This window comes from Colias croceus, chromosome 13 (assembly GCF_905220415.1).
Source record: "Colias croceus chromosome 13, ilColCroc2.1".
In the NCBI taxonomy this organism is placed as follows: Eukaryota; Metazoa; Arthropoda; class Insecta; order Lepidoptera; family Pieridae; genus Colias; species Colias croceus.
Genome location: NC_059549.1, coordinates 1,065,172 through 1,137,260, shown reverse-complemented (window position 1 = coordinate 1,137,260; position 72,089 = coordinate 1,065,172). Strand labels below are relative to the sequence as shown.

General features: G+C 31.6%; 7 protein-coding genes and 1 long non-coding RNA gene across 8 annotated transcripts; 3 read left to right on the top strand and 5 right to left on the bottom strand.

Annotated features, from left to right (window-relative positions):
* Positions 1-1,076: 1,076 nt before the first annotated feature.
* LOC123696910 (virescein-like) lies at positions 1,077-10,927 on the bottom strand. The gene is made up of 3 exons (XM_045643298.1): positions 10,857-10,927; positions 2,125-2,173; positions 1,077-1,437 (listed from the first exon to the last, which is right to left on the bottom strand). Exons 1-3 carry the CDS (start codon positions 10,925-10,927, stop codon positions 1,354-1,356), a joined length of 204 nt encoding a protein of 67 aa, XP_045499254.1. The 3' UTR covers positions 1,077-1,353.
* Positions 3,956-9,028, bottom strand: LOC123696911. Its single transcript, XM_045643299.1, has 2 exons — positions 8,861-9,028; positions 3,956-4,219 (listed from the first exon to the last, which is right to left on the bottom strand). Exons 1-2 carry the CDS (start codon positions 8,978-8,980, stop codon positions 4,142-4,144), a joined length of 198 nt encoding a protein of 65 aa, XP_045499255.1. The 5' UTR covers positions 8,981-9,028; the 3' UTR covers positions 3,956-4,141.
* Positions 10,928-24,657: 13,730 nt separating the features above from the next.
* On the bottom strand, positions 24,658-25,548 carry LOC123697028. Its single transcript, XM_045643446.1, has one exon. It carries the CDS (start codon positions 25,546-25,548, stop codon positions 24,658-24,660), a length of 891 nt encoding a protein of 296 aa, XP_045499402.1.
* Positions 25,549-26,936: 1,388 nt separating this feature from the next.
* LOC123696876 (asparagine synthetase [glutamine-hydrolyzing]) lies at positions 26,937-29,430 on the top strand. Its single transcript, XM_045643258.1, has 2 exons — positions 26,937-27,080; positions 27,738-29,430. Exon 2 carries the CDS (start codon positions 27,742-27,744, stop codon positions 29,395-29,397), a length of 1,656 nt encoding a protein of 551 aa, XP_045499214.1. The 5' UTR covers positions 26,937-27,080; positions 27,738-27,741; the 3' UTR covers positions 29,398-29,430.
* A 67-nt stretch (positions 29,431-29,497) lies between these two features.
* LOC123696866 lies at positions 29,498-30,429 on the bottom strand. The gene is made up of 2 exons (XM_045643246.1): positions 30,378-30,429; positions 29,498-30,282 (listed from the first exon to the last, which is right to left on the bottom strand). The coding sequence occupies exon 2, from the start codon at positions 30,082-30,084 to the stop codon at positions 29,530-29,532; it is 555 nt and encodes a 184-aa protein (XP_045499202.1). The 5' UTR covers positions 30,085-30,282; positions 30,378-30,429; the 3' UTR covers positions 29,498-29,529.
* Positions 30,430-30,663: 234 nt separating this feature from the next.
* On the top strand, positions 30,664-31,760 carry LOC123696845. Its single transcript, XM_045643224.1, has 2 exons — positions 30,664-30,884; positions 31,403-31,760. The coding sequence occupies exons 1-2, from the start codon at positions 30,840-30,842 to the stop codon at positions 31,709-31,711; spliced, it is 354 nt and encodes a 117-aa protein (XP_045499180.1). The 5' UTR covers positions 30,664-30,839; the 3' UTR covers positions 31,712-31,760.
* Positions 31,761-32,170: 410 nt separating this feature from the next.
* LOC123696870 (protein farnesyltransferase/geranylgeranyltransferase type-1 subunit alpha) lies at positions 32,171-40,702 on the bottom strand. Its single transcript, XM_045643250.1, has 5 exons — positions 40,320-40,702; positions 35,408-35,531; positions 34,131-34,221; positions 33,652-33,791; positions 32,171-33,319 (listed from the first exon to the last, which is right to left on the bottom strand). Exons 1-5 carry the CDS (start codon positions 40,447-40,449, stop codon positions 32,809-32,811), a joined length of 996 nt encoding a protein of 331 aa, XP_045499206.1. The 5' UTR covers positions 40,450-40,702; the 3' UTR covers positions 32,171-32,808.
* A 131-nt stretch (positions 40,703-40,833) lies between these two features.
* Positions 40,834-42,029, top strand: LOC123696766. Its single transcript, XR_006752120.1, has 2 exons — positions 40,834-41,455; positions 41,955-42,029. It is a non-coding gene; the product is annotated as an uncharacterized LOC123696766 (long non-coding RNA).
* Positions 42,030-72,089: the final 30,060 nt, after the last annotated feature.

Sequence of the window (72,089 nt, the reverse complement as noted above, 5' to 3'; positions counted from 1 at the left end):
GGCTCTCCGTGCGGTAAAACTTCGCCTCGATGACCCCTCCGTCGAGCGTAGGTAAATAGAGTCAAGTGAAGTAAAGCTCAGTCAAGCTCTCGCAGTCAACGGAACACAACGCTCTCTACGCACGGAATTGAAGATCTCACCAGCCCTTGAAAGCTCTACATTGAAGAAGTAACGCTGACTTTTATTTCGCTACGTTATTATAGCGAAGCCCGCGTGCTTCGCTCGCGGAATAAATCCCTCGCGTCTACATACGGGCTGTGACGGCACACCGCGTTTCCACGGGCGCTAGCAGAAGCGTCGGGAGTGGACGTGAACCAGCTACGAAGGCGTTCACTCAGTGTGCATAGTCACACAAGTAGCGTATCGGCCGTGTATAAACATTCGCGTGACCTGCGTACGGGCACGCTCGTACTGCGTCTACCGCCGCGATATACACGGTCGCATATATTGTATCCACGCTACAACAATACTTGTGTTCTAAAACTATTTAGTTCGTTATAAGATAACGATCAGTCTAATCTTTCAATTATTATTGATTTATGGTTATTATTTTTCTTAAGTTCCCTTTTTTATTATGACGTGACTTTTTGATTATGTACTTTTAAAGAATTACATACTATATTTTAGGAAGTAAGGCAAAAAAATATTTGAAAGTAAATTTACGCACTCCACGGCGCGCATTTGAAAATCGGCTCACGTATCAAGCACTGATGAGAATACAGTAATCATAGTGATTTAATTTAGGCTGTATATCAACAGGATAGTCATAAAAGTCATCTTTTTATTATTGAGGTGAGTAGTATTTTACTAAGTGGAGTTTAATACAACGATAATGTTGAAGATAATTATTATTATTACCTAGCGGCCTGTGTCTTCATCTGAACGAAATTCTATAGGTAGTAGGTACAGTCTACTAAAGTAGGTAGTAATAATTAGTCATAATATTAACATCAAATTTCAACAGCGTAGCTAATTAAATAAAAAATGGAATTTGGTGTCGACGAATGACACTCGAAATCAGTCTCTACCAGGCACAAGAAACCAAAAAAGTAGGGATATTAAATAAAAATAACACGAAAGAGTATACAATTCATTTCATGGCACATTAAACATTTATAAATGCAGCTTATAAGTAGAGCTCTTAATTAATATTATATTTGACTATTTTAATTCATTTCAATAAGCAATCCTCTGTTTCTTCCTCTAATTACCTACCTACATAATTATTAACATGACGGCTTAGATTATTATCGATGTAAAGAAAGTAACAAAAATGTTGTTATATCTATCTATAACTTTTTAATTAAGCTGGGTTTTTTATACTTATAATAACTTGACTAATATCAACTTTTGTCAATGCTTCCTTCTTTTAGGTTTAAAAAATGTGTAGACATCATGCGCAGTGCTGGCTATGTTTATTGCTCGTAATCCTTTACCCTGAAACAAATAATTCAAATGAAAACAGCATAATGTTAGCAAAATTCATAATCATTTCATTTTGTTGGTTTTACCATAATTTTATAATATATGTACCTACATACCTAGTAGTTTTACTATGTTGCAGTTGTAAAGAATACAAAACAGTCAAATTAGAGACGGTCCCTTTTTATTATTTATGTACATTAATTATGTATTCACACATAGAGCCCATATTATATTCATGTTATAAGCATGTCTATTCCGTCGTAACTTTTTAAATATCTCTACGGATTTGTGTAGTGTGTTATCTTAGTTGAAGATATTATGTTAGTAAGTTCAGACTACAGTTCTGTATTGATTTTTTATATTTAAAAATTAAAAATTTAATTGGAAGAAGATATTTACTTAAATATTAGCAATACCAAGACATCTTGTATGATGCGTTATTGTTATTGAATTATCGATTATGTTTATGTTTAGCTCTTACAATTTATAATTGGATAATATTATGTACTGTTGGTTTATCTAGCAACAACAACAACATTTAAAATAATTTAATATTTTCTGAATAAATGTTAAAACTTAAAATAAATATGTAACACTTCTTATGTCCTAATAACTAAGGTTACGGCAAATAAATTAAAAAGTTAATTCGTCGAGACAAAGCAAAACAGAATATTAATTGTTTTAATTATTAATACTCACAACAACTTGCGCGCCTTTTTTGATAGCGTTTATCGGTATTTTACCCGGCCTTGCTTCATTTGAACTAATTGTTAAGAACACACACAAAAACAAGAAAAAAATCTTCCCGAAATTCATTTTGATATTTTATACGTTTAAAATATGCGTGTAAATGAGATGAATTCATAACTCAGAGTTATTATATATACTTGTTTTTATCATCTTCGCATCGTTATGGGTATTCACCGTGCCCGGAGCGGTACTTCACAAAACTAAACAATAATAAAAATAAACTGGTTATTCTTTGTTTGCTTCTTTGAGACTGTGCTTATTTATGTGTACATAAAAGGAGTGTGTTAAACAATATCTAAATATGTAATCATAACATAAAAAAGCTATTAAATTAAATATATGAATGAATGAATGAAAAATACTTTATTGCATTGTAGTCTTGTCTTTCTTATATGTATTTGCATAAATACATATAAGAAAGACAAGACTACAAAAACAGCAAAGGGTAGCCTTATCGCTAGGTAGCAATCTCTACCAGGCAACCCAACAATCAGAGGAAATATAATAAGTACCTGTATGTGTTTATAGAATAGATAGGAGCATTTTTAAAATGTAATTTTAATTATCTTATTTTTCTGATTTATGTTCACAATAACAGTTTTATTGGTAATTCAATAGACAACTACGGAAAATATTATCAATAAATACCTACCGGAAAGTACTGAATTATAATTTTTTCTTGTTACTATAACTAAAAAACAAAAATACCATGATCACATACATAATATGATAACACAGTTAACTAATAACAAAAGGATAACAATGACAATATATCCAAAAGTTTATGAACCAAAATCCCCTACACCCGAGTTGGTACATTTCTCATTATCATGCTGTTGACGTCACAACTACGTGTCCTCACTAACGAGTGTTCACTATTTGTTTATTAATTCTTTATTAATAAAGAATATAACAAATATTGTTTATGCGCACTTAGATTATAGATTATCTGAAGTATTTAATAGTTTTTATATGCGATAAATTGTTAAGTATGCTTTTAAATAACAACAATGTGGAATTTAGCTTTACGTATTTGATGTACGTGTCTTAAAGAATAAAGAATTTTTATTTATTATTTATTTATTTAGCTCGTTAACAAATTATTATTAGGCATTTATTAATAATCTGTATTTGTTTTATTACTCCCATAAAGTTGAGGCACTATGAATACAATTCATAATATTGCCTTACAATTTAATAACTTGATTAATACTAAGTTGATTATAGTACGTTATAGATAGTAGACGTTAGTCGTTTGATAACAATTATTATAACATAAAACAGCATATTGTCGTTTAGTTAATTAATGCAAATTAACTACAATATATGCGTAGTTTCTATTACAACATTATTTAGGCAAAATAATACTTCATTTTAATTGCATTTTAATGATAGCGTGTTTTATTATATTTAATGAATACCTAATCAAATGGAGTCATTAGTTTTACATAATAATAGGCAGTTTAACTAAGTAATTTGAAGAATTATGGCGCTTCCGTTAAATATTGATAATATAGTTAAATCTTGTTGATGTTATATATTATCTTTCTATCTATACAAATATTATAAAGCTGAAGAGTTTGTTTGTTTGAACGCGCTAATCTCGGGAACTACTGGTCCGATTTCAAAAATTATTTTTGTGATAGATAGCTCATTTATCGAGGAAGGCTATTGGCTATATATCATCACGCTACCACCAACAGGAGCCACGGGGGTGAAACCGCGCGAAATCCTCAGCTTATATTTTATGTTTCACTTCTTATAAATAAAAGTACATAAATTCAATGTTTTAAATTGTTTATTACATTATTTAATAATTACAAAATACTGTACGTTTATTGGTATAACAATAAAAAATTAGGAAAATTTAATACTCGATTAATTCGACTACCTACTAAAAATGTTGTAGACAATAATTATAATACTTAAATCATAAATGGGTTTATTTACTAATTAGTTATAGATTTTAATGTCTTCTATTTTTTATATGTTCGTATACTTCATGTGCCGTCCCTGCTGCGCCGAGAACGCCAAATCCCTTTTTCTGAAAATAAAATATTATTAATAGCATAATAATTTATTGTAAGTTTTTTGTTCTTCTGTATATCTAAATAATTATACAATAAGTAATATAACAACAGACTCATCTTCTATAATATAAAAATGAATCCCAAAATGTGTTGGTAAGCGCATAACTTTAGAACAGCTGAACCGATTTCTTTAATTCTTTTTTATTATATTCCTTGAAGTACGAGGATGGTTCTTATGTAGAGAAAACGTGAATATGTACCACGGGCGAAGCCGAGGCGGACCTCAAACAAAAATAAATGTTTAAATTTGATTTTTTAATTTAAAACATACAAAAATTATATTATTTTGGGTGTGCTTCAAAAATATAAATTGAATGAAATTTGAAAACGTTACCTATTGCTGTTTATTATTAATGAATATTTGGATATAATATAAATAAATATTTCTATTGTATCTATTCAATTAAAAATTCCACAGCTATTAACATTGTCCACTAAAATATTTTAATTAGAACGCTTTTTAAAAATTATTTACACAGATTTATTAAATACAACATAATATTCAATAACCAAGATATTAATATAGAAAAATTGGTTGTCTGTAAAGTCGGTTTACTGACGAAGCTGTTGAACGTGACAACGTCCGATTGTGCTTCTTTGTCGCTCGTTCCGCGCTCTCGCTTGCACTTCAAGCCACATGGAACGCCTCAGAGCGAGGTAACGCCGCATGAGTCATGTTTTTTCGTGCGTGCAACCGGCTCTATCGAATTATAAGACGTTGTCACGTCAAAAATGTTAAAAAATAAATATAAGATTATACTTACAAGAACATGGCCGCCCTTTTTAATAGCGTTGACGTTAACTTTTGGCGCGCTTTCTGCAGAGCGCGCGAAAAGTGAGAGCACCGCCAATACGATCAACATAAACAGACCTGTCAGCTTCATGTTTACTTTTTAAACTTTTAAAATAATAAATATACTAAAAGAAGTCGCTGTTCTGACTTACAAGAACTGAGTGACTTTTAAATTACAATGCTGGTTTATATATTGTATATTTTACATTAGTTATGCATTACCAATACTAACAAGATGGGTTTCCCCATAGTAGTTTACATTAGCACCATAATTTGGTTTTCTCCTTTTGAAACATTTGTACAGGATAACGTTTTTATTGTTATAATATTTGATGGGGTAAATTTGATAAGAAACAATTTCCTGTTTATTTATATCTGGAATAAATATTGTGCCTTCTAAAGTTATGTATCACTAGCTGCTCCGCGCGGTTTCACCCCCGTGGCTCCACTCCTGTTGGTCTTAGCGTGATGATATATAGCCTGTAACCTTCCTCGATAAATGGGCTATCTAACACCGAAAGAATTTTTCAAATCGGACCAGTAGTTTCCAAGATTAGCGCGTTCAAACAAACAAACAAACAAATAAACTCTTCAGCTTTATAATATTAGTATAGATTTGTTGTGTCACTTTATACGCAAATAAGTTTTATTATATTGATGTAGTTTTTCTACCATTATGACTCTTAAGCATGCGCGTGCTACAAGCTTTTAGAAGTCAGGTAGTAGTTATGGAATTATTTCAATAAAGTTCATGGACTTTGGGGTCGGAACTTTTATAACGAAAATATAGTAGTATAGTTATCGAATTTATAAACGAACAAAATATAGGAGTAGTATAGTTATCGAATTATGAACGAAAAACGAAGTGTCGTTTATCTTAATTTATTAAAAACTGACAATATTTTTATGAGCTTTATTTTTAGCAGTTTCTTCAATGTATTGCAATGTGTAGTACCATACTAAATTTTATCTTTGGTAATAGGTAATAATATGTATAATACGTATATGATGATTATTACGGACTACAGACTAAAACATGCTAAATAACCGAATTTAGTCAATTTACTATCACATAAAAGTTAAAGCTTAAATTTAATTTTACACGATAAAAGTTGCTCTTTAGTCTTTACTTGTCCTATAAAATAACATTAAAATATCAAATTAAATGGTACATACTAATTTGTAGCCTGTAGGGCTTTTCGCGCCCTTGAATAGCGTTAGCTACAGACTAGGTACCTATTAATTCTGTGCTTGTATGTGTAAGTAGGTAGGTACTTAACTATTTTAAGATAGTGGTTCTGTGTATCTTATAAGAGCTGTAAACCCGCCTTACCCGCCAATAAAAGATAATTTTTTCGATTTTTATATTATTTTATTTATTTTATAAGATAAACTTTTACCTTATTATAGTCACACACAGAGGTATACGTAAGTTTAGTTTTTGTTTACAAGTACATAATATCTATACTTAATATTATAAAGCTGAAGAGTTTGTTTGTTTGAACGCGCTAATCTCAAGAACTACTGGTCTGATTTTAAAAATTATTTCGTTGTTTGATAGCCCATTTATCGAGGAAGGCTGGCTATATATTATCACGCTAAGACCAACAAATGCGGAGCCACGCGGGTGAAACCGCGGAGCGCAGCTAGTGTTTAATGTAGGTAATTAAAATACATTGGGTAATTTATGACGACAATTAGTTATTATTATTAGCTTTAGAGACTCGTTTGTACTGATTAAGATCGATAATAATATTCTATTATTGTGTATGTGTTAAAAAAAGAGCAGTGGTGGCTCAGTGGTGAGACCTCGGACTTTGAATCGATAAGTCCGGGGTTCGAGACCAGGCGAGCGCGCAGGAAATAAATTGATTTTTCAATTTATCTGCGCATGTTGTAACATCACCACTGCTCGAACGGTGAAGGAAAACATCGTGAGGAAACCGACATGTCGAAGAATTAAAAAGTTCGACGACATGTGTCATCCGCCAACACGCACTTGGCCAGCGCGGTGGATTATGGCCTGTACCCTCATAGGAGGCCCGTGTCCCAGCAGTGGGAACGTATATGGGCTGATGATGACGATGATGATGAACGGAAATGTATGTAATCCGTCATTCTTTAAAATTCCTAGGAAATGTATGTAATTCCTAAAATCGCACGGAAATGTATGAAATAAATTATTTTATACACATTGCCTAGGAAATCTATACATTTCCTAAGTAGCTATCGGAAATGTAAAACATCTAAAATATTGGAAGGTACGCGGGACAAGGGGTGTGTACTGTGTATGTCGCAGTCGGATTGTATAATCCGCCGTATTACAAACGGCCGGCATTTTGTAATATGCCGATGCCCAGTGCAGCGGGACAAGGGGACTGATTACTTACCAAATGAAAATTTGATTTGATTGAATATAATTTGATTTAAGAAATGTTAATTAGTAAGATAATATGAACATATTATTATTATTGTACGGTATACAGTGTTTTATTGCAGAAATCATTTACTTTGTACTGGGAATATAAAATTACGTTAGCTCTTATCCAAAAATTTTGACAATGATGTTGTTTAAACGCTAAACTCTAAAGTATGCACTTAGTATTGTGGACTCATCATCACTGCATAGTATAAAACAAAGTCGCTTTCTCTGTCCCTATTTCCCTATGTCCTTTTTATGCTTAAATCTTAAAAACTACCCAACGGATTTTGATGCGGTTTTTTTAATAGATAGAGCGATTCAAGAGGAAGGTTTCCTACTACGATATTGGAATTATATACAATTCTGAGGAAGAGTACACATTTCCTAGGCTATCTATGCATTAAATAGTCTACATTTAAATAAAAAAAAAAATTGCCTTTTGTACATTTAAATCCATTAAGATATTATAAAATAAGATTAAACCTAATGTACAAGAAAGAATAAATAAATAAATAAATAGTTTATTAAACAATATTTTATACAAATCCTAAATGGTATCAGAATTGTACACATTTCCTAGGATTTGTATACAATTCCTTGATTTCATACATTTCCGGTAACATATGCAATGACTTAATAAGCTGGGTTCACCCATATTTTGTTTTGAGATAGAAAATAAATAAAATAAAATAAATATGACTCATAAAGGTTATGTAGTAATTTACTTAATCTGTGATAAAGGAGTTTAAAAAATGAAGACAACTTTTGTTAAAAAATGTTAGTAAATATGGTTGAAAATATAAAATAATGCGTAGGTAGCAAAATAAAATCATTGACTAAAAAAAATAAACGTGTCTAATAGTAGCACAAATTACACAATGAACATTATTGAATACGTTGTAAATAAAAGAAAAACATAGTTTTTATAACAAGTTTATTGAGGTAAAAATAATTATCCAAAAATCTTATAGTGGTTCGTGTGGTTCTTATTTTTAAAATCTTACAATTAAACTAGACATTAAGTAATATTATCTATACATTCTGATCATAATATTATTTTATTGATGTCTATTTTTAACATGTTGGTACACCTCATGGGCTGTGCCGGCTGCGCTGAGTACTCCAAAGCCTTTTCTCTGAAAGGGAATATAAAAATACATTAGCTTTTATCCAAAAACTTTGACAATGATGTTGTTTAAACGCTAAAGTATGCACTCAGCATTGTGAACTCATTACTCATGTAATGAACAAAAATACAAAGAATTGTAATCTTACACATGAATAAATGATTACAGAATTTTATTTTTAATCATCAATCGGCACTCTACTTTTTATTCCAAAAAAGGATGCTTATTGCTTAATTCAATAAATAATACTCACAATAACATGGCCGCCCTTTTTAATAGCGTTGACGTTAACTTTTGGCGCGCTTTCTGCAGAGCGCGCGAAAAGTGAGAGCACCGCCATTACGATCAACATAAACAGACCTGTCAGCTTCATGTTTAATAATTAATAATTATTTAGTGTATTGAATTACTTCGACTTCCAAACTGCGAATGATGTCTGTTTAGCTATTTCGCAGTATATATGTAGAAAATTTCTACGCATTAGCAATATTAATAAGCTGGGTTTTCCATTATAGTGACGAATGGGTAAGTGGCTTCAATCCCTTTTGTAAACTAGAGGGAAAATCAAACATTCCTTTTGTTCGTTAATGAGTTTTATGGAAAATAAATTTAATAAGTTTAATAGTAAAACCGATAATCTATTAATATATGGATAAAATATTCTGTCGTTGCAAGTAAACTGTGAAGAACCGATTTGGCTGAAATTCAGTATGAAAATCGATTATTATAATTATTATGAAGCTCTTGCTAACATAATGCCAGATACGATAAATAAATAATTATACATATTATTAAGTACCTACATTATTATCTCTACCTACTTTGAATTTTTTTGTCATTTTACTCTATCCAAATGGAAATCGATTCTCATCTTGATTCCCACTAATAATAAACATGCGAAAGTTTGTAAAGATGTGTGTGTGTGCGTTTGTCAAAAAATTCAAATCGTTGGAGCTATGTTCGAGCTCCTGCATTTTCAATGTTCCAATGGTTCCAATTCAATGAAATAAAACCTTTCAGCTTTCTTAATCATTGTAATTTATTTATTTAACTTCATAGCTTACAGATTTATTGACTTAATCTAATTAGGTATACCAATTACGAGTTTATAATTATTATCGTTTATATATTTTAACAGTAACTCAAAGAGTGGTGAGTTGTGTGTGTGGGTGAGTGCGTATTCATGATTAAAATGTGTTAGGTACCTACGTTTGATAATATTTTAATCACATTAATTTTAAAAGGAAGGTAAGTAAGTCATTTTGATATAATCTGTATGAGGTAAACGTTTAGTCTAAATCATCTTCATAATTAAGTTCCCTCATGTTCCCTGTGTGTCACCGCCTCCTTGGTACAGTAGTGGTTAACGCGTAGTCCACGCGGGGTCCTGGGTTCGATTCCCGGTGGAGACGAAGAAAAAAAAATGTCTCGTCTGGCAGGACACAGAAGGCTGATCGCCTACTTGTCCCTTAAGAAAATCGATCAGTGAAACAGATGTAGGTATAATGCATCTGCCCCTTACCCCACTAGTATAGGGGACATGGGACTTCACATGTTCCCTGTGAGTCGCGATATTACTACTTACGTAATTAATCATATTTAATTTAAATTTTTATATAGGTACATAGGCACAATGAAAAACAAACCACATTTTTTTCATTTTACTTATATTTATTTAGTCATGACACAACAAATTAATAAATTTTAATATATTATGCATAATATATTGTGTTATCTATCCATGGAAAATGTCATGAAGAGCGTCGAAAACACCGAGACCACGACTCTGTAACAAAAAAAATCCATATTATGTAGTTAATGAAAACGCTGTGGTGTATATATAACAATGAAGAGACATGTATGTATCAACAAAAATAGCACGATGATAATATACTGAAAATTATGAACTTAGTGCTGTGTTAAGATTTCTCCTAGACGGCTGTAGGAAAAACGATATTATACTAAGCAGGTACAGGAGTAATTGAAAAAGTGAGCAAAACTAAATATAAGTAGTTTAGATATCTAATCATAAAAATGAATAAAAAGAAATAATTTAATATCCATTACTTCTCTGTTGCAGTTAAAACTAAAAGATACCTCGAGCATTACGTCAAACACTTATCTGGCTAAAGAAATAAATCGATTATTACTACAATGAAAATTAGAGATTTTACTATTTTATAAACTCCAAAAAGCTACTTACAACGCCTTTTGCGCCTTTTGCAATATGTCCCCATTTCAACTTTGGCGCCGCTTCATTGGATCCCATAAGAGCTGTTAATACCACCACTATCATCACGAATAAGGCTGTCAGTTTCATGTTTATTTTTTAAACACAAATGTATACAAACTCAACTGTTTCGGATATCGAATGATGCTCTACAATAGTTGGCGTGGTATTTAAATACCACGAGCTCATCCCAATTTTCAATTAGGCGTTTAATCAATCTTTTACAAATCTTCGGAGTCGTTAAAACTATATTATACTTATAAGCGATTTAATTGTTTATAACGTTCTATTAATTCTAATATAAAAGAGATTTGCTTTTACGCAGTAATAAATAAAACCTATTGATATAACTAACAAGCAAACGCCTAGCCTTTTATTAAGTCCAGCTGGACTGGGTTGACTGGTTTAAGAAATATGACGAGACTCGAGAGCAAACCATCAATTAATATAAGAAAAATGTAAAAAATGAAGTCCATTTACAAAAGTTTATTTCAATAAATGTGTGTGAAATAAATTTATGTTTTAAAACCATTAATGTGAACACTATGAAAATTTGTTCAGCCGGATTGCATTTAGGCTTCATTCATGTCTCATGAACCAATTTTCACAATTAATTCATTTATAAAATTACTAACCACAACAAATAAAAAGTATTATTTATTTACTTGAGTATTTACATGTAATTGGGAGTAAAAATTATTAACGTCTTTTTAACGAGCGATGAGAATCCCAAACTCATTATACAATTATTAAATGACTTTAAATACATATTTCATGTTATCAAATTTATCATTGTTTAAATAGTAATCACAGTGATATCACTTGGCATTAACAACTCTATATAATTAATATGAAAGTAATAAATTTTTTTGTCATGCTGATGGTGGTGTTAACAGCTCTTATGGGATACAGTGAAGCGGCTCCAGGAATAAATTGGAAATCTATTAAAGAGGGGGGTAAAATTATTGTAAGTAGGTAGTTACTAGAAGCAATAACTTCATTATTATTATCCTCATTGAAAAAGTTTTTTAGATAGAGTGATTCAAGAGGAAGGTTTTAGTAAATAATTTATTCGGTTTTAGACAAAGCAGGCGAAGCCACAGTCGGAATGCTAGTTTATTGATAAAATAATAACTTTTCTTTTTCAGAAAACCGGGTTGGGCATCGCACGCGGTGTGGGATCTGCGCATAACATGTACGAGCATCACAAACACAAACATAATTAATTCATGAGTATAATTTTAATAAATAAATGTAAAATAAACGTTTATGTTTTTTTTCTTGATAACCAAACTATTTTTTGTCAAAGATACCCTTTTACGATTCTGTTACCAAGTACCTAGGATCCAAGATACCAAGTACCAAGATCAAATAGGAACATATTATTTTTATTTTTATTTATATGCCTTCCACCTTCTTTTGAACTCTTCTTGCTAACTTCGATCCCATTTGATAGATATAAAAAAAATACTGTAACTAAATCTAGAAAAACTTAGAAACCTAAACCCTATTTCAACTTGTGTTGAAATAGGGTTTACAATTTACATGTCACTATGGGAATTAATACTAAAAATCGGTGAAGAGCACAGATTGATTTATGAGTCAATTATTACATTTCCCGAGTCGAACGTATAGCGATAAAATATAGCTAGGTAGTAAAAAGTATTTTATATATATTTAGATAAAAATGAAGGTAATACTCACACAAGGTAAACTATATAAGTGTGTATTATAGATTAAAAATACTCATTTCATAAAAAATAACTCTCATCTGGTTATCAGATGGGTGAAGGTCGATTTACTCCTGCCTCCTTTACTATAAATGCATACTTCAGATTCTGAAATGCATTATTCTGAAAGTAGTTTCAACAGTGATATCAACTGATATTACACTATTTATTTTATAAATTTACAACTCTATATAAATATGAAAGTAATAAATTTATTCTTCGTACTGATAGTGGTATTATCAGCTCTTATGGAATACAGCGAAGCGGCGCGCGGAATAAAATGGAAAGATGTTAAAAAAGGGGGCAAAATTATTGTAAGTACATTCTCAAATTTAAAATAAATTTATTAATAAATTGACTCAATGAGGAGTTGCATCCAACTTTTTGAGTCAAAATAGTAGGTAATAGTTAATTCATTTGAAAATATTGTAATTTTAATAGTCAGACTAAGAATGGTGGATGTTGTGAATAACAATAATTCCAACACATATCCAATAATTTTATAACATTGAAACCGGTTCAGCCATTCTTAAGTGTTTATGTTATAAGTTTAAACCCCTTATTTGTAATTTCAGAAAAATGTATATAATTGTATTTTCAGAAAACTGGGATGGGCGTCGCAAGCGCAGTGGGAACCGCGCATAGCATGTGGCACGAGCATTCCAAACACAAACGTGATTAATTAATTTTTGTTAATAAATATATTAATAATAATAATTGGATAATAAACTAATAATTATAGGAAAATCCCTTTTCTTTCCCTTATTTTTCTTTAAACAAAGATTTACTTTTAAAATAACCCAATAAAAAGTTTGTAGAAGAGCGACGTCTCCCTCTTTTTCAATTTTTCAGTTATTTATCAAAAAGAATGTTCTGCATTTTTGGAATTTAACACTTAGTTTGAAAAATATATTTAAAAAACGTGTAATACATAAAAATGTACCTAATCCATACTAATATTATAAATGCGAAAGTAACTCTGTCTGTCTGTCTGTCTGTTACTCAATCACGCCTTAACTACTGAACCAATTTGCATGAAATTTGGTATAGAGATATTTTGATACCCGAGAAAGGACATAGGATAGGTTTTATCCCGGAAATCCCACGGGAACGGGAACGGGAACTATGCGGGTTTTCTTTGAAAACGCGGGCGAAGCCGCGGGCGGAAAGCTAGTTCTCCAATAAAAAGACAGATAATATTATAAACATTTTCAAATAGGAGGGAATATTATTGCTCTTGCAATTAAATGCTACGGAAATAATTTGGCTGAAATTAAATATAGCTTCCATTCTAGAATAACATAATATGATATCCTCATTAATATTAATGATAATAATAATTTTATCCGTTTTGCATTCAGTAGACCAAAATAAAACAGTGTATTTTTCAAATTTATTTATTTATAACAAAACTTATATAAGACGTTATTATCCCTGATTAATTAAGTTGTTAGCAGCATCCCAGGCAGATAGCACTCCCAAACCACGGCTCTGTAACAATAAAATGTTGTATGACAATAAACTCAAATTAATATGCAGAAGATATTAAACCACGTGTCGAAAGTAGTTAGTTATGTAGTTCATGAGTTAACTAGCTGTTTCCCGCAGTTTCACCCACATTGCTCCACTCCTGTTGGTCTAAGCGTGATGATACATACCTTCCTCGAAAAATGGGCTATCTAACACCGAAGAATTTTTCAAATCGGACCAGTAGTTTCAGAGATTAGCGCGTTCAAACAAAGAAACAAACATACAAACACACAAACTCTTCAGCTTTATAATATGTATTAGTATAGAAATAATTAAAATAAAATAAATAAAAATAAAATAAAATAAAAAAATTAGGTACATTAAATTATATTAGCTATTATTTAAAAGGTGAAACGAAAAAGAGGCGGTAAAAAAGAGTCGCATAAATTAATAAGATTATTTTCAGATCTTAGATCGTTGAATTAAAAAGTGCTATCATTAGTTGAAAAAATATATCGTGAGAAATATTTTTTCAACTACCTAATAAACGAAGAAATTCATTCAAATTTTCAACTAAAAAAATGCTATGTCAATTCTGTAAGCTTCCCAAGCTTACAGAATTGACATAGCATTTTTTTATAAACTTGTAATATACTTACAATGCCTCTCCCGCCTTTTTTAACATGTCCCCAACGAAACTTAGGTGATGCTTCGTTGGATCCAATAAGAGCTGTTAAAACCACGACTAGCATTATGATTAAAGCTGTCAGTTTCATTATTATTTATTTTTTCTATTTTTTTGGTAAACTCAACTACTGTTTCGGATGTCGAATGATGCTCAATAACACTTACTGTGCTATTTAAATAACACGCTATCTTCTCAATTAGGCATTTTAGGTTTCTCCAGAGTCGTTAAAGTTATACTAGTTACATTTATTTATGTTATGTTTAATATTAAAATCCTTAGGATTTCTTCTAAAAGTAGTTATGGTAGGGTGCAGATTTTAAACGGGTTTTCATAAATTTAAAAAACAATAAAGGTTTTTTTTACAAATTCATTTTTATGAGAATAGATTATGGATTCACAACAAAAAAATAAAATAAACAATAAATTTTCGCATAAACTGTTAAAATAGTTTCATTCAATACATATTAATAATAATAATAAATTCAGTTGAAAATGTATTGGAAACATGACAATAAAATCTGAAACATTTTAAAAACTCGTGCGTGTTTTCAGTTGTAAAATACACATCCTGGTACTGAAATTTAAGGAATTTCAATTACACTTTATATTTAATATATTTTGCACTATTAATATTTAAAATATTAACTGATCATTGTCAGTTTAAGCATTGTTTGTCGCTGAAATGATGAAAATACTCGGCACATTACATAGCCTAGCTGTGAATTTTATTTTTCAATTCGTTATTTGTATCTTTGTATTTATAATCTAGCCTCGGATTTACACTTCATATACACTGCTGATAAAAAATAAAACCTTCACTGCAAGAGTTGCAAAGGCACGTAATCTTTGTAGGCTTGTTTGTAGGTAATTTGAATCTATAAATTACTTCATATTCAGTCAGAACCATGACATTATACAATATACATAATATTATGTTTGGAGTGGGATGAATAAGAGAAGATTTTGAAATGAAACTTCTTTACGCACATTGAGTGTAAAATTTAAAGGCGCATGGCAATACCGTCACGTCATAGAGTAAGGCGACGATTTTGTTATCTTTGAATCTTGCCAAAGAAGTTTCACTTCTGAGTTCTGACACGTGTGCTCGGAACACACGCTCTTTTTTCTATGGGTGTACTTATAAATTCAAATGGTACTACCAAGATGCGAAAATCTTGAGATAACTATTAAATTAATCTTGATTGAAGACGGTTAAAAAAAAACTTGGCATTGTCCAAGTTTAATTATGGTGACGCAATGTATGGTGATCGAATCCTGGGACGCTCAAAAAAAGCAATACAAAGGGTTCAAAATGCATGCGCTCGCTTTTGCTGGGATGTACCTCCCCGATCGCATATAACACCTTACCTGAATAATGCGAGGATTTTAAACATGGAGAACCGTCGAAGATTACATTTTGCCGTTTTGCTGTTTGCAGTTATACGGTCAAATGTACCCGCTTACCTCTATGAAAAATTATCATGGTTGGGGAATTCTGACACTGTGTACAGAACCAGGGCGTCACTGACTAGCTTAGCTATGCCTCGACACCATACCATGGCTTTCCGGGGTGCTTTTCGGTACCGAGCAACGAAATGTTGGAATGATTTGCCTCCACCATTGCGTAATAAATGCAGTGTAAGCTTCCGTAATGAATTTAAGAAATCCATTTTACATCGGCAAATCAATCAACATTAGTTGCTTGGTTCGTTAGCGTATGGTTATTGGTTAATAATTTTTCTAATTTTATATTGCTATTTTCTGTTATCCTTATATAAATATTTAACTTATTTATTAATAAATCATATTATTATTATTTCTTTTGAGTTATGAATTTTGTTTTGTTTTGATATTTATGTAGTGTATATATGTGTATAGGTATCTATTTTAATTTATTCATATTTTTCTGCCATAATAGGCGTCATTTGGGAACATGGGAACCACTGAAAATCAGTGCTGCAGCTCTTAAGCCGCAGAATTCCTGAGTGGTGTCCCTGTTCAGCACACAGGATCACACCTAATTAACATTCATGTTTTATATCGTAATTTCAATGTGTTTTTCTATTTAATTTCTGTTTTATTTTTATTTGTCTTTAAGTGTGTGTTGAATTAAATGTCTTTTCTTTCTTTCTTTCTTTCAAAATACTTATCTTTCTAAGCGCCTAAGACTTATCTCTTAGCAATACCTTATACTGACAAATAATAAATTATCAAATAAAATGAAAAATACACAATTTAATCAAATATAAACATACAATTAATTAGTCACAATTGCATTGATTACAATTTGGGTATTTTCGAATAATTGAAGAGAAAGTTATTAATGGCTTTATAACGAGCGACGAAAATCCCGAACTCATTATAAGAAAATAATATATCAAATGCCTTTAAATACTTATTTTATCTTCTCGAATGTATCATTCTGGAAATAGTAATCACGGTGATATTAACTAAAATTTAATAATTATTATAAAGCATTAACAGCTCTATATAAATATGAAAGTAATAAATTTTTTTGCCGTACTGATGGTGGTATTAACAGCTCTTATGGGATACAGTGAAGCGGCTCCGGGAATAAATTGGAAAGCTATTCAAAAAGGGGGCAAATATCTCGTAAGTAAAACTTTCGGTGCCCATTTTATCAAGATGGTTCCAGTCAAAATATTTTCCGGCACAAGTTCTCTTTCTACATAGTATAACAATATGTTTAACCTTCCGTGCACCATGTGGGGTTTAATACACCCCAGACATACAAAAATCTTTGTATCTTTTCCAAACATTGTGCGAAAGTCTTGAAACCTCGTCTAGCTGGAGTTCCGACGTTGCCAGACCTCTTAGCGACAGCGGTTTAGTAGTAGCGTCGCAGACGTGGTGAACGGACGCCGTCAAAGTGCAGCTGGGTGTCAGAAACCCCACGTAGTTCGGGACGTCTACTAAAAGGTGAGCAGTATAGTGTGATAAAATACGACTTTTTTTATATAAATATTTATTTAATTTGTTTTTTATTATTTAAAAATAATCTGAAATTGTTTCTAGGGCTCATTATGGCTCATCACATCAATGAAAATGCAATATTATCCGCACTTATGGAATTGTGGTGATTTGAACCAACTTGGATCTCAAGAAGACTAATTAGTTTATTTCAATAAATAGACTAAAAGAGCAACTATGGAGTTTCTTGCCGGTTCTTCTCCATAGATACTGCTTTCCGAATCGGTGGTAAATGTTAAAAATACTTATGAAATGACGATTCGAAAGTGCTACTAAAAGTAGTAGTCTAATTGAATAAATAAATGTTTGAGTTTGAGTTTGAGTTTGAATTAGTTTTAGTAATTTTTGTTTTATTTTTGTTTACTACTTTGTTATGCCTCCAAAGCATAGAATTAAGAAGTTCTTATAGTTCATTTTTTTTCTTAAAGTCTAACCCATAGAACATAGTCTTATTTTAGTTGGTAAAAAGTACTATTTCTGTAACATTGCCTAAAGATATAATAAATGTATATAATATTTGATAAATTTATTTTATTTATAACCTCTTATAGTCAAGGGATAATAATAATATACACATTACAAATTTACAATAAATACTAGCTTAAAAAAACGTGGAAAGATTATTGGGTCCAGGAAACCCCACGTAGTGCAGGACGTAACTTTTATCCACGTGGTTCACGGAGGGTTAAATATGTATATTAATTATTAAATACTTTTTACTGGCATTTCTAATTAGCATTTTATACTAGGTAATAAATTTTATTTAATGTGCTTGTAAAGAAATGTATAATTTAAGTGATTTTAATATAATTTATTTATTTTTGCAGAAAACTGGTTTCGGCATCGCAAGCGCAGTGGGAACCACGCGCAACATGTATGAGCATTCCAAACACAAACATAATTAATTGATTATTATTTATTGTTATTAAATTATTTATTAGAAATATCTATTTTATTTCTAAGACCCACCTAGAGATTTTTTTTATATTTTTTAAATGTCTTTTATTTAAAAAGCATTGAAAAATTACATTTAAGATCTTTTTTGAAGTTATAACTACCTACTTCTTTTGGCGCGATGGAGAAAAATGATGAGAGTCAGAGAGTGAATTTTTACGATGCGCGCGCACACCGACACCTAAATTTAACAGCATGAAGTTAGTTCTAGGTGGTGTGAAAATTGATAACTAAGGTGTTCAAGTTAAGTATATTTTAGTATTTTTTCCATACGCCAAAGAAGTATAACTTCTAATGCGTGTACATAAGTACACACTTTTTTTATTTTATTGTATTCAGTCTATAATCAGTGCTACCAGTATTGCGTCAAAGCAAAAATCAAATACCTATTCGTAAACTTTCAGGTAACCTTCCAAGAAGGTTATGAATGTTAAAGAATTCTTAGCATTTTCTTCCCTTTTATACCTATAATTTTTATTGATATAGCTTACTCGTGGGTAAAGTAAAATCAATTTCGTTGATGCTTACTGCTGAGAGATACATTTTAAAGCAAATAGGTATCTTTGGATCATAAAGTATAGTTCGGATCTATATTAAGTAAATATTTTCCAAATAAAAAATTTATAATAACAGATTCTTTATTTTCTACTGTTCCCCATCGGCCATCATACTACGGTAGATTACCTACTTATCAGTTTATAATCACTAGGTACATACCTAGCATAAAACAAAGTCGCTTTCTCTGACCCTATGTCCCTTTGTGTGCTTAAATCTTAAAAACTACGCAACAGATTTTGATGCGGTTTTTTGTAATAGATAGAGTGATTCAAGAGGAAGTTTTTAGTATATAATTTATTGGATTTTAGACAAAGCGGGCGAAGCCGCGGGCGGTAAGCTAGTGTATTATATAATGCAAAATTCGGATAATTCGGGGCCAAAATCCATTGTCTCTTGCAGTAATCGAATTTGCTCTACACTTCGTTTAGTTTGCAATCTATACGGTAAGAATAATCACAGTATAGTAGAATGGAATGCTTTGTGTAAGTTTGACTTGCTCTTGTTACTCAAACTCAAACATTTACTCTTCAACTAGGCTTCTCTATATTATAATGATTATCTTATTCCATATAATTTTCATACAATCATTATTTATTTATTTATTTATTTATTCAAAGATCTTACAGAAACAAATAAACCCGTGTAATATATAAATTAATGACGTACTATGGTAACATTAACAATTGTTTCCTCTACGTCTCACAGTGAACTTAAGACACATAAGCAAAGACACATAAACAAGATTAACAGACACATAAACAAAGATGATGTAAAAGTACATTAGTTTCTGAAAATGAGAGCTACAATTTTGGATTCTGAAACATATAATATATACAGATATGTACTTAAACTATGTATAGGAGAAGAAAGAAAGATTAAAAAGAAAATATACATAAGAATATGACGTAAAACCGAAAGCGGTAGGTATATTTATAGCTAATCAGCCTGATAGTAAATATCTCATACCTACGCATCTTTCGTGCCGTAATAATTGGATCTAATACAACGGTTTATTACTCTCTACAGAGGTCACATCTAACCAAAAAGAGAAGTACACATATCTACTTCATGACCTTTAGCATGGACACGTGTATCACTAATTCACTTCGGTATCGAGGCTACAATACCCGGCTGTTGTTAATAAAAGACCATTGTGCAGAAAACTGCTGAATGTTCCCTGCCCGCATCGATTTGAAAGGCACTCAACTGGCAATTTCAAAGGGCATTCTTTGCAGACTCTTTGACTTTTCAATACCTAAAACTTCACGACTATTTAGTTTAATGGTTGATAAGTATTTTGATTGTGTTTCGTACCTAATAGGTAGTCGGTTAAGTAGGTATTGCAATTAGAAAACTGCGAGCCCAAAAAAACTATTTTTTACGTCTAAGTAGGTACCTCTTTATTTCCGGAGAAATTCAGATCCTATCAAGTTTGTCACTTTTATATTGGATAATGAGAAATCCATGGAATAAATAAACAACTTTTAAGTGTCTTTTGGGTCTTTTAACAACATCAAAATAAGCGCTTTATTGAAAACCGGCTTGAAAGCATGATAAAAAGATTTTATCAACATTTCCTCAATTATGAAAAAAAATATCCGAATGAGTTAGGTACTTTTACAAATTTTCCTTTTTAATATTCGCAATGACTCAAGTTATTTCGTTTCTCAGGTAAAAATTTAAATATTAAATTCCATCTTAAACTTTGAGATGTTTTATTTAAACAAAAGCTTTTGCCCTCATTGAAATGTTTTCATTATTAAATTTAACGAGAAAACTTGTTAAAACCTCAGAAATATTTTAAGTTCGTTTGTTATAATGATAAAAGTTTGGTGGTAAGTAATCTTTTGATATTTACGAATCCTACTTCCTAGGTTATAGGTAATTGATGTACCTACGCGATTATGTCCCTAATCCAGGAGTTAATCAACACATTGATTTTTACTATTGAAGCCTTCATAATTATTATGTCAATATGTGTAATATGTATGTATGTAAATACCTATCTAGTATCTAATCATCAACATCCATTGAAATTAAGATTGTAATATTCAGACACGAATTTCAAACAAGCACCCTTTTTATTCCGCTGAGGCAGGAAATAAAAAATATTTTACGCTGTGTAATTTTTGTCAAGTGTCATTGTGGTATTCAAAATAATATGTTTTTCTACTCGATTTTTTTCTGACCGTTGATTGAAAATATAATTTTGATTTGCATGTTATAAAAATGGTGTCTTCCAGCTTTTTCATATTTTAGTCCGTTCCGCAGGTACCGTAGGTATACTTACGTCATAATATATCTTATGTACCTACCTATCACATACCTAGTACGGTAGTACCTAAGCCTAGTACGTAATACGTAAGTATATTATGATTGGCAAGTACCTATGGTAAGTACTAAGTGGTAGGTAGGGTTAAAAATATTAAACAATATTATAATAAACAAACTGAATTAATATGCAGATTAAAAAAACAATTAGAGAATCTAATAAAAACTTTGAAAAAACTTTGAAAAACTTTTTATTATTCATTTCATACAATACAATTTGGAGTAGTAGGGCCCTCCTAGTAAGTTTAATATAAAACCTGTGTCAGGAGGACCCGCTCTTCCTTAACTTAAAATAGGAATCTACATCAGAATAATAAACTGTTTAAATAACAAAATATTAATAGTTAAGTGTGGAGTGTATTCGTGTGCGTGTGTGTAATGTGATTGTGTATTGTGTGTGTGGGCGATGTGTGCGTGTGTGTGTGGGTGAATGTGTGCGTGTGTGGGTGTGTATGTGTGTGTGTTTAGATTTGTCAGTTTATGTATGAGCACGAGTTTGTGAGTGAACGATTTTAATAGCAATTAATATATTTTAGTAGCGTATGATTATGATCAAAATTTAAATAAATAATATAGAAACAATAATTACACAGTGCATGACGTAACAAGGAGTTTTTCTGTGCCATCATAATTTAGTGTTTTTAGCCAGTTCATTGTTTTGTTTTTTTAAATCACTACAGGTTAATCTATTAATGTTTAATAATTTATTAAGATGATTATATATATAAACTGAGTTAGCTGAGTATTGGCGTCTGGCAAAAACAGTTTTGGTACAACGAGTTTTGATTACCTCCTTCCTTCTTCTTCCCTCGACTGTGGTATGAATGAATGGTGTTTTTTTGTGTGTTTTTATTGTAATAAGTAATAGGTTTGAACTTATTTTGTTTTGAATTTAAATGTCTAAAATAGTTAACAATCCCGAGGTACCGAGATTATTTGTATTCAAAGATGACATCTGAGCTTGTGGTCAAACTATCAACAATTTACTAAATTCAGTAACAGCAAGTTACTAAATTAGTTTTGTGAATTTCATATTGTTTATATCACTGCGTTTAAATGTCTGGGTTATTACACTTGTAATTATTGAAGTATTTAAAAGATATAGGTAGGTATCTAATTAATTAAAATTATTATTTTTGAAATTAGTGTTTTTTTTTGGCCTGTGAAAATAGAGACTTATTATGTAAGTACCTAGTAAATAGGTATTTAATATTAATCTGTGTTGTCTGTTTTTTTTTTCCTATTAAGTATGATATTAATAATTATATTCATTTGATTATATTATGAGCAATTAAATGAAATAATGTCGTGATGCTTTTGCCATTATTTAGTTAAATGGGGTTTTTTATATTTTATTATGGCTGAATGTTTAAATGTAATTAACTTAAATATCTCTATATATATATAACTAGCGGTCCGCCCCGGCTTCGCCCGTGGTACATGTTTACGTTTTCTCTACATAAGAACCATCCTCGTACTTCAAGGAATATAATAAAAAAAGAATTATCGAAATCGGTTCAGCCGTTCTCGAGTTATGGAATTACAACGAAAAGTGGCATTGATTTTTATATATTAGAAGAAAGATATGTGGCTGGCTCTAGGCTCTAATATATGCTACGTAAACAAGGCAATCTGAAAATTTTGAGTCTACGAAATTTAAAATTTAACACTTATTTAGGCAATTCTATTAAACTCTTTTATTCATTTTTAATGAATGATGGAAATAAAAAATAAACAAAAATTTGCTTATTATCAATTGAATAAAACAATCATCATATTATAATTGCGAGCAGAGCCATCTATTAGAAGATAGAACAAACAATAACTACATCAGAGGACAGAGCGTACGGTCTATGTGTTATAGGCAAACTCCGAAGCTCCGGCGCTCCTAGATTGGACTGGTCAATCCTCAGGTCAGACTGAATGACTTAGTCAAAGCCCAAACAAATGTAAATTTTCGGCCTTTGACTAAACAAATTTCGTCAAACCTGGGAGAGACTAATTTGGTCAGGCAAACGTCAAAACACAATTTTATTAAATCGGGGTTTGACGAGTCAAACTCCGATATAGGTATGAAGTGTCTTATCTTCGTATATTTGGAAGCATTTTATCATTTAAGCAGCTTTCAAGTCTTAAGAACCGCTTAACTCTGCCAGTTCTGACACCTGATTGGTCAGCTTACGTGATTTTCACTTTTATATTTGAGATGCTTTGAGAGAATGCCGTGTGGCATTAGGCCCGCCTTTTGTACGATGTGCAATAAAGTATAATATAAATAAATAAATGCTTTGGAATATACGGAGGTTAGTTTGTATAAGATTAAGTATAAAAAAATAACATTTTTAAAATTTTGATGTTTATTGTTTTAATAATTTCTTAAGTAATTAAAATGAAAAATTAATCATTTTTAATTAATCAAAAATTAGCGTTTGAGACGGCGATACTGCAAAGACGTTTTCTTTTTAGCTACTTTAGCGGACTCTACCTCACTGATAATCTGCTCATACAACTGTTTGTTTTTTATGTGAAATGAACACTTATTTTTATTCAAATTAGAAATTTTCTCTTTAAACTTGACTTTTAAAGCTTCTTTATCCACGTTTTTAGTAACAACAACTCCGTTTGATTCACTCATCTTCAATTACACGCCCTCACGCTCAATGAACGAACATGAAATGACAAAACAATCGGTCGGAACACCGCGGTCCGCGAGAGACATTATGAATCTGTTTAAACATGTTCAGATCAACGTTTGACCGAGGATTGCAGTCGCTTCTAGGATTGACTAGGCCAAAACCGAAACAGAATAATTTACTTTCGACGTTTGACTGAAAAGTTAGGAGCTCCTGGGTTTGACTAAAAATACTTCAGACAAAGGGCGAAATTGAAATGTATTTCGGGGATTGCCTGATGGCTTTGGCCAAACCTAGGATAAACCAGTCCTTCCGCGAAGAGACTGTGTATCGGACTTTGACTATAACATATGCATGGAACTATAGTCATGGTCTTTTTTTTTTTTTTTTTTTATACTAAAACCGGCAAAGGAGCGGGCGGTGTACTGATGAGGGTGATCACCGCCGCCCATAGCAATTGCAACGTTAGGTAACTTTGCGATTGTTTTGCCGGCCTTTGAGGGACGCGTAGGCTCTTTTTTTGAAGACATCCATATCGTAGGTAGATGGAAACACCGAAGAAGGCAAGCTGTTCCACAATTTTGTTGTTCGGGGCAGAAAATGCCGTGAAAAACGCACAGTTGTTGATAGCCACTCATCCAGGTGGTGCGGATGGTACTTGAGCTTGTGTCGTGCAGTGCGATTGTGGAATTTGGCAGCCGGTATTAAGCCAAAAAGTTCCTCGGAACACTCCCCATTGTACAGGCGGTAGAATACGCACAGAGATGCAACGTCCCGCCGCAGTGCCAATGGATCGAGCCGATCGGTTAGCTCGGGTTTGCCGACGATTCGTGTGGCTCGACGTTGCAGGCGGTCAAGAGGAAGTAGTTGGTATTGGGGTGCTCCAGCCCAAAGGTGAGAACAGTATTCCATATGGGGCCGAACTTGTGCCTTATAGAGTTGCAGGCGGTGAGCTGGCGTGAAATACTGTCTCGCTCTAGCAAGCACCCCAAGTTTCTTAGAAGCCAATTTGGCCTTGTCCTCTAAATGACCCCTGAACTGCACGTCGCTCGCAATGTCGACACCGAGAATCCCGATATTCGGCGTGGCTTTGAGGAGAGTGTTTTGGAATCGAGGAGTCAACGTGAACGGCTTCTTTTTGGCGGTGAATGCGCACACTTGTGTCTTTGATGGGTTGAACTTCACAAGGTTATTCTGTCCCCAACTGGAGATTGCATCCAGGGTATTATCAATGTTGGACACAAGTTCGTTCCGATACTGATCCACCTGCTCCTGAGAGATTCGTGCGTGCCCGGAGTATGTGGCATCGCCAGTGCTATCATCAGCATAACAATGAATATTACGTATTTGCAACATATCATTGATATGAAGAAGGAATAGCGTTGGCGACAACACACACCCCTGCGGGACACCAGCATTCACAGGCTGCGGCTCTGAGCACGATCCGTCGGTCTATGGAAAATGTTAAATGGCGCCTTACAAAATGTTCACACAAAGATTATGTTGATCAACATTGATATTTTTTCGAGAGAACTCTAAATATTACTGTGTATAGTGTTATTAATTTAATGGACAATTTATATTAAGTAGATATATATGTGTCTTTAAAATACCAAGGAAGTCAATTAAATCACAATATTATTATAAAAAATACAGTAAGCATTTTTTTTTTTTTTTTTTTTTTTTTCAAAGACTGTTCAGGCATTTGACCGCGATCTCGCCTGATGTTAAGCGCAGATGCGGTCCACTTAGTTAGCATGCCTGATCAGAGAGGTATAGCCTATTCACTTTTTAAAATGTTGGTAGCTGTTCCATAACCTTGACATTTATATCAAACCACTAATTTGTATTTATAATTAAAAACACGATTATTAGGTACAATTAAAAAAATAAGTAGGGACCTAACTACTTACACGAAATATTGATATAATTTGCGCCGAATTCTGATTCTGAATTTGATGGTCTATTGAATAGACTCTATTATTACGTATTAACTTAGATTAAGGATTGGTCTCCGCGCCACCAATCCATAATCTAAGCGTATTAATTTATTTTGCATTAGATAATTACCTACCTAGTTACATAATAAAAAAAAATAACCTAAGTACTTATAATAAAATGTAAAATAATTTTAGTGTCCCTGTATTAATTACTTAAGTCTTAAATATTTATGCAAACTATTAAATTAATTGAAAATAAAAAGTGGTAATTTTTAATTAACTACTTAAGTTAAACACATAGAGGAAGGATGTATAGTTAAACACTTCTTTAACTAAGTCCCAACTCAAACGAAACTCGAAATCATATTAATTGATCATTGTCTTAATAACCAACAGTACATACCTAGGTACCTAAAAAGTGCATCATTAACATGAACTCTTAGGACACTGGAAACTGGACTTCAATATTGTGTATAATATCAAAAGTCAAAACAAGAATACAATTTCATTGTGATTCCCGCTCAAACCGTATGTGGAGAGATGATGCAATCTTTCTTTACTATGGCACTACCAATATAATACGCTGAAATAGCACTTTACCAAACAATACCTGTCTCCCTCTATCACCTGTTTAAATTTTATCCGTCCCTTTCTAATTCAGCTGCAAAATGTGTCCACTTCTACAAAGTAAATGATTCCTTATTACAAGAAGATAGATTTTAAATTACCTTGTATTTATGTATAATTTCAGGCACGCGGCCGTATCATGATTTTCGATTCATATAATTTGACATTGTAGGCTCGTTTGCCGGCAGGCGGCAAATCGCGAATCGCGATCTGTCAGTAAAAATCGAAACGTGGTAGGCGTGTGTTGTGTGAAGCGTTTGTTTGATATAAATAAATAAAAACGTGTCAGCAACATACGGTTTATAACTGAAAGTTGCTGAGGTAAGAAATTAATGATTTTTATAAAAAAAATAGAAGTTGTTTAGTGTTATTGTTTCATTTTTTTTTTGTTATTATACGAACTGTGAAGTATTTTAAACATAATATTACTTTTATAAAATTTCTTAACGGTATTCTTTAATCACACCTACAACTCGACCAAGCTAATAAGTCTGCACCTCGCGTCGATTACGTCACACTGACGCTTACATACGGTCTGCAAAAAAGGATACGCTATGACTTGAAAAAAGTAAACAAATGTTTGTTAGATTTTATTTTGTTAGTTTGTTAGATTTTGGGAGAGTGAGCGGGGAAGCGGGGCGCCGCATTCCAACGAGGTGCAAACTTAGCTTGGTCGACTTGTACAGTGTTAGGTATTTGAATTAAATTAATTTAATGCTTTATATCGTACCTACTGATTAATCATAATATGTAGAGCTTATGTAGAGTATCAATTCCCGGTACCAGTAACAGTGCCCTATGACAGTGCCTAATCCATGAAGTATATTTTTTATGTTATTTAACATTAACACAATGTATGTTATGTCTAATAATTAGGTACTAAAAATTTACTAGGCAAAGTACTAACCCTTCGTTCTCCAAGAAAAAAAAAAATTAGTTAAGTAACTAAGTAATTAATATATTTTTTTCTCCTTACAGAAAAATGTGTGGAATCTGGGCGACATTCGGCGTGGATGGTGGTCTGTCACCAACCTGCATCAAATGCTTCAGTGCAATCGTTCACCGAGGTCCAGACGCCTGGAGAATCGAACAGGACTCGAGAGAACAGCTGGCAATACTCGGTTTTCAGAGGCTAGCCATTGTCGACGGGCTCCATGGCATGCAACCGATGCGGCTCCATCGCTACCCAAGAGTAACTCTCATTTGCAACGGTGAGATATACAACTGCAACCGACTACGCGATGAATTCCAATTCCCATACGAAACCAACTGCGATGTAGAAGCCATCATCCACTGCTATAAGAACTTTGGAATCGCTGAAACTGTCCGAAAGTTGGACGGCGTATTCTCCTTCTGCCTCGTCGACGGTGATGTTAGGAAAGTATTTATTGCCAGAGATCCGTATGGTGTTCGTCCGCTGTATAAAATGAGCGACGATGAGAACGGTGTGATGGCTATTTGTTCAGAAGCTAAAGGCCTTATCGGGTTGAAGCAAAAAGCTTCAGAGAAATCCACACTAGGACAATTCCCGCCTGGTCATTTCGAAGAATGGGATATCTGTGAGAACAACAAGGTGAAACTTAACTACGCTGAAAAATACTTCCAACCAGGCACACCGCCTACATTTACACCTTTCGTTGCTGAAAGTGATTTAGAGAAACTTAACATGTACGAAAAAACAGCTGCGTTACTGGAAGCGGCGTGTAAGAAGCGTCTGATGTCTGAGAGACGAATCGGTTGCTTGTTAAGTGGAGGTTTGGATTCGTCATTAATTACCGCTTTGGTAGTAAAACTTGCCAAAGAGCACAAGCTACCGTACAAAATACAAACATTTGCAATAGGTATGGGAGATTCGCCAGATCTAATCGCTGCCAGATCAGTTGCTGATTATCTCGGTACAGAGCATCATGAAGTTCTTTTTGACGAAAACGATGTCAGACAAGCACTGGATAACGTTATTTACCATTTAGAATCATATGATATAACTACCATTCGAGCTAGCTTACCTATGTATCTGTTATCAAAGTATATCAAGGAGAAAACTGACACTACAGTAATCTTTAGTGGAGAAGGTGCTGATGAACTTGCACAAGGTTATATTTACTTTAGAGATGCTCCCACCGAAAAGGATGGCCACGAAGAAAGTATACGACTACTGTCAGATATTTATCTATACGATGGGCTAAGAGCTGATCGAACAACTAGCGCCTTCAGTTTAGAACTACGTGTGCCATTTTTGGATATACAATTCACTAGTCATTACTTAAGTTTAGACCCAAAGTTGAGACAACCACAGGATAGCGTGGAAAAGCATCTTCTAAGGAGCAGTTTTGCTTCAAGTGGTCTTTTACCAGATTCAATACTATGGAGACATAAAGAGGCATTTAGCGATGGTGTCGCATCAGTTAAAAAGTCTTTGTTTACAACAATATCGGAAATTGTAGCAGAGAGGCAGCCTGCAGGTGATCAGAAATACGCAGGTGTACAACCCACAACAGACGAGTCAAAGTACTATAGGTACATTTTTGAAAAATCATTTCCTGGACAACACAACTTCACGCCGTACTATTGGATGCCTAAATGGGTAAAAGTTTCAGATCCCTCAGCGAGATTTATCAAACATTATGCTGCAAAATAATTATTACTTTTATAATAAAAGTTTGTGTTATTATACATTTTGTTTCATTTATAAAATAAGACAAGTTATAAAATCAGATTATTCAAATGAAATATGGAGATAAAATACGATGCATCTATATTTTAAAACAGGTCAATAATTTAATGGTGGTCTTATAGAGTCAATAAAGTTTTCTAAGCAGAGGCAGTTGGCATATGCTACTGGATCATAGATTTTCGGCTTATCATTGCTGAAAGTAACTTTTTCAACATTCCGCTTACAAATCTTTCGTTCCTGAGATGATATATCAGAATCTGAATTCATATTAGAAGTCATTAGGGACATCGATGTGGTCTTTTGGATACCTTTAATAGATTTCTGTACACACTTATCTGAAGAAAACATAATTGCATTGGTTTCTGTATCTTGATCTTTAAACGTTTTATTATTATTCCGTAACAAGTTATAAGCTACAAAACATCCAGGGCATGTTTCTTTTCGATATGACTCTACAATTTTATTGTCTTCTATTTGCACGTTTTCTTCTCCTTTATTTCCCTTATTCTCAATAAAAGTATCTTCTTGAGCTGTCGTCGAGTTGTATTTATCACATATTTTACATTTACAAGATAAATTGGCTAGTTGTCGCTTCAGTTTTGTTAATATTATTTCGTCGCCAGTGGCATTTCCGAATGATGTCTTCAACATTTTGAAGTATTTTGATATTCTAGTTCTGGGATTAGGGTGTGAAGTAAAACGGATCCATTACTGGACTTTTTATTATAATATTATTTTACCATAATTTACCTGGGTATTTCATTAGCTTTTCGTGGCCTGCCTTGCCTTGGCTGTGCCTAGTTCTTGGAAATTTTATTATACTTACTTAAAATTCTTTGAAAATTTTTACTGAAAAATGACAATTCAGAGTACAGGCTAAAACATTTAATTAAATTAAATTAAAAACGTATAAAACCTATTAGTTATTAACGCTAGTTATTTACCTAATTATTTACTTAATATTAGATTTTTCCTTGATTTTTCTAATCCTTTTTCCGTTTTTCTTGTTTATAAGATGCAAAATAAATTTAAATAAAAATGACAAATCCCTGTATTATGGTACCTAAATAAATAAAAACACATGTAGTTAAAAATGGTAGTTATTAGGTACTCAATAAGTAGGTAGGCAATAACTACTAATCTGTGCTACTAATACATAATTTATATAATCTACTGGAATTTATCTCCTGTGTAATTTCTTTTTAATTTCGTTATAATATTTTGACATGCAGACATGACAGCCTCCCGCCAAATTTAAAAATAAAAAATTAACGTAAAGTTAAAAATAGAGATGTTTAATTTTCTTAAAATAAATATCTGACTAAAATGCAATTAGTTAGTTTCACATCTGAAAATGGAAAATAAATTACATTTTCAAAAGCATCTGATCAAATAAACAAACAGTTATGAAAAAAGCCAAGGGAAAAGCGGTCGGTGGTACCTCATCCAAGGTGAATAATGACGTGAATTGTTATCCAAATAAAAGACAAATATGTATACAAATTAGTATTATGGAGCATCTATATTTATAGAGCAACACAATAGGTAGGTTCGTATATAAAACATAACACAATTGCATATTTAAATTTGAAATCCTCTCATCGTCTGCCTGTTTTGTATTATTGTGGCAGACATACTCAGCATTACCTACAATTTACAATGAACGCTTTTTTGCCTATAAAAAACTATCCCTTATTAGGTATGTATATGAATTTTGATAAATTTATAGGTTATAAAATTAGATACTTACCAGAATTTACAAGTTCCTTTACAATCTTCAAGCATTGCAAACATTAAGTACCCAGATTTAACAGCCGCAAAACAAATGTAGTTAGTCTTTAGGGACCAATAATTTCAAAGAATAAAGCAATTAGAATAAGTCTTGATAAGCTTAAATACACTCTATATTAACTAGCAACGCATTTTTTACTATTATTTCAAAGATAATAAAGTTTTTCTCTTCTTATAGCCTCTATGCGACTGCCCAACATGCAAGTGCAAGAAATGTCCAGACGTTGTAAAGCTCCTATCAGTATCTCTTACCGATAGCAAGCCTACTGTATCAAAACTAAAGAAAGGCAAGGAAAAGAAACGCAAACTCAATATAACAGAGTCAAAACCATCAAATTCTAGTTTATTGGGCATTTTAAAGGATAGAAATGATTGTAACTGCGAAGTCGTTGCTAAAGCTGTACAAGATGATGTGCATATGAACCTTGGTATGTCAAATAAAAGAACAGAAGTTAACAGGGCAGATAATATTGAGGATACAGATTAATATAAACTATTAGTAAATTTGAACACTACTCGAATACTCTTTTGGATTGATGTATGAACCTAGTATAATCTAATGTGTAATTTTATTTTTAAAATACAATATACACAATATATACATATATCTGACTTCATAACATTATAAGCATTTTATTAAATATAAATAAAACTGCAATTTTTATATTAGTAAACATTTCTGCCAAGATAATTTGAAATGAAATATCCATACTTAATACAATAAATGCGAAACTCTGTCTGGTACTCAATCACGCCTAAACTACTGAACCAATTTGCATGAAATTTGGTATGGATATATTTTGATACCCGAGAGTGGACATTAGGCTACCTTTTATTGCGAAATATGTACCACGGGCGAAGCCGGGGCGGACCGCTAGTATCCTATAATTTAATATAATACTTCTACAAGAAGCAATGCTATTTTTATAAAATCAAAGATCCCAAATAACATAAAAGAGATTTATTTCCATGGTCAGTGTTGGATTTTTACATGTACACGTATAAAAATGATGCAAGGTGCAAAGACAAGATAATAACTATATTTGTAGTTTGTACGCAATGGACAACAATCTGATATTGTTTATTATAAATAGAGACAAATATAGAAAAATCTTAGTGTGTTTATAATAGTCACAATTATAAAAATATTAAACAGATAGGAATACTTTAATGTATAGATTGATGCTATAAATTGAAAAGTTAATTTTTCCAGTAGCCTTTTGACTAGATTCCACGTCATATAAGTTAATAGAAAATTTAGGTGTTGTTACTTAGGTAGAGTCCAAAATACTGTATTTTTTATTTCTATATTTTACATCATAATAAAAATGTATAGTTAAAAAAATCCAATCGAAACGAACTTATAGCAAAGCACATACACCAAAACATTTATATAATTTTCTCTATCTATATTAAAAAGGTAAGCCGCAAAATTCGCATATTGAATACCGTTATCTCTTTCCATCACGCAGACATATCCATTAGAGTGAAAAGGATACCAAATCACTTTCACAAGAGAATAGGCAATCTATCTCACTCTAGCAAACACCATTTCTTCACAATAGAAAGAGATAGCTTCATAATTTAATGCTCCACATTATTCGCACCATTAGCCTGCACATTCTGTTCCTTATACTTATGGAACTTATCACTCAAATAATTCCAATACTTCGACCGTATTTTATCATATTTATTCGCCAACGCGTCACACATTTCTATAGCCCTTTCTGCATTATGAAAACAATTAGTTTCTTGTTTTTTAATGGCTTCTTCACTTGCATCTATGATAAATGCCAATAAATATGGCGACCTGCATCTGTTCTTATATAATTCCTCACAGAATGACGTCACGACCGCGTTTCCATTAATTCCTCTTTTATCATGTAATAGTACTCCTCTGAGGTAATTCCAGGCGCTTTCGTTGTTTTTGACGAATTTAATTTTTTCCAATGTATAGCAGATTTCTCTTTGAACGTTGAGATCGGACCAGCCTTGGTGGTTGTTCATGACGAAGTAACGTTGGTTCCACGCTGAGTTGTTGCGGACGTCATCGGTTATAAGTTTGTCTACGAACGCCATTTCTGTGTCGAACAATCTGGAATGTAGATTTATTGAGATTAAATTTAAGTACGTAAAAAAACATAGTTAATAAACCATTATAAAATTAAGTCAGGTTTCAAGAGACGAATATGAAGAAGATATATAGAAGAAGAAGAATATAAGAATATGGAATAAAGTTCAAATCAATTTAAAAAATCTCATTCATTCTTAAATATCTCATTCTCTCAATTACTTTACCAAACCATTACTGTTTGCTACTGTCAGGTGTAATACTCAATCTCCTGTGATCAAATAAAGTGCAACAGCTTGCTTGAAAAGTATGCAAAACGTCAGGTTGTAAGTATTTAAAATTGATTTAAATATTACCCAAAGGTCTTCATAGCCCATTGCCTGTGTTGCCACGCGTGATAATTCTTCGGGTCCTGCGCGAGCGCATCGCCGGTTAAATCCAATTCCATCGATGGATCTTGCAACCATTCCACTAGCACTCGCCTGTGATGCCATACCTGAAAAAATTAAATAAGAAATATTAAAATATATTTTTTGGGAGAGATTGCACTTAAATGATAAGGCCGCCTTGTGCTGGTTTAGATTTCAATTACCTTTTGTATACCAATTTTTTTTTTTAAACACAATAAAGTGTAGATTTAAAAATGCATGACCTTAGTGTATTCAATATTGAGAAATACTTAGTGGTTCTGCGAGGTTATATTTTTTTAAGTTTAAATTCTTGATACAATGAAAATATATAAGTAATAAAATTTTAATACTTCTGTGTATATTTAAAAATAATTAAATATCTAATTAATATTTCAACAAAATTTACAAATGATTAACTAACTTACTTGATAATTCTTGGGCGAATGTTTGATCACATATTCAACATAGTCCAATTCTGATCTAAGATCTGTTCCCAGCGCTTTTAATAGATCTCGCCTGAAAAATTTAAAAACAACATATAAATATTATCTTGCACAATTTTAAGATGAATATCCTGCATATTTCACATGACTTCATCTTATCTAATACTAAGTATATTGAAGAGTAGAATCGAATCACATCAGGTTCGGCACAAACGGTTTTATATAAATTTCACAGCACCAATTTGATAATAATTTGGAATGCATATAATAAACTTCTTTTTTTACAAAAATCTACACCTAAAGGAAAACTTGGAAATGAAGGAAGCAAGTTTTTCCATGTGGTTTTGTCCGTAATATTTATTATACGCAACTATATATAAAACTATAAGATGTAATCTAAACTAATTACACTGTACACATTGGTTAAAAGAAATATTATTATCCGCATTCATGTAATGAAAGAATTTTTGGAAATTTAGTAGGTACTTTTTAAATTGATTTTGAAACAAAATTGTATACAATTATTATCAGTTTTCTGCTTTTAAATCTATAATATAAAAATGAATCCCAAAATGTGTTGGTAAGCGCATAACTCGAGAACGGCTGAACCAATTTCGATAATTCTTTTTTTATTATATTCCTTGAAGTACGAGGATAGTTCTTATGTAGAGAAAACGTTAATATGTACCAAGGGCGAAGCCGGGGCGGACCGCTAGTAATATATAAATATACTTATAGTAATTTAGATAACATTGTTGGTAACTATTAGAGTTATATGGCTAATAAAGATAAGAGTATATGTTTTAACTGTTACTATCATGAATAAATAATTTGTTTAGGGAACTATAATTTATTCTGAATTTATATTCATGTGTAGTGATCTTAAGAATTTTTGATCATAAGATTGCAATAGAATTTAATAGTTAGAAATTTTAAAATGTCGTAATTGAACTTCTGCTTGTAGCTTCAATTAATAATAACATAATATGAATAATGTGATATTAACCAATTTCAATATAATTTGGCACAAACGTGAAAAAATGAGACCTACAAAAGGAAATAGGACAGATTTTATGCTGGAAATCCTATAGGAATAGGAACTGTAGGGGTTTTTTTTCTTTCGGGCAGCTAGAAGGCTATTTATAAAATCAAGCTATAACCAACATTCATTGGAGTATTAATGCAAAAGCTAGAAATATGCATTTTGAGTACAGAAGTTACATAGGTCAGCATTAACATTTAACAATATTAATTTTTACCTATATTGCCACACTGTATAGTTAGCAGGATTCAATTCTACGGCATCTTTTGTTAGCTCCAGAGCCCTTTGCGACTTCTCATCTGTTTGTAGAACTGCTCTGAAGTAATCATACACATCTTCAACTGTAAACAAACATCATTAAGTATATTGTAATTTAATTGATGGCCTTGGATATTTACATAAAAAATAAAAAACCTAACATACTTATTAATAAGTGTCCTTGTTCTTTAAAACTTCCTTTTGATAATTATTCATGATTAATAAAATGTTTTAAGGTATATTATAAAATATCATCATCAATACATATAATAAAATTGTAGAAAAGTGATGTCTGTACAATGAAAATATTTAAAAAAAAAATAGCAGGTGTTATTATTAAATCGATCCTGAACCCAAAACTGTAGTTAAAAAAATTTTTGTCTGTTTGTCTGTTTGTCGGTTTGTCTGTTTGTCTGTATGTTCGTGCACGCTAATCTCAGAAACGGCTTATCCGATTTAGATGCGGTTTTCACTAATATATTGTGGTAAGCTTCATTTAACATTTAGGCCCAGTTTCACCAAGCTCTGTTAGTTAGTTTAACACGCTGTTAACTCTTTTAACGGGACATCAATGTAAGGGAGTGTCCCACCATGACCTAATCGAGGTTTAGTTTCCTTAACACGGCATTATATTTAATTACTGGCATAGAGGCTCTTTAAATTTTTAACAAGCGATTAGAAAAAATGATTTGAGGTTTTTTTGCTGTCAAGATGGACTCTGCATACTATTTTATTTTTGAAAATGAAGATGTGTTGGATGATTTGTATAATTTGGATTATATAGTGCGACCGCGACGGCCCAGAATTTATAAAGACGTCGTCATTGTTTCGAAAAATATTATGATGTTGATTTTAGTACAAGATTTCGTTTATCAAAACAATCGGTTTTGGAAGTATTGATGATGATGATCCTAATTTAATTTAAATGTGTTATTGTTATAGAAATATCAAATATGTAATTTTTCATGTTACCTAAATAAATAAAACTTGTGTTTTTATAAAACATTTTTATTGTACCTATCAACATCATTCAATAAATAGGTTATAACAACTAGATACAAGCTTATTACAAACAAGAATTTTCTATTAATTTACTTTAAATGTATCTTGCTGCTTTATTTTATCTTTGTCTTTATTTTTCTTGTTTTAATAATTGTTCTTCTGGTATGAGATCTCTCCACTTTCCTTCGGACTCCGCATTTTTTTTCGTAATTTCAACCAGATCCAGTTTACCTTCTACCAAGTGAAATTGAAGCGCGATTTTTCTTCAACGTTATTGTTTTTATTCAACTCAAAATAAATTTAAAATAACACAAGAAAAATCACAACAAAACAATCTCCAAATAACATCAAACATTTGTAACCATGGTAACGACCAAATCGTTTGACATAATATTATAAACCAGTAAACGTAAAAGTTACTACATGATTATTAAATTTTATACTGTATTCAAGAAGCTTATATCTAATACACTGGAGATTTCGGTATGAACATTGACGTGTAACAAGAAAATATTGCCCAGTTCATGTTTTTTATCACTTTCACACCTAACTTGGTATTGCCACTGTTAATACGAAGTTTTCCCAAAGCTACTATGTATGCTGTAATATTCTGTGCAAAAGGTTAGTTTTTGTACATGAGTTTGTTGATAAATTGCCAAAAACGTCATTCAGAAGCATTGTTGGATGAGACAATTATTATTTATGCTAAATAAAATAAGTATCTGAACCAATTATTAAAAAGCGATACTCCCTGCTTATGGGTAGTCACCATAATAAAATTGTAGCAACTCTCACTTTGTCAATATGGCATGTGTGTCAAAAAAATTGCGTCGATTCGAATATTTAAGTTAATATTGTTGCTTATTTAATGAATATTTTCCGAATATAAAGAATGCATTGTATTGTGCAAAATTGCAGAAGTGTTTGGACACCAAATTCTGGCATAGAATTTCACAGGCAAGTGTATATTTACGTTATTTACAATATTCCTCAATACTCCAGCATTGACCTGTTTAGAATCATTTCAATGGCAAAAATTGTCTAATTAAGCATCATTTTAGTAAGCAGTCATGTTAAATTTGTTATTTCCCCAATACTTTATCATTTTTCAACAAGTTTTCAATAAACAAATTTAACAAGTAAGGTAACCATGATGACGAGTTTTTATGGATAGCGAGGAGAATATATTGTAATAACAATATTATGATGAAAATTTAGAACACCATTTTAAAGATTGTTACTAGTAATGAAACAACACACGACATCGGTATTGCACTCACATGTATTTATAAGATTGTTCGTTTTTACATTGAAATTTATACTTTTTTAACTTACCTTATATTTTTTGTTTTACGTATTTCAGCTTTCCAAAAAGTAAAATAAAAAGAAATATATGTGCCCATCAAGATTACTGAGGATTACGACCCAGAAAAAAATATCTTTTGAAAAATAAACTTTGTAAAGTTAGCTGAAATTTGTGCAAGGCCGCTATAAACAGTTTTTCTTTGATGATTTTGGCTTGAAATTGACCCGTCGAAGCAACGCGTTTAAAAAGAAGATCTGAGTAGCTTACAATTTGGTAAACAGCATCTGATGCAAAACACAACTTTCCTCTATTTACAAAGGATGTTAATGCTATATATCGGTTCATATCCAAGCTTTGTAGCCAAAAGTTATTTAAAACTATCATTCTATACTAATTAAAATTGTATGTACCTATAAAGTATGACCATAATATTATAATATAAATACTGTTAAAAATATACCTATGTCGTTATTATTTATAGACCATGATTTTTAGTTTTTTCTATTTTGAAAAATCCTGAATTTACAAACCAACGTGGTCACTCAACAGAAAGAGACAAAAAACATGACTGACGTCATTCTAGGTCATATTTTCTTGTTACAAGTTAATGGTCATAGTGCAATCTCCAGTGTATTAGATATAAGCTTCTTGACTGTATTAGAACATTTCAATTTAGTCGAATTACCAAACATGACAGTTATTATACAACTAGAACAAATAGCCCCAACGTGCGAAACTATGGCATTGTCAACTATGACATTTTGTTTCGGGCGGTTTAAAATACGAATGAATGATTCGTGAGTCGTTCAGTTAAAGGTCGATTTGTTAATGGTCTTTAAAATTTCCTTCGTGGAACCTGTAAAGTTGACAACGATGTTAAAATACATGTTTATTTTGAAGCTCGATTAATAAATCTCTGATTTAGAAAATATTGGTGAAACTGGGCCTTAGTGTTTATTTCGTGTCAATCGGTTCATAAATAAAAAAGTTATGACCATTTAAGTAATCACAGCGAACATTTACTAAGGCATTCTATACATGAATTACTTTATTACGTAAATTATACGCTAAAGTTATTGTTGCTCATAAGTCTAAAACCTGCACAAATAGCATTATGGTTACTTCTAGGTAAATTTTCTATATAAAAAGTCTTTGAAATTATGTCGTAGGTATTATATTTTTAACCCCCGACGCAAAAAGAGGGGTGTTATGTCCGCTATGTGTGTTTACATGTCTGTCTGTGCCACCGTAGCACCGTAGCTCGCTAACGGGTAATACGAATTAGATGCGTTTTTTTTTTGTTGCCTACATTAGTTGTTTATTATATATAGGGGTAAGTGAAAATGAAAAAAACGAATGTTGTCGGTTATACCCAAGTGATATATCAAATGAAAATAGCGCTAGACGACATGTCAGAAACAATTAGTCAAATTTTATCAAAATCGGTTTATCCATTTATTATAATATAGAGGGGTAAAAGTGGGAATGAAAAAACGAATGTTGTCTGTTATACCCAAGTGATATATCAAATGAAAAAAGACGACCTGTCGGAAACAATAAGTCAAATTTTATCAAAATCGGTTCATCCATTTACTATAATATAGAGGGGTAAAAGTGGGAATGAAAAAAACGAATGCTGTCTGTTATACCCAAGTGATATATCAAATGAAAAAAGACGACCTGTCAGAAACAATAAGTCAAATTTTATCAAAATCGGTTCATCCATTTATTTGATATTATAGGGGTTAAAGTGGGAATAAATAATCGAATGTGGTCAAATAATATACTCAAGCGGCATATCAAATGACGTGTGAATTACAATTAGTCATGTTTTATCAAAATCGGTTAATACTTAATCTGTTTATTACATATAGGGCACCTTATGGGTGATAGTGGGGATAAATAATCCAAATGGAGTACCAAACGACAGGATACATGTACATATTATATAGGTATGATTAGACATGGTTAAGATCAAAATCGGTTCTGCCATTTACTTACTAGGGGTGAAAGGGAAAAGTTGAAAGTCTGTGAAAGTAGAAGGATATGGGAGCGGGAGAATAGCCACATCCTGGAAATTTTGAACTCTTCTGTACCTAAGTTTTATAGCTCAGTTTAGTAATAAATTTTACTAACAGTTCTTTTGTGTTATTATTTATTTTATTTCTTAACTGTTACATAATAATCTGTAAGTACCTACTTATAATTTAGTTGTATATGATAGTACGTGTTTCAAGACGTGTTTACTCAATAATTGTGTGTTAAGTAGTAACTACTATGCAGTCACTATTCCACGCGGACGAAGTCGCGGGCACAGCTAGTACTAAATATTTTTGAATAAAAAACCTTAAAAACTTATCTCTAGTTTATAATACTTAAATAAAACAAACATAATACTAGGTACATAATATGTTGGTTAAATTTCCAACTAACATAGGTACCTAAATTCATCATTCAAACATTGAAACACAATGTTTAATGTTACAATAAGATTTAATTACATAGGTACATGATTAAAGCCACTTGGTCACATTCCCTATTGACATACTTAATCATAACTTACATTTCTCTGAATGTGCAATAACAACTACAGGAGTTGGTCCATCGTCTTCAGGCACTGGCTTGACATCGCTCCAGTCTGGCCTATCCTTGTAGAACACCCAGCCAGCATCACTGTCCTCACCGTCAGACATTGTGATCTCTTAGAAACCGTGAATTCACACAATTATTTATCTGGACGCAAATAGTTTAAAACAAATAAACTTATACACGGTATTATGTATATCACTACGTGAGATGATTAGCTTTATTATAACGCGAATGTAAATACTTTTAATAGGCTTTAGAGATTTAATTACTTGCTCTGTGTTACTTGTAATTAAAGGATTTTAATTATTTTTTATGGAATTAAAACTTGGAGACGGATCACGGAAATAGGAATAAATAGGTTACCCTATTATATTATAATACTCTTTGAAATAGGTTACTAAACTTTTGACACTGACGTATTGACATTGATTGTTAGGCCTAATAATCACTGCAAATTCACTATAATCAGCGTGCAGCTTGATTATATGGGCAATTTCGTTAAAATATGTCCACACTGATTTTCGAGTGTCCTATGGGTTGTCATTTATATTTCATCAAAACTAACAACATTTTATATCAGGAAGTGGATTTTATTACATTGCTATTATAATTTCTTTATAAGACACAAACAAACAGCTTGCCAATCCATTTATTATTAAAGATATGAAGAAAATTTAATTTTGAGGCACCCAATTTTGACGTGTCCCACAGCAACCAGTCTGTATAAATGTTCATTTTATTTACCAATGTGAAGCAGTATTATTCAAGTAAAGGTATAAATAAATCACAAAGGGTGAGAGCTATGATTATAAAACGTTAAATTTACGTCCTTTTATAGTAATTATTAGTATTTTTATCAATTAAATCGTGTCCTACGATTTCGACCATGTGCGGAATTCCGTTTTGTAACCGTTATATACTCTAAAATAAAGATAAAAACTACTAAATATGTATTTTTTTCACATAAATGGCAACATTTCTATTGAATCCACCATTTTGAAGAGGTTGTCATAGAAAACTCGAACCGTCAGTCGCAGTCAGTCGTGTCGAAACTTCTAAAGCGTTACCGTGCAAAAATTTCGCTCCGACTTGTAACTGGGATTTTTCGTGGTAAGTATGTTCATTATTCCTAAAAGTTACAATTTTCGTTACTTATACCCTTATAAATTGAATTAAGTGCATATATTTTAGTGATTGATGGGAATTGTGTGAAAAACAAACAATTGTATCTAGGAAATCTTTAAACCGTTACTTCCATTTTGTTTGGTTACGTATATGTGGAACGTCGCAGTTACAAAGTGGAAATATAAGGACGAGTTCTCAATGGTCTCATACGTAAATATGACTTAAATTAAAAATTATATTTTAACACTCACTAATAAGCTGAAAAATAGCATTGAAGATATCTTTTAATATTCAAAATCACTACATCGATTTTTGACTGCTTGAAATTTTTATAAAAAAACAAATAAATAAAAAAATATATATTTTGTCATCCCCATACAAATTTCTCAAATCACCATTTTATTTTGTATGGGGATGGCGAAATTATAAAAAAAAATGATTTTGCATTATTTGAAAAGATTATTGTATTCATATTATTTTTTAGGGGAAAATGCCTCTGACCAATGCTGAGAAGCAACGACGCTATAGGGAAAGATTAAAAGACAACCCTGAAAAAAAAGAAGAAATAAGAAAAAAATCTAGAGAGAATCAAACGGAAGACCAAAAAGATTCAAATTTTACAGAAGAAGAAAAGGCTGCAGAAAAAAGGAAGCAGTGGCGAAAAAAAAAGCAAAATCATATTTGTGTTATATGTTTTGAATAGAGCATGTCAGTTTAATAATTTTACTTTTGAAATATACAATTAACTAAATAAATTAGTTTTATTTTTACTTACGTATTACGAGCTCACCCTTGGCATTAATCTAGCTGTTATTAGAGGGGAAGTTGAGGCCCCTTACAGAGCCTACCACCACTAACTAGACCGAGGCCAATTTAGGAAAAATAATATTTTTCTTATTTGATCCTGGCGGGAATCAAACCCACGACCTTCCGTTTTCAGGGCAGAGCTGCTGTTAACCGCTGCGCCACTGATATGAAACTTGATTGTAAGATTGCAACTTGTGAACTAAGCTTGATAACTTCCATTTTGTAACTGATTATTTCTATTTTGTAACTGTCTCATGTTTAAGTTATGAATAATAATAAATAATTTAATTATTTTACGAGGTACTAGCCTTGATTTTTGCAGTTTAAGTACAATAAATATATAAATATCTACTTCATTATGATTATAATCTTAAAAAAATATTTATTACCAATCTACGCAAAAAGTAAAAAGGCTGATGTACCTAAAAGTTACAAAGTGGATATATTTCTAGCTTAAAAGTATAAATAATAATGTGTTTACTGAAAAAAAAAATGGTTGTGGGAAATTTAATGTTGTTACTTTCATAATAAATAAAAATTAGTAAACAAGGATTATGCATTATTTTGAAACTTAGTTTCAAAAAAGTTACAAAATGGATGCCGGAATCCCTGCCTTGCACCAAATAGATCTCATTTTCTCTGGAATTAGTAAATGTTTGCAACTATTGTTGTTAATATAACACATTATAATGTTATAGGAATCAATCTGCATATTTTTAATATTTTTTTAAAACAATTTTTTTATTTGAATCCATTTTGTAACCGGGACATATTTTCGCGAAATTGCCCATATACGGCAAAGAGTAAAGTAATATAAATACGGTTTCTTATAATATATTACTACTTAAACTATTTAATATAAGAGTATATATTACAGAGCTATTAATTATTATTACCTTACTTATAAGTTATAGATTAGTTATCATAATATGTATTTCAGAAATCCATATTGCGTATAGGTCAAGGTATAGGTATTATAGGTACTTACTTTTGATCATCAGTTTATTTATAAGTAGGTTTAAAAACCACCTAAAAAAGACGTAAAATTAATAACGGCTTCTAAGATAAAAACTCACCTGAATATGATACTCTTGTTAGCATCATTTTTTGCCAGTTTTAGTTCTAATTTAATTTATTAATTAATCAATTCATTGAAACATAATATTGTCTTTATGATAAGTCAAGTTTCGTCTACTTCAGAAACCACTATGAAAATTATACTAGAAAATCTTCCTTTTATCATCAAAACCAATTATTTCTATTTGCAGAAAAAAAATAAAGAAAGACATTTGATTATTACGCCACCTATTTTTTACAAGTGGTACTACAATCTGCAGTGAGCCTTGAACGTTAGCGATAAATTAATTTTGATTATTCCGCCACCTATTTTTTACAAGTGGTACTACAATCTGCAGTGAGCCTTGTAATGAAGCAAACTGTTCTGAATAAATTTTCAAATTACTACGTTGTGTAAAGTCATCGATAGATGGCGCAAAAGTAAATACGGAAATTTAAATTATGTTGTGGTTGTTTCAAACAATTTTTATTATTTTATGTACATATTTATTGCCTATAATTTTATACCTTATAAAATAATAATTGTTAACCGTATAAAGACGTATACAAACTAAATGTGTAGGTATTATTATTTATAATGATCTAAGTTTGCAACACACTTCTTCGACATTCGTCTTTTTTACGTGGTAAGTAATAAAAAATCCTCACACGCAATTAGGTACCTATTTTAAGTCTAACTAATCAATATAGGATAATAAACAATACCTATTTTGAGAAAGTCGGCAAGAAGTGATTACTCAGAGGAGAGTTTCGAGTTTTCCGTGTTTATGATGAAATTCTTTAGCTCCTGTCTGCGTTCAACGAATTGAGGGTGCCAGCATTCAGAGGGACGCTCCCTCTCCACTCATTAGTATTGCATGAATTTGTTTTGTTCGTGATTGAGTACGCACGTAACTAGTGACGTAATGTTTTATGGAAAAATGAAGATCTGTTTAGAGAGGGCTTATTTTAGGAAATTACTTATGTGTGTAACTAGACGTCCGTAAACACTTATAGTGTAACAAGAGATAACAAGTGGTTACATTTGCTCATAGACTTGAGAACTTTACAAACAATTTTAGTTTCAGTACATACCTACCTATTAATACCTAGTTACTTGAAATACGTTTCTTGATAAAGAACGATATAATTGTTTTTTTTTAAAGCATATTATAGGTAAGTAGGTACTTATGTAATAAACGGAATCAAGAAGTGAAATTAATGTTATGAAGAATAAATGAGAAAAAAATGAGTGTGTGTACTTATGTACACGCGTTAGAACTTAGAAGTTATAGGTAGGTATTTCTTTGGCGTATGGAAAAAAAATACTAGAATATACAACTTGAACATAGTTATCAATTTTCATACCACCTAGAACTAACTTCATGCTGTTAAATTTAGGTGTCGGTGTGCGCGCGCATCATAAAAATTCACTCTCATCATTTTTCTCAATCGCGCCAAAAGAAGTATAACTTCAAAAATTAGTTCAAGTTACATCTAATATATTATCCACTTCCAAGTTATTTCAGGCAGTAGGTATGTGCCTTGTCATTATTTTAGTTACCAATGGATCGTATGTCGTCGCTTATCGTAAATTCGTTTATTTAAATACCTAGGTATAACACTATAAGAGCCCGTATTTGAAGAATATCTAAATCGATCTATATCCTAAAATCCCACGTTGATCCCTATCCCATTAGGGGGTGGGAATACAATTCTTCCATGAGCTTACACCATTATTGATATGTACGTATGGTAGGTAAGTGCTGCTGTTTCAATTTAAAATAAAGCGCTCAAATATATTTTATATAGATAAGTACCTACCTATTAATATAATATAATGTCTATTGTACAATGTTCAGTAAGACTATAAACATTTTAATATTTCGTGCTTCGTACTTTCGTACTATTATAGGAATCTATAGTCTATACTCTATAGCCTATAATCCATACTAATATTATAAATGCGAAAGTAACTCTGTCTGTCTGTCTGTTACTCAATCACGCCTAAACTACTGAACCAATTTTCATGAAATTTGGTATGGGGATATTTTGAAACCCGAGAAAGGACATAGGCTACTTTTTATCCCGGGAAAATGACGCAATCCCGGAAATCCCACGGGAACGGGAAATATGCGGGTTTTTCTTTGACTGCGCGGGCGAAGCCGCGGGTGGAAACCTAGTAATATATAAAATGTATTAATTATATATCATATCATAATATACTAACATAACAGATTACTATAGGACAGTAGTACCTTAATATTTAGATACCTTATCTCTGAGGTCATCTATTAAATTTTGAACAAAACTTTCAGAGATTTTCTATAAAATTAAAAGTTAATTAGCAATCTCACTAACCTAACCTGAAAATGAAGCATTTTTCTTTTTTCCAGACGTAACTTTCTACATAAAACTGAAGCCCGTATTCAGTGGACACTTATGTGCTAACTTTGTTTAAACTTAATATTGCTAAGTCGTTCATTACGGAAACAACGGCAGTGAAAACTAAATTTACAGCTGTGACCATGCGTGCGGGGTTTGAGAGACAAAATAAAAACATACATAGAGTTTACCATAGAGTTCGATATTTTCTCAAATTCGGTCAAGAATAGCTTGTAAAAACATGAAAATAGCTTACATATTATGTTAGGTACTCAATGAAGAAACATTGTTTAAATACTGATATTATTATAGCCTTATAGCCTATAGGTACAACCCGGGTTAGCAATTGTAAACTCTACATAGAGGTAGAGTCAAAAATATGTCATCTCTTTATAACATTACTTAGCATAGACTATGTAGGTACTATTTTAAATGATAAACTATGCATTAAATGTTTTGTAGAACTTTTAATTCTGCTTTATTTGTATTGACAATTGCAACACTAGTTTTAGGACTGGACACAGGTCCAAAATCTATCGTCTATCGTTCTCAATAAACGGGATATATAAAAACAATTCCTATAAAATCATATGCACGGCCACCCTCACGTCGGCCATTCCATTCAGTTTGTACACCCTATTCACCCCTAGTCTGGAAACCCCTCAGTTTCACATAATTTAGTTCACCACGAACCGTCGTAGAGGGAGGTCGCGTCGCTAGCAGGCAATTTGCACTGCGATCTTTTCCAAACTAGTGCAATATCGTAATTCGTGTTCACAATTTAGCTATCTGAATTTTCCGTTCAACTATTAAGTGTATGTTATAGTTACAATTATTTGTAAGGATATTCTGCAGTGTTTGTTTGCGTGATCGCGCGTTTTGAAAACTTACGTAAGTGACTGCAATGCGATATGTTTATTCAATATTTTAGCGTCTTAAAACTGGATTATTTAGGTCTTAGATTAGACCTGAGTTTTTGTGCTTATTTTTTTTTATTTAATTGCTTTATCTACATTAGTAGACTCTTGGTAGAGTCAGGTTGATGATAGAGACACTTTTCGGTAGAAAAGTAGAGTTTGGAGAGTATTTGTGTTGTATTATAGTTTAAAAGAAATTTAGAACACAGAATACATAATAGTAGCTAAATTAATTTCCGTATTCTAGATTTTAGAAGTGTTTGTGTTGCCTTAGTAATGATTTTTGTATACCTATTTGATCTAACTTCTCAGTTTATTCTTGTGTGATATTTTAAACAAACCCATCCTTTTTCTAAATAATAACAAGCAATAATTGTAAAAAGGGGATGGTAGGTCAAACCTAATCAAATCTACCTTAATTATACGAATATACAATTACCTAAAGGTAAGATGTAATGTTTTATGAGGTTTTGTCCATGTTATAAGGTGATGCTACAGATATATTTTTGCTCGAGCTATTTATTTCTTATTACATCGAAGAAAAGCTTCAGCTTAGTTCTCTGAGCCGACTAGAGGCTATAATATGAACTCTAGAATAGGTATATTGTAAGGGAAATCTTCTTTTGTGTACCCAACTACCTAGATCGGCTTGCATTCAGGAAGCAGGTATTTAACTATTTAGAACCTAGAAACTATAGTATTGTACAATATGGCTGTTAAAAACAGTTTATGCGAGTAATAATTAATTACTGGCATTGTGTATAGAATGAGTTAAAATAATACAATATTTCATGAATATTCCCGATAGGTACCTATATTTATTTTGGGTAATTGATACATTTTTATGTAGGTGTATTCTATTGTAGGTATCACAAAATGTTTGTTTTTCCAATGAAATTTTACATATCTAAATTAGGCAGTTCGCTTGTTATGTAGGTTGTGTAGGTGTCTCTATTCGTTTTCGGTTCATTTTTTTATTGAATAATTATTACCTAATTATCCGTATGTTTCGACGATTTTACAACAGGGAACAGAAAAACTTTTATATAATTTACAATGTTTTGTAGAGCATTGCATCTTCGGTAAGCGCATAACTCGAGAACGGCTGAACCGATTTCGATAATTCTTTTTTTTATTATTTTCCTTGAACTAAGAGGATGGTTCTTATGGAGAGAAAACGTAAACATGTACCACGGGCGAAGCCGGGGCGGACCGCTAGTTTGAAATAAAAATTTTCATATAAAATAACTTCACCTTTGAAAATGTCGCTTACATTTCGGATCCCTGTAGATTTATTAGTTTTGTACTATATCTAGGGTAGATAAGGGTACCGGAGAATGCCTTAATACAAACATCTTGAATACCTAGGACATAGTAAGTCTGATCCGATCTTAATTAAATTTCGGGGCATAAAGGAAGTTTGTGTTGAGTTTTGGTTTGAAAATAAAGCTTCCTCAAGTGACGAGAAAGAAACTCAATAAAACTTTTTACAGATTAACTTTTAAGTGATTATTTTTAAAAGCTTTTTAGGTGAATGTTTTATAAATTCCTATAAATTTTTGTTGTTGAATTTATTACTAGTGTATTTTGGGTTTATCTGGCGGCTTCCTGTGTAAATATTTTCCCTCTTTTATTATTTATTGTGAAACTCCGTGCGTTTGAAACGAATGAAAAATGAGGAAATTGGAGGCTTTTGTATATTTTTCTTCAGTCATAGCTGAAATTTACTGGTTTGTATATATATAAAGAGAATTTCTAATGGAATTTTCAGTTTATTAAATCTGATTTGATTTTAGATGAATGTCGTCCGGTCATACTTGGAGGGTTATTAAGATGGTTGGAAAAACTTGCATCAATAGAGCTATAAAATAAACTGACTTTTCTTTGATTGCATAATGCTGTTTATTGAAAAGCTGATATCTAATTTATTTTGAAATGAAAAAGTATGCTAATCCATCTATAGGTAATTCAACAATGCACATTAATAAAATATTTAATGAGAACTTTAAATTCAAAAGTAACATTTTAAGTAAATTATTACATGTTCCAAACTACGGTGGTATTTATTTCTTACGCCTTTTTTATAATACTTGCGTATACTGACAAGTTTGTGTGTGTGTCAGACAGATAATAATCAACATGTTAGGCTGGGTGTTTAAGATATAAGCTTCTTGGGCTGGTTGCAGAGCTTGACCGACCGTCAGTGCGTACCGTCAGTCCTGACGATACGCATCAACAATTGTATGACTATGTCACTAATGCGCATGACAATACGCGTGCGTATGGTCGGTCTAGCTATGAACGGTTTTATGAATTTCCATACATATGACAAGCGCGACTGACGTACGCACTGATGGTCGGTGAAGCTCTGCAACCGGCCTTACATTTTAATCGATACTTACACGCGTTAGGTTGTCACTGCTATCTATGTTAGGCGTGTAATTATTGTGTTAAATGTTGATTTTTTTTTCATTTAAGCACTCATTGTTTTTGTTAAACATTTGAATTCAACATATTTCGAATGTACTTAATATTTGTAAAAAAATCAAAATTACACATTATGGATATTTCTCTTCACCCTGTAACTTATAATAAAACTATTTTGTGTCATATTATGTGTTTAAGGCCTTTTACTGAAATAAAAAAACGACGTGTGGCACTCGGGGACTGCCGCTGTAAAGCTATTGCATGCTATGCCTTCAAGCCACACTTCCGCGCGTCGGAGTGGGGAGCGTGAGGTTTTTTCGTTACGGAATTTCTCGATTCGGTCCCCGCGCTCAAGGCCCGCGATAGAAGCTATGCAATAGCTTAAAAATTTCCAGATTCCTCAATCTATTAAGAAAATATCTTGAGGAAATGCCATATTGTAAAATAAAATACCACTGTTTAAAATGATATGCCAACCCGCACTTGACCAGCGTGGTGGATTATAGCTTAATCCTTTACAGGAGACCTTTGCACTGGAACAAATTCAGGCTTATCATAATTTATGTAACAGTTGTAAAGTAAATTAATACACTCTACAAATAACTATTCTCTCAACAATGTAGATTAAAAAGATATGGTCCGATTTAGTAGTCACAGTCATAGAGCATAATATTATCCAGTAGAGTCGTAAAACGAACTCTTGTCATTGTAGTAAAAATCGTACAGTTGATATTAATCGGCGTGTGAATTTAAAGCCTTTTGTCATTGTGATAGATTGTAGAGCCTCTACGCGTTCTACATTTAATCTGTTCCCGTTGTATTATGATAGAGCAATCCTCGAATAATCCGTAGCGGTTATTTCACGTTAAATTTTATGGAAGTAGAGCAAAATTGTAGAGCTGTTTAATGATTGTCCTGTTTTCTAGTAGCATTTTGGTAGAGCAGTCTTACAAACATTGTGTATGACACGAATAGTTCTGTATTGTGATAGAGCAAAGCTGTAAACAAGATCCACCCTGATTTTGGGTAAAAGCTGAACTAGATCCTTTTCAATGTTAGAGTTTGCTTTTTCTTTTAGTGGTATGATAATTACTTTTTATATACTAATGGTAATAACTAGTTGTTATTAGCGATAAAGGTAAATTTTTCGTCTTTTTATTTAAACTAACTTATAAATATTTAAATGATAAGTTTATCTATAATTTGAGAAAATAATAAAGAGAACTAACAAATGAAACGAAAAAGAAGAAATGAAAACTAACATCAAATCTTAAAAAATTTGCATAAAAAACAGATAAAAATACAAAATTTTACTACCATACAAAATAAATATTATTCTACTGTATACAGTACTGTAATAAACAACAAAAGGGCCATTATAAACGTGTTAGTTAGGTCCCTTCATGGCAATCGCATTCACACAAAGTTTGTTTACTAGACTGTAACGTTATATTTACATAACAGCTACGGACCTTGGGCTTAGAGCTGAGTAACATAAATGGAAACAGAAATATTCAGTACTTGTAAAATGAATTTGTGATTTGTATACTTAGCTAAAAAAGTAAAGTTGAAAGTTTGTATGATGGTCGCCGTAGAAAATTAGAACCTAAAAAATTTGTAGAACCAAAAAAAATGTATACATTTATAAATTCGGAATTTTAATCGGTTTTTTAAAGGGATTTATTAATAATTATTTAAGAACTTTTCATATGATATGATATAGGTAGGTAGTATAATAATTATGACTACAAGATTTCACAAAAGAAATGGACGAAAAGAATTCATAAACATACAGTAATAACGCTCGTCACTATGTCATGTCATCATATAGGGGTGGGATCTACGGACAAAAGAAAATATTCTGTATAATATTAAGCTATTGCATAGCTTCAATCGCGGGCCTTGAGCGCGGGGACCGAATCGAGAAATTCCGTAACGAAAAAACCTCACGCTCCCCACTCCGACGGGCGGAGGTGTGGCTTGAAGGCATAGCATGCAATAGCTTTACCGCGGCAGTCCCCGAGTGACACACGTTTTTATATTTTCATATCCTTTTAGTATTAGCCCCAAAACTGGAGAAAGTATCATAATATGCAATAATTAAGTTGGTTAGTTAGATTTAATTAAGAAATTTTGCTAATGCTCTAAGATTTATTTATATCAATTTCATTTATTTATTGATAAAAATAAACATCCAAAAATTTGAAATGTTATGTAACTAAGTACCTACCTAATAACTTCTATTGAGAATATAATATCATATGAGCAAAGATCATATTTAACAATTCACACAAACATTCGTTTACTAATTAACGATAAATACACGAACCAATGATTCTTATGCTCAATACTCATTATTACAATGTGAAGATATTCTTTTTGTTTACGCATGGTTGAGTTTCTACGTTTGTCCTCAAAGAGTCAAAATCAATCGTACGCTAAGCGAATTAATAAAAACGAATCCTTATACAATAATAGGAAATTAAAAAGAAAAGGCCTTGTGCAAACTTTTCAGTTATCTCAACAATAATCAGAAGGAGTTCAAGCTAAAATAAATTACAGTTAAATTCTTATAAATTCACATTTAAACCGTTTATAACAATCAGATTTCGTTTGACAATCAACGAATTAAACGCAATAAAACATAGAACAAAAGATCTTTTATAAATTCATTTGTCAAAGGCAACGCTATCAGAATTTATAAGTGACTTTCCTACTTTTGAATCACTGTTTCCTTCCTTCGTTATTCCTTACCTTAATCGTGTTTCTTGGAGTTCCAGTTTACGTAATGTTTCATGTATATTGTATACCTTGAGAATGATACCGTTTAAACTTGTATAAATTAAGTTTCAGTTAAAAAGATTTGAACTGAAGTATATACAATATGTACGAAAAAGGAAAGTAAACTTTTATTTTTACGCGCTTTATATTAGCTTCACTTTGTATGTTTGTATGTTTGTAACCGACTTCTTTGGGCGCGATTTTGACCCACTTTAAACGGCCAGATTTCGTTCAAACTTTGTAGATTTATTGAGGACCGATGACAATACACTAATTTGAAAAATTTTCTATTTTTTAGTTCGGTTTTCTATAAAAAGCGTGTTTTTTAGTTTTTTTAAACTATTATTATTTATTACTAGATTTCCGCCCGCGGCTTCGCCCGCGTTTGCAAAGGAAAACCCGCATAGTTCCCGTGGGATTTCCGGGATAAAAACTATCCTATGTGTTAATCCAAGTTACCCTCTATATGTGTGCTAAATTTCATTGTAATCGGTTCAGTAGTTTTTACGTGAAAGAGTAACAAACATCCATACATCCATACATCCTTACAAACTTTCGCCTTTATAATATACAATTAGATTATGTTTCGAATCGTTATCACACTGAAGAAAAACTTTGTGTTTAAATCAAGGGTTAAAATATTGAATGACTATACATATTGTAAAATGTAAACGGCTATGACTCCGTGAGTGAAATCAAATTTATAGTAGATTTGATTTCACGCACCTTGTAATAAAATTACCTACCTTGTATCTTGAATCTATCTTTGTGGCAAATTTCGTTTTTGTTGGCAAATAAAGCTTACACACAGCTTTCTTATTTTTAACTATGTTATAGAGAAAATATATTTACTACAAATATATATTAAAATAAAATATACATTACGATACTTGTTATAGAGTCAGATGAGGTCAATTTCTGTCACAATTTCTAGGAAGAGTTGACCCGCTGAAGACTTTTAATTAAATAAGGATTAACATTACTGAGCATAAAATGTTTTTAATATTCATTTCAGCTCTACATTTTACAAAATAATGATTCTAATTGAATCATTATTTTATAAATTTTATAAATAAACGTATAATTTTTCGAATATATACCTTTTCCACCCATAATATTCTTTTGAGTAGTTGTACGTCACAACGTACGAATATTTGCGTTCATGTACCTGTAGAGAAAATATTTGCAAATGCTGAACTATGCTTAGGTTTGCGAATTCGAGTTAATGTGACCGGCATTACACCAACTTTTTCAGTTACTAGCAGTGCAAGATCAAGTTTTTCTATAGCTCATTTGCTATGCTGATGCATAACCTATATTACTGTAGGAACAGTTTCATCCAAATCCGTTCAGTAGTTTTCGTAGTAACAAACATGCGAATTTATCGCAACGATGCAAAAGTTTGTTAGGAAAGATATACTTTCACATTTATAATATTAGTATGATATGTATCTATGAATATCAACTAACTTATTAAAAACAGAAAATAATGAAACGAATTTTTCTATTTAAGATAAAAAAAAACTTTAAAACAATAGTTTTAAAACTGAAAACTATTCATATGAGCTTGTTTCTCAATTCATTTTTACCATCCTCCCGCGCTACAGAAAGAATCCAGAAAGTTCTAAGCATTCTTTTGTTTTTATTAACACTCCAAACAAAAGTCGTTCTGGATGCCAGTGCATTTGAAAGACGACAAACTTTATTCAATTTAATTCCTATTTCAGTCCGCCGTGAACTAGGAAATACAATAAGATATAACCTTATTGTTTGCGATCTAGAAATGCAGTATGGAATGCTTTGAACATAAATATTGTATGTGAAATCTCGGACATTTTATTAAAGTCCTAACATTGAATAAGTTTCAAGGATTTGGTCAAGTGAAAAAAAAAACCTTACGCATTTTCATGATTAATTTTAGTAGATAGTGGCAATATTAATACCTATTTCACTACTGATGCCATGCAATCAACTCTATGGGTACCTGTTAGGGAAGCGCATACCATCTTAGACCACATCTTAGCTACATCAGCCCCCCTAGCCAAGTGGCTTTCTGTTAGCGTAGCGTTCACGTATCTACAGCTTACGTATCTCATACATTCGTAGTCTATTCTATTGAACGCTACGCTAACAGAAAGCCACTTGGCTAGGGGGGCAGGCGAGATTGTGATCAAGCGCTTCCCTATCAACAATTAAAAAAAAGTGAAGAGGCATAATCTAAATTTCCAAAATACTATGCACTCTAAGACGTATCTAGTACATTCTATAAAAATGAAAAGCTTTATCAAAAACGCATTTCGCAAAAAACATATTATAAAAGAATATAAATATTAAAGCAGTATTGTCATTGTATCGCGCATTTCCATAAACAAAGCATTGCTATGAAAATAGCACTAAGCTCTTTGAAGATCTGAATTTTATATTTGTGACTACATTTTTGAAGACTATGAGCCGTTTGATATGGACACTTTGAATAAATAATGTTATGTTTCTAAAGCAAATGCTTATGAATATACTACGAATAAATTCGTTGTGGATATCACAAGTTCACCTTTGAATTGTTTATTATCGGATAAGGTTTTCTTGTATTTATTTAATTAAATTATTATTCGAGGAATTAATAATATAGACTAGCCTATAACTTGATGAATGTTTCCATGTTTGGTTTGAGCACATTCCTAATTCTCATTAAAATCAGATTCAATTATCTTGTACATTCACATGAAAAATCTATTATTATTAAAAGAGGATACCAAAATAAATAGGTAAATACCTAATATCTGTATACAATAAATGAAAACAACTAATCTCAAATAATAATTTATTTAATACGTTCATACTGTATGCAAATGTTCAGTTGTATTAAAGTGTCGTATTGTAACAGACTTCCAATTAACCGATCGTGTGGACGCAGCAGACCAAATAACAAGAACACACGACGCGGACGCCGTGCTATACCGTCATATTGCAGCTGTATTATCTGTGCACAGAATTTTTTGGCGCGAATCGCTCTGACGTTTGACATTTGAATGTTTCATAATTTAAAAAAAAATATGGCTTATTTTTGATGTGAAACAGGCGCCGTTTTCTGACGTGGCGACGCCTTTTTTAATTAATTTATCATGTTATGATAATCTTAAATATTTCTTTTGTAAATAAAAAAAAATATCTCTCCTCGTTTAATTTCCGTATTTTGAGCCATTCTTATTATTGAATATATAAAACCCAGCACCGCCCACTCATAAACCGATACAATTTAATAACATTGAAACGAATACTTTACATTAATTAAGCTCCAAGTCCCCAAAACAAAAGTCTATTCAGCCCACATAAATGATTAAAATCGCTTAAAGAAATGGATCCCGCAAATTCCTACTTAAATAATTTGAATTTCCATTCGGAAAGTTTTCTAATACAATCTGGTCCGATTGTCTCATTGTAATTGCCAGCCACTGAAATCTCGTTAGCGATTTGTTAAGACATCACAATTCGAACCCTCTTCGCTCTGAAGGGCCCTTAACACAGATTTTCTGCTTACACGCAAAGAATATGTTTAGCATTTGATAACCTATATAGCTGTTACCCCCAGTTATAGGCCTATATCTGCGTTCTGGAGTATGGTGGCCCAATGCAATATCAAACGTAAAGCAGAAATTAGTTCCAAAAATGTCCGATAGGTGCTGTTAAATTTATGACATAAAATAATCCATACTTTAATATTATAAATGCGAAAGTAACTCTGTCTGTCTGTCTGTTACTCAATCACGCCTAAACTACTGAACCAATTTGCATGAAATTTGGTATGGAGACATTTTGATACCCGAGAAAAGACATAGGCTACTTTTTATTGCGAAATATGTAGGTAACACGGGCGAAGCCGGGGCGGACCGCTAGTCTAAAATATTCATTGAGATGAATATTCATTGATAGTATTATAATATTAATTAATGACTTTTTTAGGAAATGGCTTAAAAATATTTTTATGCGAATACCAAGCGGGGCACACCGCGGGTCGCAACTAGTATAATAAGCGTGATATCGCACAGTGGGCGGCGCGATCCCCTAACGCCTATTCATCTTATAAACTATTACAAGGAGATTAAAATACTGTATCAGGGACTAGATACTATAAATTCGACGCCTGTCCATTATATTTCATAGATAAGAGCGTTTTGTTATACCTATTGAAACCGATTTTTATATATTTTTTCACCCTCCACGTATGCGCATTAGATATTATTAGTACCCAAGCATTTTTTACAATTTATCATTTTAAATATTTATGTGTTAATTTGTAAATGCGTTTCCTAGCCACTAAATTAAAACGACAAGTGATACTGCAATTGATAAAAACAACTGACTTCAAATTTGCGCTTGCAACATTTACAAATACAGACAAAAATGCTCATAAAATAAAAACTACTGGGCCTATCCGAATAAATATTTTATGGGACCAATTCGACACTATCCCGCATCGAACAAAAAAAGAATATCGGTTCAGAAACCTCGGAGTAATCGGTGTACATACATAAAAAAACATACCTACCGGCCGAATTGACAACCTCCTCCTTTTTTTTGAAGTCGGTTAAAAACATATCAAGAGCTTTCACTAACACGCGTCAAAAATACACAAACCGCAAACGTACCTAATATTTTATTCCGCATTTCGCACATCGTTGCAAAAATACAAGATCAAAACACTAAGAAGAGAACACAAGTACCGTTATTATATTTTTACGACTTATAATATTAAGCGAGTGAGAGTGGCCCCTTAATTTGGGGTAGAATCAATATTTTGTCCCCATCACCTCCCGCTACGCAATTTGTGTGTGTGTGTGCAAAGGGTGATTTTGAAATTGCATGTGTTGGTGTAGGTCACTGTACTATCGATTTTTATGCACTTTATCTTATTTTACGCATAATGTTTCGAGTCGATTTTTTATTTTATATAAGTACTTCTACTGTATTCTTTTAAAATTACCCTGATGAATGAATGATAAAATTCAAATCACGTAAAATATACATAGGTAGAGATAGCTCTAAGGCTCTATCGTGCCTATCGTTTTTACTTCAATAATTTGTATTCACTCGCAAACTACTGACTTCATAGTCTAGCATCGATAGACGGTAGACAAACCATACTCACTGCATAGTATTAAGTTCAAATTTAAATAAATATGTAGTTAGTTGCATTAAAAATATTTTTCATATTATTGTTAATTCTTTCACAATTAATATTATCAATTGCTTGACTTAATAATGTCTGTGTCCAAATCTCATTACGCATAGGTACAATAATTATTATTTACGAAGCGATTGTTTATTTTATCTTTTAAATACATTAAGATTAGTCCAAAATTTAGTCAGTTATAAGAGAAATATATTCAGAGTTTTTATCGTCATAGCAGAAAGTCATCCATGGGAGTTGTGCAACAGAAAAAGCTTTCTCTTCTAATCTTCTGGGAGTTGTACAATATAAAAACCTATCTCTTCCTATCTTTTTTCATATAGTTAAGTGAATATAGGGGCTTAAAGGTACATGAGATCCTATCACATCACTTGTGACATCACTGCTCCTCACAGAAAAACACAACATAGAATACATTTTCTTACTAAAAGATAATATTATATTATCTGCGCTCAAACTACAGGAAGTCAAGTGACATGACCCTTTTATCGTTTGACAGATGACACATGACACGAGTGGGCGCCATTTATTTACCGCCGTTTTAGAAGCTACGCATTTATGATTAAATGATTAAATTGTTATTAATTAAATAGAGGATAATTCAGGACATCTTATAATTATTATATCTTTTTACTTAGTTTAAAGCTGTTACAAAACAAATTTTATATGACAGTGACGTATTATTCAATTTTAAATTGATTTTAATTATCCTATCCATTTTTTTATAACGTTAAGTAAAAAATGATAAGATACTTTAATAAGGGTTATACATAATTAATCATACAAGACGAATAATTAATAATTGAAATATACACGTTAAAACACCATTTTGTTTCTTACACTGCTGTTATTATAAAATGGAATTTTTTGTTGGTTGTTTGAATGTCCTGTTCTATATTCAGTAAAAGAGATAAAATAAAATTTCATTAAGAAAATAACTATCGCTTTAATATAAATGCAAAATTTTATTACTTTAAAAATCTTCATTAAACTAACCATTTTAATGTCGCACTCTAAAAACGTAAAAGCAATTCAAGTTTTTGCCAGTTCTCCGAAGACGCTCCCTGTCCAAGCTTATAATTTATGAATCTTGTTAAACTTCATTTGAATAAGAATAATTCTGAAGTTAATAGTCATGCTCACACCCCTTTGGCGTAGGAATGAGTCACTATTATACTGCAATCGTCAATATTATGGTCTGGCTTCCCCTTTTGAAAACAAGATGGAATTTTGCGAGCATTCAAAACTATTACACATCACAATTAGTACATAAAACAAAGCCGTCCGAAATGTCTGTCTCTCTCTCTGTCGTTCACGATAAAGTAGAAAACTACTGCATCGATTTTATTATTTTTCATCAATGCATAGGGTAGTTCAATATAAATGATATAATTTTTTAAATGATAGATACCTAACGTGGAAAAACGCGTTTCAAAAGCTAGTACATTCATAAAAATAATAACTTCTACCTATCTGCTATAATAAGCCTGCGGATTCACTCACAAGTTGTTATAAAAAAGTTGTATTTGTGCTAAACTAGATTAGATTCTACTCTATTGTAAAATTAAATTAATAAGATTTGTTCAACAATTTTTCAGTGAAAAAAATTACAAACAAATTCAAATTCAAAATCAAATTCAAATTCAAATTCAAATTCAAATTTCATTTATTTACAAGAATGTAGTTACAAAAGAGGTGTTGTTACAATATTAAGGCGCTAATACATTCTACCCACTATTTGGGTGTGCAAATATTTAAATGGTCCAAATAAGTTAATTAAATTACACTACACCAACTGTGACACCAACACTACACAAATTCTTCGCGTCACTATTGTTAAACGTCACTAATTCCTTCACAGATTCCGCAATGTAATAAGTTCTTGAATATCGTGCATAAAACTGTTTTCATTAATCTCAATACATCATACTTTCTTCACAAACTTAGAAAGAAGAAAAACCAAAATGAGCACGTAATGTATACGTATCTATATATCTATGTGACTCTATATTCATTAACATCAATTATCTCCTACATAAATGGGAAACAAGAACCAGTGTTAAACGAGAAATACACAGTCACAATTGCTAATTGATAACAAATCACAGTCGGCTATTAAAGACATAAGGGTGGCTGGGTATCGATTAGAAGGAACCGAGCATATAGCACAAACGCAGTGAATATCAGATCTGTAATGTAACGTTTTACGTGATGTTTACAGGACTATGCCAATTTGATATGTTATAAAATTGGCTCTTTTTAAATTGATACAGTATAGAGCTTTCTTATGGGCAAGTACAAAAAAGTATAAACATATTTATATTTATTTTAAAGACAGAGTAGAAATTAGAATGATTTGATTGTTGTGGTGACTTATTGCACAGTGGTGCCACGATAGAGCGAAAAATTCGCTTTCGAATTTCGTCTCATGATAATTTATTTCTATTCCTCAATTTTTTTGTTATTGTAGTTGAAATATTTCTTCAATTTTATTACACTCTTAATTAATATCAATCTCTTCTCCACCAAACCCAAAGCAAAAAAAAATAATTGTAAATTAATGTACCACTATAGATATATTTTAAAAGTAAACTATAATATTACGAAAGGGTAAACATTTAATTTAAAACTATCCTTACCTATATCGAAATGCAGCTTATATTCTGGAAATGACATGGAGCACTAGTGCATAAAAAAATCAGATTTTTCCTAGAAATCCAGTAAAAAAATAGTTGAAATAGAACTACAAACGTCGCGACCTAAAAACAAGCACTCAACTCAACATGTATTCCGCTGGGTAGACGTAAAGTTTAAAAATGTAAGGACTCTTCTAGCAAATAAAAGTGTTGATTCATATTACAGAAGCTTTTTTCCCGCGGCTTTGCTTATATCTTGTAAGATAAAATATAAATTGTATGAAGTCAAAATGTGTGAACTACTTTATAGCACATTGCATACGAATTGGTTCAGTAGTTTTAGCGTGACGAGGCAACATGCACAATGAAAAAAAGAGCTTTGATATATTTCCATGGTATACCTTACTTTGATAAAAAACGTTTTTAATATTTTACTACATGATATAGAAAATATTGTAGTGTTCAAATGCTGTCAAATTCATCAATATGTATTGGGCAAGCAAAAAAGTTTATTTAAAAAAATATGTCTTCAATTCAGTTATCGGCATCTGAAACACTGTGAAATACGAAAAAAATACATAGTAGAGTTCGTAAATGCACATCGGAATGTGACAACTGTAAAACATCGAAGAAAATTAGTTCAGCTGTTCCGTATATTATACTTCTTCTGTTTTATGTTTTGCCATTATACAGACAAACAAACCAAGAATCTATACACAAATCTTGATAAAATATCTGTCAGTGTGTTCAGCCTTATCACCTGTTATTATAACCAAAACGACATTAAACAACACAACCGACTTGCCATAAAACCACCCCTAGCAGACGAAATAGGGTTGCCCCTTGACGAATGCATTTACGAATTATAACTAATTTTTCGTATCGGGGGTTAAATAGGAAATAGCGTTTTTGTTCGTGATTGGTTTGTATAGGAAGTAAGGGTTTTAGATTGAATGGTTGTGTTTAGAGATTTTTGTCGGATTTTGAGTGAATGATGGATTGAATATATTGGAAGACTGCAGATAAAAAATATATGTATTTTGTTTTCAGAAAAGTTAATTTGGTATCATTAACATTGTAATTTGTTTTCAGTAAAGTATTGTTATTTGGTATTATTAACATTGAAATTTTTATGCTTCGACGACTTTCGAGAATAATATGAAGTACCTACATAATATTATAAAACGATATATTAGTTATAATGCCTAATGTTAAAGGCCTTCTACAAGTGAATTTTTAAAATCAGATAAGTACCTATTTCTGAGTCTTTCACAATAAACAGAATATCTTTCTTCACAAAATAATTGTAGATAAATTTAAAACATTAAGGGGAATTTCTTCCTCGTTCAATTTTTGATAAAATGTGTTTTTTTATTAATTGCATTTCCAACATTTTTCATAATTATTCAACTTGCACTTGCAAATTTGCGACCCTATTCGCGGCGCCTAAGTAATTTCCTAACGCCGCTCCCTGCAAGGGTTGACTACTTCATTATATACAAGAGGCGCCCCCTAGCGGCAATATACGAATAAGACCGTCTAAGATTTGGGCTTAATTTGAAATAAATTATTTGATTCGAATGCAGTTAAATTATTGGCTTCAAGGGAGTTTGATTGGTTGATTGTATCTATTTGTGTAAGTTATTTTATTCTGATTTATAAAAGGAGCAAGCGATCACACAATATGTGAATTGTATTACCACAGACTAATAATAATATACTACGTATACAAGTATTACTTACCTATAGTAAGTATGTAAAGATATTGGAATTGAGTAATACACAATAATATACATAGGTACCTTAATAGCGCTTCCAAACACATTATATTTTAATTTGTATGTACCGCATATTTATCCGAAACGAAGAAGAGCTAAAGTACTTAATATTAAAATATGATAAAAATATTAACATAATTGGTATCGCAACTGAACATAAACTTAAAAAACATAGCACAGTTTCTATTGAATTTTACTTAATGGCACCATGTGTTATGAAACCCTGCAAGTCTTGATACTCTAAATCGATATGTTTGTTGAATGTTGATAAAATTCGGGGTAAGAAATACTTGATGAACTTCAATACCCATAGATACATATAAAATATTATGTCTGCGAGATATCCTCCGAGGCTTATGAAGGAATCGCCAATCTACGATTACTGCTATAAACATCAGTGCGTTTATGACTATTTCCTCCAAATGTCCTTTTTATTACAGATTTACTCCCCTACAAATGTGAAAATACGGATATTTATTACGCTCGTATTAATGAATTCCTCTTTTTTATAGAACAGCGTGACAGACCGTAAATAATGGGTAATTTACCATAATAAGACCGCGCCTGCTAGAATATTAATAGCAAATGCGTGTGCAGTCATATGTGGGGTTTAATAATGCGCCAGGATTATTTAATCTTCTTTAGAAACGACATAAATATATTCTAAATAAAGAATTTTATCATGTTTACAACGAGAACATTGTTTGATATGTAAGCATTTTATATTAGGATCGAGAGGATATTAATATCAAAATGCTTCAGAATATTTTACTTCTAAAGATTGGTAGATACTCTCTCTACCCCTGGCTGCATGGTAAGTAAACATAAATGTACCATTTACCAATAAAGAAACAATTTAATTAGTATAAAACTATATAACTATTAGGGACTAGTTAATAATTTAAGAATAAAGAACATTGTAGTAGTTTAGGTAGTTATGTTGTTTTAAATTGAAACTTTAGTTTTAATGTTATCTAATTTATTTTACAATTTACATACAAAATAAATATATTTTAAGGCCCTATCCTTTTAGTTAGAAAAATCCTCCCTTCTTATTCAGCTGTTAACAAGAATTTCCAATAAAGGAAAACGTTATTGTTCAAATTTGCTCTTGCATTTATTCCAACTTCATTTTCTTTATAGGGCAAGCTTTAATCTTCTTGATTGTGACTCAGTACACTTTAAAAAGCACAATGTTAATAAAAACTATTTACTGAATATATTTTTGGTCTTTTATATTTACAAAATTTCCTTTCCGGACCAAGAAATATCTTTAATTGGTGCAAAACATCAGGCTTGTAGATTTGCTTTTGTGAATAAAAAAATCCAGCTCTATTTTGAAATACTTAGCATACTTTTCTTTAAAATTAAGAATAATTTTCCTCAATACGAAAATAGCGTTGTGATAGCGAAGGAAAAATTATTTATCTATATTTTGGACTAGAATAAATTACTCAAATTCTATAGCAAAGTCAATTAAAATGTTAATAACTAAAAGCATAATATCAATGCTATATGTAAGTGGTTTATTCCCACTGGGACGTTCTAAATAATGCTATTCAGTTTGATTTATGTATGACTACGGTCAATGTGGGTTAAAATTTGCATGGTGTTTATTAAATTGTAGGAAATATCTGTACTTATACATATATTATAAAAGTAGATAACTGACTCCGCCCGCGATATAATACCTAAACAATCTATTTAACAATCTGGAAAAATGTAGCGTTCTACTAGAAATATTTAAAAATGTGATGCGTAGTTTTTGTTTCTGTGATTTTCACGCAAAAACTTCTTTGGTTATAGGTTATAGATTATGTATCCGAATAAGAAATTAGTTTTATTAGTAGTACAATATCCTACTAATATTGTAAATGCGAAAGTTTGTGAAGATAGATGGATGTTTGCTACTCTTTCACGCAAATACTACTGAACCGATTACAATAAAATTTGGCATGTAGCTCTACAGCTACCCAGAATAAGACTTTTAATTCCAGAAATCCTAGGAACGGGAACTATGCGGGTTTTTCTTTAAAAACGCGGGCGTAGCCGCGTAAGGAAATCTTTTAAAAACATAAAATAAAATAGTTTATTTTTAGCGTAGATACGCATAATTACATTTTGTGTCTATATATTCCTATCATTCCTACAATATATTCATTAATTTTCTGTTAAACAAAATAATTGCTCTATATTTACTGTAAATTATTTACAAACATATAAACAACTGTAACAAGACACCGTATTGAATTCCCAAAACCCCTCTTATCGCACATTAATCGTATCTTCCTAAAAAATTGAACTTTCTCAACGTTTTACGAAGCTCGTATAAATTTTAAATGTCCGTTAACATAAATACGCTATAGAAAAGAAAATTTACGAGAGGAATTTAAGCGTGCTCATTTAATATGCTTTTGGTGGGCTGTTTCTTTATTCATCGGTATGTTTTTAATACATTTTTGTGGCTCCGTTTGGCGTTATGTGGTAGTTGTTAGAAGTATATCTTTTAATCTTAGTAACCATCTGTGTTTAAGGTTTAATCCATACATAAATGCGAAAGTGACTCTGTCTGTCTGTCTGTTACTCAATCACGCCTCAACTACTGAACCAATTTGCATGAAATTTGGTATATAGATATTTTGATACTTGAGAAAGGACAAAGGCTACTTTTTACCCCGGGAAATAGGATAGGTTTTATCCCGGAAATCCCCCGTGAACGGGAACTATGCGGGTTTTTCTTTGACTGCGCGGGCTAAGCCGCGGGTGGAAAGCTAGTACCTACTAAATACATTCAACAGGAAGAATAATATCACACAAAATCGAAATATGAGTGGTGGCTCAGTGGTGAGACCTCGGACTTCGAATCGATAAGTCCGGGGTTCCAGACCAGGCGAGCGTGCAGGAAATAAATTGATTTTTCAATTTATCTGCGCATGTTGTAACATCGCCACTGCTCGAACGGTGAAGGAAAACATCGTGAGGAAACCGACATGTCGAAGGATTAAAAAGTTCGACGACATGACAATTGTGTCATCTGCCAACACGCACTTGATATATGATGATATGTGAGGTACAGTCATAGGAGGCTCGTGTCCCAGCAGTGGGAACGTATATGGGCTGATGATGAACCGAAATATATCATAGTAGATTAAAAGCACTGTTGAATATGAGTTTAGTTTTTTCATCAAAACTAGGAGTCAAAAGCACTAGGTAGGTATGTTTTAAATAAAATTTGCGTAGACATTTTATCCAAATCGTAACACTAATTTGCAAGAAGAGTAGCGAAAAGAAGTAAAAAAGTATCAATATCAAGTAATCATTAGGTAAGTACTATCAAACTTTTCCGCCTAAATACGCGGCAAAATTCCGCATCATAAAAACTCATATAGAGCGAGGAAAATTGCCGAAATGTTCAACTACCGTCGTTTTATGTAATTACAAAAGGTCAAGAGCGGTCATGGCGTGTTAGGGCAAATATTTCGAGCCCTTATTGACTGAACATGAAAGCTTTTCACGCACATTCTAATTAAAATTTTAATAATTAGATGACGTCATAATTGGGTGATTATCTATTCGGTGCAGGGGTAATTCTAGTGTAACCAATATCTCTGGTATTGGTTAAGTGGTTTGGGATTAGATTTCTGGTGAAGATAAAAACAAATGGCTTGATTTGGTTGGTAGAGATAAATATACAATATTATGATGAATTTTTCTTTTTATTTTACTTTGATACACTGTTTTTGATGAATATTACTAATGTGTGTACATTTTAAATGTTAATCAATTTATGAGACACATTATTTTGAATAGGATTATAATGTAATTATAATTGAAATTGGACACAAATAAAATTGAAAACAATGTTTATCCAAATACTAAACACCCACAACCATTCGAGCGTGACAGACATTATGACCCGAATAAAGGGTTATTGTAAATTTGCCACAAAGTTAATTCGTCACGTTTTTAAAACTCCATACATTGAAAGTAAATTCGTCACATGCCTAAAAAAGTATGTGTAAGTTCGTCACAGGTATATTCGGGTTATTGTAAATTTGCCACAAGTAGTAAAGTACCGCCAGCAAGCAAGGCAAGTGAATTATACCTTTCAGCCTGCGATGAAACCAGCAATATAATGATTTACATTTTAATATTACAGTCATCATTCACATAAGGTAAATTCATCAATAACATAAGGTAAATTCATTATTGAGTCAAATTGATTTGCGCTTTTTAAAAGTAGTAGAATTTTTATTGTGTTATTAGAATTTTATTATAAAGTTTTTTTTCTTAAATCTCGTAAATACTGGTGCCATCAATGGATTTATGTTCATGGCTGGATCTTTCACCATAAACATTTCATAAACTGCCAGATTATAGGATATGACTTAAACTAAAGAGCAATGTCTTTACTTGTTAAAATAAAAGAAAAATATTTCATCCTTATTTTTATGAGATTGTTATAAATATTGTAGAGCCGCTCTTAATTCATTGCATTTTAAAAATATTAATACAGAGAACTGTGATTTTTACGATTACCTATGTAGAATAATATACAGTGTGTAAGTAAACTAACTAAAGGCAATCGTTTTAATCTGGCAGAGTATAGACGATGCAGGACGGGCCCTGGCCATTTGTTCCTGTGGGAGCCAGAGAGGTAAGACATCAAATTTGCAGCTTATTTTCTCATTAATCTTTAGTGAGTCTTTGTTTACCTTGAGTTGTTTTATTTATTTTTTTGGTACACAAATCATAAAAAAAAACAAATCTTATTTTTCATAGTACACAAAATACAGCATGGTAATTTTATTTTAAGCTAAATGATCTCAAGTGAATTTTCATAACAATTAAAATTAGTTTACTTATAAGAAAAATACGTTACCATCTGGATAGAGGAGCTCTTCATAAACACTGATTAAAAGGGTTGCCTTTAGTTAGTTTACATACGGTAGATGTTAAGTAGTATTTTTTATAACTGTTGTATATTTTTAGAACATTCAGGGTGTAAGGGACGGGTTATTGTAAACTGATTAAGAAATAAACATTTTAAATTAATTTATTGTTTAATTTTTTTGCTATCTGTACTTAAATTATCGATGTGACGAATTTACAATACTTGATATTAAATCGTGACGAATTAACTTTAAAAAAATAAAAGTGTGGCAAATTTACACATACTTTTTTAGGTGACGAATTAACTTTGTGGCAAATTTACAATAACCCTGAATAAAATAATACCTTACACATAAAAATTGTACATGTTAAACTACGTTTATTTATATACATATAACATTGTTTGCTCGGTGTTTGTTGGTTGTGGAATACAAAATACAGGCTTGCGTTTAAAATGTTTGCGGAAACCTATATTGATAGAGGTTTCCACATTTTAAAATGTGTAAATCATTTTAAAATCGTGTCTGCTTTCAGGTATTGTGAACTGGATTTTTGGTAAGTGATAGTCGAGTGTGGTTTTAAAATTTTTAACAACATGGCGCTTTTGGAAACTGAAATATTGAAGAAAATATCTGAATGATCTTCTTTTTATTTTGGATCAAGGAAATTGAGTTTTCCTTTAAAATATTGTTCAATTAGGTGTTTTAGGTATAAGCTTCTTGGATGAGTTAGTTAAATGTTTTCTGTTAAATGTAGTTAAATGAATATAAAAAATAGTTAAATGTCTTTGACATTTAACATTTAAAGAAAATATTGTAATATCTCGTTAAAAATTGTAATGAAAATTTAAAATTCCAATCCAATCTGAAATATAAGATTGCAATCAAATTAGAGTCGTTCAGTTGTCGCAAACCCGCGATTTCATTTGCTTCATTTTGTAAAAACATTTTTTGTAATTATTTTCTTTTACGTAATTACATTTGAAGTTAGATGTTTTCGCAATCATTGAGGAAAAGATCGGTGAGTGATTGCATTAAATTGAATTTCTTTTTAATTATTAATGGCGCTTGCTTATGGAAAATACAGATATAACAAAAACTTTATTCTATATCTCTTATATCTTTATTATATCTGAAAGCTTTGTGTCAATTAGTTTATAGGGTATAATTAAGAACGCACATAGGTAGATGCTTAAGGTATATTAAGGTAAGGTGCTGTTTTAATAATAGATTCAAATTTCTAAAAACGAATTAATATAAAATAATTACCTTATTATTTGTAGTTTGAGAGCATTGAAAAAATTCACAAATTTTAATTAATTAGGTACGAAAATCGTAATCATAAAGTGAAACCAACCTCATAAGTATAGTTTAAAATTCCTATGTAGGTGTTATATATCGATTTAAAGCACTATAGTCTAAGCCTAGACGGGAAGAACAGCTGTATAAGTCTTCAATATGAGGAACGGAAATTGAAAAAGATTATTCCATCGTCTTCAGACCAAATGAAATTGAAACCTTTGTATCTTTACAGCGTTGCCATAAAGAACCAATCTACATCTGGTTATTTAAAATTGAATGAAATACAATAAATAATTTATTAAATAAAAATTATTATTCTATAGGGCTTAGCAATTCTATTAAACAATATTTTTATTATAAATGGGTTCATAATAAAAATATTGTTTAATAGAATTGCTATCTCAGTAGGTACCTAAGAAAAACAATATATTATGTAGGTACAAAGAACGAAGTATGTTAACGAGTCACATAATTAGTAAATACATCTTATTATTAACCAATACGTATCATAAGAATATGTAAATATGATTTTATCTTGTAAAGTAAGAACACAATGTTCTTAATCAGGTCTCCAAAATACAAGCTATTTAGTTCACAAAATATTATAAAAACATTTTAACATGTCCTTTAAATAAACTTTGATCTTCATACTACATTAGTAAGTTACAAAATGTATTTTATATTAATTAAAATAAATAAACTACAGTAATTTATCAATTTACAAAACCACTTTTGTCAACAAGATTTGCAAATTTGAAAATAAGGTAGAGCGTACTGCTAACTATAGTCCTTTTCAACTAGGATGATTCCTGTGACACATCGATTTTTGACACGTGTAGAGATTGCCTTTACTGAAATCATATCAATTGTTTCCGATAATCGATAATATTTTATATGGAAATGAAATCGATTTGAATAAAGGACCAAAATCAGTTATTTCGGCATTTCGCCAACAATTAACTAAGGAATCTTAGCAAACAACAGCGACAAAAAGTGAATAATTACAATTAGTAATAATAACACAATACCACGTAAAGTATCAATATAAAAATGCAATTTGTATACAAAGCTGACGGACTCGTACAGACGATTGACACGATTGACAAACGATCACAAGATGGGCGTCGATTATAAGATTTTCCAACTCTATAATTTTTTAACGTTCGATTTCATGTACACGAATTGCGTATGTATTATTTTTTTGTGTTATTTTATTTTATTTTTCGTTATATTAAACTAAACAATACTGTTTTTGTTTTAGTAGCTTAAGATGTTTAATTTTTATATTTTTGATAATAATGCCGCCTTAAAATAAAAATATTATGCATTAAAATTATTTTTGCTTTTTAAACATAAAATACGTAATTCGGAACACAATGAAGTGTCACAGGAATCATCCTAGCTGAAAAGGACTATAATGTCGATTAGAATCCATTTCTAAAAGAAGTTTAGTTACCAAGGTGAATATAAAACAATTGAGAAGTAAACCTATATGCATAAAATCTCAGTTGCGAGTGGAAAACTGAAAAATCAGTTTAATTGTGACGTGGACCGTTTGTCTGCAATCCGATTATAGTCGGACTTTCAATCGGCCATGCCGTTTGACGTCAGGTAGAATACCTTTATTCGATATTCCCTTTGAACCAGCGTGACCGAAAATTGAAAATTATTGGCTTTCGATGCTCTTAAGAATCGCGGAGGCAGCTTTTTTGTAAACCATCAATGTATAATAGACTTTAAGCTACGTGGATAATGTTTAATTTACATCGATACGCCGGAATTCGATGTCTTTGTGGACAAAGGCTTTGTTGTCATAAACAACCGCCAATACAGCGTTTCCAGTTTGATTTTTCGATAATTACTCTGGTATAAAAGGCAAATGTGAAAAATTCACAATTTTTTTTAATGATTAATAAATGAAACCTCTACATTGTTTCATAGATTTCATACAATTTTTTTTAGTGTGTGTTTGATATGATGATCTAAGGCATTCTATTTGTAAATAATACAAATTCATGTTAATATTAATAGAAGCAAGATAGATCTGCTTGTTACATATTAATCTATGAAGCAAACAGACGAAAGTATATGATACGTTTATGATTGATATTACCTTTGATCTAAGCGTATATATTAGTATAAATACTCTAAGCCTTTGATATAACCTTATGTATTATATAACTAGCTAACGCCCGCGACTCCGTCCGCGCGGAAAAATTAAGAAAAATTAAGATTAATTTTTAGGGTTCCGTAGCCAAAATGGCAAAAACGGAACCCTTATAGTTTCGTCATGTCCGTCTGTCCGTCTGTCCGTCTGTCCGTCTGTCACAGCCGATTTACTCGGAAACTATAAGTACTACAGTGATGAAATTTGATGGGAATATGTGTTGTATGAACCGCTACAAAAATATGACACTAAATAGTAAAAAAAAGAATTGGGGGTGGGGCCCCCCATACATGTAACTGAGGGATGAAATTTTTTTTTTCGATGTACATACCCGTGTGGGGTATCAATGGAAAGGTCTTTTAAAATGATATAAAGTTTTCTAAAAAACATTTTTCTTAAAGTGAACGGTTTTTGAGATATCAGCTCTCAAAGTCGTAAAAAGTATGTCCCCCCCCCTCTATTTTTATAACTACGGGGTATAAAATTCTAAAAAAAATAGAGGTGATGCATGCTAATTAACTCTTTCAACGATTTTTGGTTTGATCAAAGTATCTCTTATAGTTTTTGAGATAGGTTGATTTAACTGTAATTTATTATATTTGCTGCTACGGAACCCTTTGTGCGCGAGCCCGACTCGCACTTGGCCGGTTTTTTTTATTCGTATTTTTCCGGGATAAAAAGTATCCTATTTTATGCCCAGGATAATAAGGTATAATTATACCAAGTTTCATCGAAATCGAACCGTTAGTTTTCACGTGATGCCTGAACATACAGACAGACAAAAAAATTTTTAATCACATATCTTGCGCTTGGTATCGATCCAGTAATACCCCCTGCTATTTATTTTTTCAATATTTTCAATGTACAGAATTGACCCCTCTACAGGGTCTCTTTCTCTTTCTCTCTATATAATATATATATATATATAGATTATATCATGTAAAAACTTAAATTATAAACCGTATGACTTGCGATTCCATGCTAAATGTTATCCAAAAATTGTACCCAACCAGCGCTAATTCAATTTCAAATACCAAAAGAATTCGCGAATCATAAATGTAAATATTATGAAAAGTGATAAATAGCGCGAATGATTAATGCCCACGTCATTTGCGCCTGAAATATAATACGTAAAACCTTCGTAAAATGTTCGTCAAATGGACACCTTCATTTACAAGTATCTATTTATCATCCTTTGTACTTATAATTACAGATGCGTCTCGCTGGGCGTTTTTCCTTGATACCTTGATGGGCCTTTGTAAAACGTTTTTCTATAGGACACGTAATTGTTTTTCTTGGTAGTACGTAAGTGGGAATTTTGTAAATACACCTAAGATAAACTTGTTATATTGTAATGACATTGTAATCTATACTTATTATGAAGCTGAAGAGGTTGTTTGTTTGAACGCGCTAATCTAAGGAACTACTGGTCTGATTTGAAAAAATCTTTCGATGTTAGATAGCCCATTTATCGAGGAAGGCTATATATCACTAAGACCTGTTGGTCGCGGTTTTACCCGCAGAGAACTGCGGGTAAAACCGCGAAGCACAGCTAGTATGAAATATAGGTAATCTCTACATTTTTCCAAAAGCTTAAATTTATCAGCTATCAACACTGAAAAGACCTTGGTAAAAAAGCCAAAACCGCATGTTTTACTTTAATATTTTCAGCAAAGCGTCAATCAAGATGGCGGACGTTAATTACAAATTATACATCGCGATGTCATTGACCTGCTTACAATGGCTTAACACTAAGCCGGAAGCCAAACAACACGCAATGAAATAGCGACTAGATTTTATGCCTAGTACAATAGTATGAAGGTTAAAATGTACCAATTCAACAATATAACTAAATCTGTAATCTACTCATTGGGACTCAAAATGAGTTTAAAGTTAATAGGTACACAGCTTTGCTGTATTTGAGCATTAAAGAGTGTTATGATTTATAGTAAGTTATTTAAAATGATGAGGATATTTTAATGATTTAAAATTATTTAAATAACAGAGCTATTGATATATGAGTTGACAGAAAAGTTGAGTGTTACATACGGTACGTGAAAATGTTAAACTCAAACATTTATTTATTCAATTAGACTTCTTCTAGATCTAGAAGCACTTTTGAATCGTCATAACATATTTCTTAAACTTACCACCGATTCGGAAAGCAGTATCTATGGAGAAGAACCGGCAAGGAACTCCATGACTTCAAAATCTAATAGAATTCAACAACTAGTAAAACATATGTGTTCTTTATAATTATTATTTTTAAGGACAGTTTAAATT

Coding starts and splice junctions, on each gene's coding strand:
- LOC123696911 (XM_045643299.1), bottom strand. CDS start 8,980: ATGAAGCTGACAGGTCTGTTTATGTTGATCGTAATGGCGGTGCTCTCA. Junction 4,220..8,860: donor AAAAGGGCGGCCATGTTATT/GTGAGTATTATT, acceptor TTTTATTTTCAG/AAAAAGGGATTTGGCGTTCT.
- LOC123696910 (XM_045643298.1), bottom strand. CDS start 10,927: ATGAAACTGACAGCCTTATTCGTGATGATAGTGGTGGTATTAACAGCT. Junction 2,174..10,856: donor ATGGGATCCAATGAAGCGGC/GCCAAAGTTGAA, acceptor AAATGAAGCAAG/GCCGGGTAAAATACCGATAA. Junction 1,438..2,124: donor AAAAAGGCGCGCAAGTTGTT/GTGAGTATTAAT, acceptor TATTTGTTTCAG/GGTAAAGGATTACGAGCAAT.
- LOC123697028 (XM_045643446.1), bottom strand. CDS start 25,548: ATGTTGCAAATACGTAATATTCATTGTTATGCTGATGATAGCACTGGC.
- LOC123696876 (XM_045643258.1), top strand. CDS start 27,742: ATGTGTGGAATCTGGGCGACATTCGGCGTGGATGGTGGTCTGTCACCA.
- LOC123696866 (XM_045643246.1), bottom strand. CDS start 30,084: ATGTTGAAGACATCATTCGGAAATGCCACTGGCGACGAAATAATATTA.
- LOC123696845 (XM_045643224.1), top strand. CDS start 30,840: ATGAAAAAAGCCAAGGGAAAAGCGGTCGGTGGTACCTCATCCAAG. Junction 30,885..31,402: donor TCGGTGGTACCTCATCCAAG/GTGAATAATGAC, acceptor CTCTTCTTATAG/CCTCTATGCGACTGCCCAAC.
- LOC123696870 (XM_045643250.1), bottom strand. CDS start 40,449: ATGTCTGACGGTGAGGACAGTGATGCTGGCTGGGTGTTCTACAAGGAT. Junction 35,532..40,319: donor TATTGCACATTCAGAGAAAT/GTAAGTTATGAT, acceptor GTTTGTTTACAG/TTGAAGATGTGTATGATTAC. Junction 34,222..35,407: donor TATACAGTGTGGCAATATAG/GTAAAAATTAAT, acceptor TAAATTTTTCAG/GCGAGATCTATTAAAAGCGC.